Source organism: Nicotiana sylvestris, chromosome 5 (assembly GCF_000393655.2).
Source record: "Nicotiana sylvestris chromosome 5, ASM39365v2, whole genome shotgun sequence".
NCBI classification, from domain to species: Eukaryota; Viridiplantae; Streptophyta; class Magnoliopsida; order Solanales; family Solanaceae; genus Nicotiana; species Nicotiana sylvestris.
Window position 1 is genome coordinate 166,725,823 of NC_091061.1, and position 72,089 is coordinate 166,797,911.

Below are 72,089 nucleotides of genomic sequence, written 5' to 3' on the forward strand. Positions count from 1 at the left end.
ATTCATCAGACTAAGATTTTCATCTTAGGAGAAAGATTCAACAGACTAAGATTTTTGTCTTTATCTTAGGTGAAAAATTCATCAGACTAAGATTTTCATCTTAGGAGAAAGATTCAACAAACTAAGATTTTTATCCTTACCTTAGGTGAAAAAATTCATCAGACTAAGATTTTCATCTTAGGAGAAAGATTCAACAGACTAAGATTGTGACTCTAGGAGATAATTCATCAAACTAGGTCCATTTTTGCGTGATCCCGACTTTCTTAATTTTCCAAAGTCCAACTTCCTTTCTTTTCAAATTCCGCCTTCCTTTCTTGTTCCCAAATTATGCCTTCCTTTCTCTCCCTTTTTTTTTTGACTTCTGCCCTCCCCTTTTTTAAATTATGCCTCCCTTCTTTTCCAACTTCTGCCTTTATTTTTTCCAAATTATGCCTTCCTTTCGTTTTTCCAACTTTTGCATTTATTTTTTCCAAATTATGCCTTCCTTTCGTTTTTCCAACTTTTGCATTTGTCTTAGGTGAAAAATTCAACAGACTAAGATTTTTATCTTAGGTGAAAAATTCAACAGACTAAGATTTCTTTATCTTAGGTGAAAGATTTAACAGACTAAGATTTCTTTATCTTAGGTGAAAAATTCATCAGACTAAGATTTCTCTTTATCCATTTTCCTTCGAAATTTGTTTTACCTACCCGCTAACTTGAATTATCTTCCTTCAGAACTGCTTCCCTAAAAACTAGTGTTGTCCTCCTTCAAAAAAAACCACTTCCCTAAAAATTAGTGTTTCATTCCTCCAAAAATTACTTTTCTTAGAACTGGTGTTTCTTTCCTGAAAACTATTTCCCTCTCTTTTTCTCTTTTTAAAAACACTTGTATTGACCTTCATGTTCTTCAGATGGGTACCCGACTTCAAGAAAATTTTCAACACGACAGAAGATTTTCTGCCCCAGTTTGATAATCCTCCTGTAGCATATCTTTCTGCCATCAATAACATTTCCATGCCCCTGTTTCAAATCAAAGAAAATTCTGTCAGTTTAAAAGTACGGTGGTTGGTTGTGGTACTCCCGCTGGGATGGCTTTCCTTTTCTCCTTTCCATGCTTTGCGTTGTCCGACCATCTTTGAAACTTGGCTGATAACTTCCGCCCTTCTTGACGACTATCTCTCAATTATTACTTCTAGTCTTCTTATCTGACCCCATATGTTTCCTGTGACAACTAATTCTTCTTGAAGGTCTTGCATGTTTACTGATTAACCACTTTCCCCGTCATCTGTGTTACTGAAATACCCTTTTTCCCTGTTCAATCCCAATACCCTCTATCTGTTGCATTATTCCTGAACCGACATCTACCAAACTTTGTGTTTCATAAAGATCCCAAACTATGTGGATTATTACTAGCTCAGTGCTCTTGTTATATTTTCTGACTTGTGACCCCATTTTGTGCAATTGGAAAGCTGGTGGCCAATTTTGAAGTCATTCCTCACTTGTTACGACCAAAAGACTCAGAAAGGGGAAATAAACAAAACAAAAGGAACAAAGTAAAGGACAATAGAAAGAGATGATTCCTAACAAGAAAACTACACAGTAGAAACCTATTGGATGTGGATACCGACTCTAATGACCTTGACATGCACCTGCGACCTATTCTGTTAAGCAAATCTGATATTCATCTCTTGTTCCTTTTTGCCGTGAAACTGGGATTCATTGCTCCACTTATCCAATTTGATTCGCATTCCTTATTCGGCTTGTAGTGCCCCAAAGGGTTTTCACCATCAAACCTCTCTCATTTCATTTTTTCTCTCAACTTACTATCGCCTCAAGGTTCCCGTGAAGGTTTTCACCAATAAGACTCTCTCATTTTTTTATTTCTCTCAGCTTTCATCACCTTGCGATACCCATGAGGATTTTTATCAATAAGATTCTCTCATTTTCATTTTCCTTGTTTGGACCGGAGTATTGCCCCTGACATGAATTACCTTACCTGCTTGACTTGGCATTTCTCAAAGACTGATCAGAAGGTCTTTCTTTGGACCATAATGTAGGCTGTTGGATGGGTTAGAAAGAAAGGGTATAAGAGGCTCAAAACAATTTCGAAATGGGTTAAAATTACAACTTTCGGAATCCAACTTCACACAACAACCACAATTTCTGCCCCAGTTTCTTGCTTGGGGACTTTTGGATTTTTGTTTTGGTATGACTGAACCTCAGAGAGGCTGCCTACGTACCCTTTCGGGATCAAGTCAAACGTAGTTCACGTCACAGAGACTACGTTGTTGTGATTTTCTTTCTCTTCTTTTCTTTCTATTGTGTTTTTTTTTTTGCTTTTTCCTTTCCTTTCTTCACTTTTCTTTTTCTTTCTTTTCTTTCTTATTTTTTTCTTTTCTTTTCTTTCTTTTCCTTTCTTTCTTTCTTTCTCCTTTTATCTCCTTCCTTTTCCTTCTTCTTTTCCTTTCCTTCCTTTTTTTTCCATTTGCTTATCTCCGGCACTTACGTTTCTTTGATTGTGCTGTTGATTCCGAAAGAGGGGTATGAAAGAAAACCAATAAGGCTCAAAGAGGGTGACAAAAGGGTAAAGTGTTTAGATAGCAAAACAATACGCCTTCGTCATTTCAAACTTCAAAATATGCCAAATACAAACAAGTACAATCAGAATAAAGAACCCATACACATCATCTCTTGACCGCATCAGAATTGACGGCCATTTCCACACATTTTTCTTCTACATCTGTCAGATATAATGTGCCATTCGACAACACTCTTACTCTTATTACCACAACCAGCCCCCTGTCAATTTGGCCAACTTGCTTTTACGGGGATTTTTATGTTTTACTTGCCCCAGTTTCGCATGGTTCGGGCGTCAAACAATCTCAAAATGTCCCAATCTATTCTCATTTCCTCAAGTGTCCTTATCGTTTTCAAAATGGTCTCATTGCTTCGCAACTTTTGAAAATCAGACTGAGAATTATGCGTGCATGTCATGTCACTAGAACTGACAAAAGGCAAAACAAAAAGATAGAAAAGAACTAAACAAAGAAAATGATTGGGAGTAACAACAGATCGGAATTTGCATTAGACAAACGATGAAACAGTTCGAATAACAAGACAAAACAGAACAAACTGGATTGCAACCCTAGAATGAACTGAAACAAACCTAGACAACCCTAGACAAACCACTACGACTAAACAAGCTAGACAAAAATGAAAGGATAGGAGGGTTTGAACATAAGACAATATCCGGATTACAACCCTACAAATAATCCGGACAACAGAAATGACAGCCAAATGGACCACCAAAGCTCCTCCCCAGCTGACTTAGGAATGTAGCATCTTTCCAATTACAAGCACGGCAACTTAGCCACTAAGATTCGCATCCATATTGCCATGACCACTATCTGCTTCAGTATTTTCAACTTCAGTCAACAAGTTCCCAAGAGTATTCTCATACCCCATGTCACCGGGCATCATCCTCACCAAGTGTGCCTCCTCATGTAAGGGATGCAGCGTGATATTCTGGGTGCCACTGTCTTGAATCAAATTTTCCTGGATCATCCTTTCTATTTCTCTTTTCAAATCCCCACAATTTTCCACATTGTGCCCCAGAGCATTGGAGTGGTATTCACACCTTTTAGATGAGTCAAAGCTTCTCGCACGTCGGTCCACCTGATTTGGAGGAATGGGTGCAATCATGTCATGTTGTTTTAACTTCTCAAATAAGCTTGCATAGGACTCTCCTATTGGTGTAAAACTATCTTTCAACTTTTGTTCCCTTCTATACCCCTGGCTTGGATGTGGGTTACAAGGTAATTGAAAATTTTCCGGAGGCTGGTGGAGATTTTGTGATACTCGTGCTCGCTTTCTTGGGTGATTTGGTGGCTGGGCAACATACTGGGATGGATCAACAGAGTATGGGGGGTTCGGAGGTGGATAGTAATGCTTAAGGGGGTCATGAAAAACCTGATGAGGCTGCACATACCTTCGAGATGTTCTCCTAGGACCTCTTCTCAACCCTGATATCACCATGATTTCTTCATCCCTCTCATTCGTGTTACCAGATTCAATTTGGACAGCTTGAGTTTCAGCTTTGAGAGCTGTTTGACTTATAATTCTGCCTATCTTAAGACCGTTCTCCACCATTTCTCCCATTTTGATTGCTTCCGGGAAGGATTTACCCACTGCGGATGTCATGTATTGAAAATAATCTGGCTCTTGAGCCTGTAGAAAGACAGTGATTAACTCATGGTCATCCATGGGTGGCTTAGCTCTAGCTGCCTGCTCTCTCCATTTGATGGCATATTCCCTGAAAGTTTCAGTTGGTTTCTTTTTTAGGTTAGAAAGGGAAATGTGGTCTGGGGTGATGTCGATGTTGTATTGAAACTGTTTGACAAAGGCCCGTGGCATGTCATCCCAGACGTACCATCAAGATGTGTCTTGATCCAAAAACCATTCAGATGCTACTCCCGTGATGCTTTCACCAAAATAAACTATAAGCAATTCCTCATTTCTTCCCACACCTCTCAATTGGTTGCAAAACCTTTTCAGGTGGGCTATGGGGTCTCCATGTTCATTTTACTTTTCAAATTTGGGGATCTTGAAGCCAGGCGGCAAGTGGACATCGGGGAACATGCATAGATCTCTGAAGGCAACACTCTTTTGACCTGCCATTGCTTGCGTGTTTTTCAACCGTTGTTCTAATCTTTTCACTCTTTGAGTTATTTCTTCCTGTACTCTCTTTCGGGCAGGATTCTCGATGTTTACAGGAAGCTCAAATGAGTACGAGTGGTACTAGGAAGAGTGGTAATGTTCTTGTTGTATAGCAAATCGTGACTCGTGACAAGGCTGTCCTTGGCCGTTGGCCCAGGCTTGACGCATTTTGGTCATTTGTTGTTTCAGTGTTCTATTTTCCTCAACCACAGTAGACCCTTGTTGAACCCTCTGACCCTGAGTCTCTTGAGCACTCGTAACAGCTTCGATGTCAGTTATCATTTTCCTTGGATCTTGTGTTTCCAGCTTACCACAACCGACCACCTCAACTTTCTTCACAATTCAAAACAAAACATGTTAGAATGGATTGGGTCGGTCCTCATTATTCACAACATCTTTTCCCATTTTTTTCAATTCTTCTTTTCTATTTTCACTTTTCATTTTTTTTTTGGTTGCGGTCGAATCTTATGGGGTTTGCCTACGTATCATGACCCCGCATGAATCAGACCGTGCGTAGTTCTTGCAAATAAAAGGTAAATGACAATAAAAAATATTTTTTTTCTTGGAATTTTCCATTTTTATAATAACGACAAAACTGACCAACTTAACGATGAAATACAGACTCGAAAATCAAACGACCCATATACTCTAATCAAAAGAAATACAAACCCTAAAATGACATATTCCTTCCCCTATATGCCAATTTTGACCGAAAATCTGAAAGGTATTCATTTGACCACTGACTCTTTTTCTTGTTTTTTCCAAATTAAAATAAATGACCCGGTATTGCAAACACGGCCTTCCTGCGCCTCGGGGGCGAAGATTTTAAGGCTGTGAGGGTCAAAAATCAAAATACGACCAAAGGTGGCTGTTTATGCAAAGTCAGCCTTCCGGCGTCCCGTTTGGGAACATTTGGCTATTTTTGACAAAAACGACATCACCTGGTTTATTTGTGACAAAAATTAAAATTTTGATATTTTTTGGTTATTTTTGCAAAGGGGAGGTTGGACCCGATGAGGGTTGCCTACGTATCTCACGCCCTGTGAGAATCAAACCATGCGTAGTTCGGGCAAATTAACCGAACTATTTTAAAACATGACTCCTTTCCATTTTTATTTTTGGCATTTCATAAGCGAATAAAAACTATTTTTTAGAAACAGGACTCTCTTTTTTCCTTTTTCTTTTCAACAAATAAAACAGCCTATTTTTCCAAGCTAAAAATAACAGACTCTTTTTCTTTTTTCATTTTCCACAGACAATAAGACAACCTATTTTCCAAACTAAAAATAAAAGACTCTTTTTTCCTTTCCTTTTTCAACAAATAATGAAACAACTTATGTTTTTTAAACTAAAACAAAAACTTTTCTTTTTCAACAACCAACTTTCCAAAAATAAAAGACTCTTTTTTTTCTATTTTTTCTTTGCTTTTTTTTTTAGTAAAACAAAATAAAACATTTTCCTTTTTTTTTCTCAAAATTTCGGCAGAGTTTCGCCAGTAATTGGTCATTGATTTTTATTTCTAAAATAATCAATTAACTCCCTAACTGATATTTCTTTTTTTTCCTCTTTTCTCTATTTTTTCGATTTTTCAACATTCCGGAGATTCAGAAACCGGTCAACATGCAGGTTCGAAACAAATATATGTACAGAGCAAGTAGGATGCATCAGGATGGTCTTTTCATTTCAGGTTGCTAGTCCTAGACGGACCCAACCCCTGTGTTGAGTCCCCTAAGTCAAATGCAACGTGATGCAAATAAGCGTTCCTACTAGGGATCCGGCATGAAGTCACGTTATTCTATGTTCAAAACCTGGGTCAGTGTTCTAGACTGTGTACCCGAGCGGACAACTCGAGTCGAGGAGGGGGCAACTTACCGGGAACCAAAAGGTCATCCGGCTTCGTAACTTGTCCGGCCTCTTTCTTATTTCAAGGTATGACACTAACAGAATAGAGAGTCTCAACCAGTAAGCACATCCCCGGAGGTGAAGAGAGAAGGGTGTCGGCACAGTTTATATACAGTTCAGATAATATCAAAGCGGTAACATTTAGCACCTTCAGCATAAAACATGTAGGAAAATCAGATACAATTAAATACAACAATTTATCTAAGCTCGAATTCTGAATCCTGAACCAGAGATTCTGGGTTCGATCCCCACCAGAGTCGCCAGAGCTGTCACACCTCCTTTTTCACCTACACCCCGCAAGGGCGTAAAGGAGTTTTTTCAATTAAAGGACAATCGGAACGGGATTTGGTTATTAAAATTTCAGAGTCGCCACTTGAGAGATTAATGGTGTCCCAAGTCACCGGTTGTATCCCGAACCGAGGAAACATATGACTCTGTTAACAGTCCGCGAACCAGAAATCCGAGTAAGGAGTTCTGTTAACCCGGGAGAAGGTGTTAGGCATCCCGAGTTCCGTGGTTCTAGCACGGTCGCTTAACTGTTGTATTTAATTTTATCTGATTTTGATACATGCTAGCCTATGTGCTTTTTATTTATAAACCGCTTTTATCATTATTTTTAACGAGAGTTGCAACATCGTGAAAATGTGTCTCGAACCACGTCACATCAATGCACCTGTGGTTATTGACACATTCCAACTCCATTGAGATTTGGACTTGGGTCGCATCAATGCGCACCCGAGTTTAAGAAAGTAATTTTATTAAAAACGCTCCTAAAGGGTCTAACGCGTTGTTATCTTTAAGGAAAGCCGCGAAATTTGCTAAACGGCCCATCCCGAAGTCTAAAAGTCCTAATTAATTTGCACGTTTTCAGCTTCGAGTTCATGGGATTATACTAATAGCATCAGCGCCTATGAGAAGGCTGCCCAAGTTTAGAGTACACAGCTAGCTGCTCTTCAAATGTGAGATTCAGTATTATCTGATCCAAGATCATCTCAATTGACAAGTTATGTGGCACAATAAAGGACTGAGGGTAGATATATGCAACATACATAACATTTAAGCTCGGACAGGATAGTAACCAATATCAACTCAAAACAAAGGTTAGAAATGAACCCCTATGTTGATAAATCAAGCTGGAGGTTTACAACTCAATAGTCAGACCAGAGGATCAGATAACTTAGAGAAAAGAGTATGCAATCCTGCTACTACAAGAACAAAAATGGATCCTGAAATGCAGATAAACCAAAAGCCAAGACAGATTCCTTAACAAGGCTAACAATGCAGAATTTGCACTCAAACTGCACAAACTTGCTGCTCAATTAGTGCAAAACAAAGCAGATTTTCAGCAGACTCACAGTTCAAACAAATAACCAAAATACTGCGCGTCATCAGCTCAATCTACTGCTGAAATTGCCTTCTTCAGCAGCTCGAAAGAGCAAGATTATTACAGCAGTAACAAAATAGGGAGGACACTTAAAACCTTCAAATTCGCTACTGCCTCACCATAGAGATGGTCAGATTTCAGCAACAAACGTGTTGAGAAAGCTATTCCAAGCAGATCAGAGAAGCAACACAGGAAAAGCTATTTCAAACTCGAACTTGACGGAACCAAACCAGCATAGTCATGAAAAGCACAAATGAGCAGATTATCGACTTGCCATTCATTTAACGGTCATGCAACAAGTTAAATTCCAGCCGTGAATTATCAAAAACCAAACAGGTCTCACTTTCAAGAACAGATTTGGTTAACCAACTGATAGACTCACGAATGGTCTCAAATCTCATAAACGAAGACACTAATCAGACTCCTAACAAACATATTGGAGCAGAGGTGAAACACTAAGCGTGATCTTAACATAGCAGCCATTTCAACCTCCCTAGGATCATGTGATTTAAACTTTGATAACGGCAAAATACAAACACAACATGCTATGCTCGTTTAGAAGAAAAGAACAGAACGATTTAGGTATCGATGAGCAGGCATACGACCCTGAACAGATAACCGGAAACATTCGTACTAGAGAGTCAGATAACCAAGCAAGGAACCATATGAGTATACATGAGGTAGAGCAGAACAGAACAATGAGTGTAAGATTCGAACAACAAACGACATGTCAAATAGCATTTCCAAACGCGAACTGAAACTGAAAGCTAACCTCAAATTCAACCTCTAATGGAATTAGTCAAAAATTACTTCTATAAATGGATTTCCATGGCTCTTATCGTATTTTCAATCAATATCCAAACTGACATAAGAAAAGAGAAAGATATTGAACCTAATTGCGCGAAGCTTTGATTAATTTCGTTTGGATTCCAATACAAACGAATCCGGCCTTGGAATTGGGAGTGACAACAGCTGAAATTTTAACCTCCTTTTAATAACTATATACTCGACAATACACCCTTTTGATTCCAAATCCCGTCGAGGTTCAATGGCGAAGCAGCAGAGCAATCATAGAAACAGAGTTGACGAAATCGAAGCTCATGAACAGTTAGTAGACCTCAGTTCATTTTCCTCAAATTCAATCCAGAAGAAGAAGAAAGACCATTATTTTTTAACCCTCAGTTTTTGCTCAAAAAAAAATTCTCCCTCTTCAAAAATCGGATTAAGTCCTTTTATGAAACGAATCCCTGATGAATGTGGGGCTCGGATTGAACGAAATCAATCCAATGCCTCATATTCTTCCAACGAATCGTCTCTAGGACCTTCCAATCGCGTGCATCCTCTCAAAATCGAGCGAGTGAACAGAAACGAATCTTGGCATCAGAAAATCCGTTAGCAACAGCAAGAGGATAGGTAGAGGGACGCGTGGGTTAGGCCTTGATGCTCACTCGCGTGAATTTTGACGATTTATTGGGACGGATTTGAGGCCTGGCTCGCGTGTTCTTCAAAGAAGAAGAACAGTCACGGAGGGGTGGGTTTTGGGATTAGGGGTCTGTGGGTTTGACTGACTGATTGTATTTCCGTGGGTATATGGACGGGTCGGGTCATGGGCAAGGAAGGGTGATTTGGGCTGGGGTTGGAATGGGTATTGATTTTGGGTTGGGATCCGTTTAGGGCTGGGGGGGGTTTAAGAACGGAATTGGCCCAGATTTTGGGTCTTTTTAAGACCACCTATTCTACTCTTATTTTCTTTTCTCTTTTATTTCCTTTTTCTCATTTTTAAATTTTTTATAATTTTTTCTAATTTTATAAAGATGTAAAACTAACATGAAATCCTAATTATTTCAAAACAAAGACTAATTAATTCCTAAAATTGTTTAAAAACTATTTCATGATAAATTCACAATAAAAATCATTAAAATGCAAAAGCAAACTAATTTTGTGACTTTTCATGTTTTTTTCTAAACAAATTAACCCTTAATTGATACTAAAATATAAAACTAAAACCTAAACGCAAAATGCATATTTTTGTATTTTATATAAATTAACATGCGCAAATAAAATACGACAATTATCAAGGAAATGACACCAAAATGCACAAAAATTGTAAAAATAAAGAAAAATTATTTTGTTGGAATTTTTGGGAATTATTCATATATAGGGCAAAAATCACGTGCTCACACATTAGCTTTAAGAAAATTTATAAATCCTAACCTAAGGTCGGGGTTTAGTCCTGTCCCCATATGGAACTTCCTCTCCAAGAACTCTTCGAATAAGTGCACTTGCTCAAGTTCCTCTACGGTCGACTTGGCCGCATCCATCTTTTTTGGTACCTGAAATATCTTTGAACCTGATAAGATTCTGATGACTCCTCGCTTTTATCATCTTCGTTCAGAAAGAAAGAAGGCATCAGTTCTTGTGATTGATATTGGGTGGCATCCTTTCACTCGTTGCTGGAAACAGTTAGCGCATTCATTTCCATTGCAGCCGGTTGATCTCTTCTTATTTGCTTGATTCCTTTCGGGGTTGGGAATTTCAACAACTGATGATATGTGAGGGCACAACCTTCATCTCGTGTATCCACGGCCTCCCAAGGATTATAGTATAGCCCATGTCGCCATCTACCACTTCGAATAAGGTGGTATTAGTTAGCCCCTTTGGCTTTCGTGGGCAGCAGGATCTCCCCTCGGGTTGCCACACTTGTCAAGTTGAATCAAGCTAAGAGTTTTGTCACTGTAATGATGCTTTTGGTCAGCTTTGCTTGCTCCAGCACTCTCCATTAGATGATGTTGGTTAAGCTTCCTGGGTCAACTAAAACACGCTTAATTAGAAATTTAAAATATTAAGAAAGATTACCAGAGCATCATTATGTGAAAGCAGAAGTACGTCAACATCTTCCTCTGTGAAGGTGATATCATCTTCCGCGAATTCCGGAGTCACTTGTTGTGAGTCGCCAATATCTTTGTTTTCTTGGCCGAGAAGGTTATACCTTTGATTTCATTCCTTCTGAAAATCATATTGATAATCAAACGAGGGGAGCCTTCTGCCGTTGTCACACCTGCTTTTTCCACCCCCCGCGAGAGGCGAAAGAGTTTTTCCAATTAAAGGATAATCGAAACGGGATTTATTTGTTTATTTCAGAGTCGCCACTTGGGAGATTTAGGGTGTCCCAAGTCACCAATTTAATCCCGAATCGAGGAAAAGAATGACTCTGTATTACAGTCTGCGAACCAGAAATCCGGATAAGGAATTCTGTTAACCCGGGAGAAGGTGTTAGGCATTCCCGAGTTCCGTGGTTCTAGCACAGTCGCTCAACTGCCATATTCGGCTTAATTATCTGATTTTATACATGTTGAACCTATGTGCGAATTTTAACTTTTAACCGCTTTTAACATTTACTGTTATTTTTTATCAAGAATTGCAACATCGTGGAAACACATCTCGAACCACGTCACATTCAATGCACCCGTGGTTGTTGGCATATTTCAACTCTGTTGAGATTGAGATTTGGGTCACATAAATGTGCACCCTAGTTTAAGAAGATAACATTATTAAATACGCGCTAAAGCGACTGACGTGTCATTATTTTTGGGTAGGGCCGTGAAATTTGCTAAACGGCTCGTCTCGGAATCTAAGTACCCGAAACAACTATCCGTTGAGGGCCCCGCACTTTGGGTATTCTCGTTTATCGAGGCTCGTCTCGTTCGTTATTATTTATTATTATTATTATTATTGGGCGAATTTGCAACGTTGTGAAAATACATCTCGAGTCACGTTACAGTCAATGTACCCGTGATTAAATACGCATTTCGACTCCGCTGAGATTTGGATTTGGGTCACATAAATGTGCACCCGAGTTTAAGAATGTAATTTATTAAATACGCGCTTAAAGCGACTAACGTATCATTATTTTGGGTAGGGCCGTGAAACTTGCTAAACAGCCCGTCCCGGAATCTAAGCAATTTTAAAACAAATATTTACTGAGGGCCCCGCAATTTTTGCATTTCTATTTGTCGAGGCTCATCTCATTCTTATTATTAAAAGGGCAATCCTAGAAGTGGCTAAGGTTTTCTATTGGGTTTATTTTTAACAATGAAAGAAAAAGAGCGGTTCAACTTTATTTACATGCTCACAAGTTAGTTATAGCCGGGTTTCTAATATGATTTGTGAAATCCGAACATGAACGTGTGTTTGGGCAGTTGTTTAGATATTACGGGCCCAGACCTAATGTGCATAAAATTAAACTCGGCCTGGGCCACCCTTATTATAATTGGGCCTATTCAATGTGTTTGATATATGTTTGACATTTATAAACAATGGGGGGAACTGAAATGAAACGTACTATTTGCCTTAATCAAGTCATATTCCTACCAACTTAAAACAGGCCATTTGTTTAAAGCAGGAACTATTGGGTACCTAACATGCTTCTTGACAAAACAATAAGGCACTAATAGAACACGGCTGCTACAACATTAATCACTTTCAATTATAAGCAACACACAGGGTTTTCCAACTAAATGACATGCATAAAAGTTCAATTATATCACAGCTAACTACATAGTTCTATTAGGGAAAGTAAATTATCATTCTGACAAACTATTTTTCAGTACATTTCTAAGCTGATTCAGAATAACTTCAACTCTTCCAATTTTCTTTGTATTCAAGCTTCAAATTTCAGCTTACATTGATAGTGTATCAGTCGTGTACCTGGTATAGGAAAGCAAAAGAAAAAGAGGAATGATCAGCGGGGCAGTATGCAACAACGCAACAACAGCAACAACGGGGATAGCCCAATAATAGACCAAAACTCAGCAGCAACTTAAGTGAAAACCCAGCTGAAATTTTAGAAAACCCAACAGCAACAACCAGTGGACTTTCAATCCAAACAGAGAACCAAGACACTCAACTGAAACAGTTTTTAGCAAGTAAGAAACCAGGAGATCTAAACTGAAACCCAGCAGTGTGCCCAGCCAAACCAGACCAAATAGAGAAAGAAAGCAGGTGCAGAAACACAGTGATTTCTGCTTGTTATGTTCAGAACTCCAGGACTCTTTTAACTCTCAACACTTAAAATTGTTCAGCCCTTAATTTCTGATTCCCCCCCTTCAACTCTGATGTGTAACCTTTTTCTTTTTATCCTTTGATGTCTAACCCCCTTTCTTCCCTCAAATGAACCTATTTATAGGCTAAATACATGCCAGCCCTACTGCCTTATTTACCCCAGCCCTCACATTCTGCCCATAACTCCTTAAAACTAAAAAAATGCCCAATGTCCATCCTCCTGACAGCCCCTTAGCATGTGCTTTCTGCCCAAAGGCATGGGCAGCCTATAACTTTTAATTACCCGCAGGCTACCAAGTTTGGTTCCCCACTATTGTATTAGTTTAAAGTTATTTTAGTACCCTATTGTCAGCCCATCTTAAACTACTCATTTCTGCTCTTTTCACACCCCAAACTACCCCTGTTAGCTCCTAATTGTTACTGTATTACCCCACTGCAGCAGTAGGACATTTTGAACTTCTGCAAGTTCGAATTCAAGCTGCCCCAAACTGAGTTCTAGCTATTATAGTGTAGCTACAATCCATTCCCAGATAATGTTAGACAAACAGCTAACGTCAATGATTCGATCAGTCATACGAAGCTATATGAATCAGAATATTTGAACATTCAGTTTTATAAACTAATCGACGACGTTTATCTAATCGACTACACTAATTATAACATAGAACAAACAATCGACCAAACAAACAACACGAATAGGGCATCAACTGTCTTTGACAATTTTGCACGACACAGGGAAACTACAGGCATTATCGATTCGACGATATTAATCAAATTGAAATATGTATATCACTATACGTATTCAACTATAAACAAAATAACAATCGACCGAATAAAATGTCTTATGAAGATGGAGAACAAATTGGAGAAAATATTAGAAATACCAAATAAACCAAACAAACATGCTGACAAACCTAAACAACATTTAAACAAAACAGAAGAGAGAAAAGGAATTCACTCTGGAAACTCAAACACAGACGACCCAAGCCCGAACTGGATTTGCTCATTTGAGGTCGAATAGACCTTAATCAAGGTGTTCTCAACCGAGAACACTTCGATTAAAGTCTATTAGACCCCAACCGTCCGTTTAATCTGGTCAGACTCCAAAAATTCTTGTGTTCTAGGGTTCGAACAGTCAGATTTGGGGTTTGGGGATTTGTGGGTAGATTCGGACCAAACCAAGCTTGGTTTGGTCACGAGCAGGGCTAGGGTAATGGCTGGTGTGAATCTGGGGTGGGTTGGTGTAGATCGGGGTTTTGCTTGAATCTTCAAATCAAGATTCGAGATGAAGGGAGATGATTCGAGGAAAGGGGATAACAGATTTGGGTTCATGGAGTGAATGAGGTGCTATGGTGTTAGAGGGGTGACCGGCGGCGTAGATGCCGCCGGGTTTCAGGCGAAGAAAGCTTAGGGCGGCTAGGGTTTGGGAGGTCTGAGTTTGGGTTTGGGTTTTGGGACGATGAAGGGGGGGTGTTCGGATGGGGGCGTGGGGTAAGGGTTTGAGTTTATATATGGGGTGGGTGGTTTAATCCTGGCCGCTGGATCAATCAGGATCGATGGCCAGGATTAGGGGGCTCATCCATACGGTGTCGTTTGGTTAAGTGGGGGGGTTGGTTCGAATCCAGGCAACGGGTCGGGTTCAAGGCATGGGTAAGGGAGATGAGATCTTGGCCGTTGGATTGATTTAAACCAACGTCTCCGATTAAAAGGGGCAAAACGATGTCGTCCCAGTGTCCGGGCACAAAGGCATTTGGACTGGGTCTATGTATTGGCTTTGGGCCTGATTTTTTTGGGCCCAATCCGAGTTTTTTTGTTTTTCCAACTCTTTTTCTTTTCTTCTTTTAATTAATAATCAACAAAAAATTCTAAAATAATTTGTAAAACCAAAATTATCGTAACATTGTTAAACTTTAACAACAATTGTCACACAAGGTTAAACATTTAATTAATTTAGCACAAAATTACATAACGGCACACATGACTAACAAAACGCAACAAAACCGTATATTTTGTAACTTTCTTTCTTTCCATAAAACGTGACTCAATTAATTCCAAGACGTACACTGAAATCTTGAACGTGCGTGTAACATGTATTTTCGTATTTTTTAATTAATCACAGCAAGGGTAAATATTTGCGGACAAAATAATTACCAAACGTCATGCAAATTCTCACAATTGTACACAGATGAAATTTGTTTTATTTTTTATTTCTTTTTGGAGTAATTTTTGAGAAGCAAAAATCACGTACTCACAGCCGTCTTCAAAGGCTTTTTATTGTCCCCGCTTCGGTCGTAGTTGTTCTTGGATCAATCACTTAAAAACTCCCTAAGATGGCCATTCTTCAACAATGTAGCCACCTCTCCACGTAGATGCCGGCAGTCCCCAATTCTATGGCCTTGAGTACCATAATATTTACACCACAAGTTGGGATCCCTCTGGCTAGGATCAGATCTGATTGGCTTCGAGAATCATAATTCTTTGATATCACGCATCACTGATACCAACTCCACTAAGCTGATGTTGAAGTTGTAATCTGGTAATTTGGGATATGTGGAGTCTCGGGCCCTTGGTACCTCTTTTTCTTGTAATGACCTGTTGTTTCGGCCACAAACAGTTCTTCTATCCAGAGAGAATCTATTCGAGGACCGAAACGCTTTGCTTCAATGTCCTTTGGTTCTCTCAAATGGCATGAAAATACCTTTAGAATATCTCCTGTCCCAATATGGAACTTCCTCTCCAAGAAATCTTCGAATAAGTGCACTTGCTCAAGTTCCTCTATGGTCGACTTGGTCGCATCCATCTCTTTTGGTACCTGGAATATCTTTGAACCTAATAAGATTCTGATGACTCCTCACTTTTATCATCTTCGTTCAGAAAGAAAGAAGGCATCGGTTCCTATGATTGCTATTGGGTGGCATCCTTTCACTCGTTGCTGGAAATAGTTAGCGCGTTCATTTCCATTGCAGCCGGTTGATCTCTTCTTATTTACTTGATTCCTTCCGGGGTTGGGAATTTCAACAACTGATGATATGTGAGGGCACAACCTTTATCTCGTGTATCCACGGCCTCCCAAGGATTACAGTATAGCCCATGTCGCCACCTACCACTTCGAATAAGGTGGTCTTAGTTAGCCCCTTTGGCTTTCGTGGCAGCAAGATCTCTCCTCGGGTTGCCACACTTGTCAAGTTGAATCAAGCTAAGAGTTTTTGTCACTGGAATGATGCTTCTGGTCAGCTTTGCTTGCTCCAGCACTCTCCATTAGATGATGTTGGTTAAGCTTCCTGGGTCAACTAAAACACGCTTAATTAGAAATTTAAAATATTAAGAGAAGATTACCAGAGCATCATTATGTGGAAACAGAAGTACGTCAACATCTTCCTCTGTGAAGGTGATATCATCTTCCGTGAATTCCGGAGTCACTTGTTGTGAGTCGCCAATATCTTTGTTTTCTTGGCCGAGAATTTTAGACCTTTGATTTCATTCCTTCCGAAAATCATGTTGATAATCAACCGAGGGGAGCCTCCTGCCGTCTTCAAAGGCTCTGTATTGTCCCCACTTCGGTCGTAGTTGTTCTTGTCTCAATCACTTAAAAACTCCCTGAGATGGCCATTCTTCAACAATGTAGCCACCTCTCTACGTAAATGTCGGCAGTCCCCAATTCTATGGCCTTGAGTACCATGATATTCACACTACAAGCTGGGATCCCTCTGGCTGGGATCAGATCTGATTGGCTTTGGGAATCGTGATTCTTTGATATCACACACCACCGATACCAACTCCACTAAGCTGATGTTGAAGTTGTAATCTGATAATCTGGGATATGTGGAGTCTCGGGCCCTTGGTACCTCTTTTTCTTGTAATGACCTACTGTTTCGGCCACAGACGGTCCTTCTATCTAGAGCAAACCTATTCGAGGACCGAAACCCTTTGCTTCTACGTCCCTTGGTTCTCTCAAATGGCAGGAAACTACCTTTAAAATATCTCTTATTCGCATCGAAGTCCCTTTTAAACTTTTCTTGGTTCTTGTCTCGATCCCGTACCTTGCTTGATGTCGGGAACCCGAGCTAATCATCTTCTATTCTTATTCTAACTCGTAACGGTTATGGAAATCTGCCCATGTGGTTGCTTGGAATTCAAATAGGCTTTCTTTCAACTTTCGGGAGGTGTCGGAGCTCCGTGGATTCAAACCCTTTATGAACTCCTCTGCTGCCCACTCATCTGGTACATCCGGTAGCAACATCCTCTCTTTCTGGAACCGGAGAACGAATTGTCGTAGCAATTCAGACTCACCGTGCACAACACTGAATATGTCCGCCTTCCTAACTTTGACCTTCTTTGCCCCGGCATGGGCCTTAATGAATGAATCTGCAAGCATATCAAAGAGTCAATTGAATGCTCAGGTAAGAGTGAATACCATGTCAGGACCCCCTTTGTGAGGGTTTCGCCAAATTTCTTCAGTAAGACCGATTCGATCTCATGTTGAGCCAAATCATTCCTTGTCACAGTCGTGGTGTAGCTTGTGATGTGCTACTGCGAATCTGAAGTACCATCGTATTTTGGTATGTCCAGTATCTTGAACCTCTTCGGAATCAACTCTGGTGCTGCGTGCGGTTTAAACAGCAATTGTGTGTTACCTTTTGAATCTGGGCCTTTTAGTATTGGTGGTGCGCCCGGAATCTGATCCATCCGAGCATGGAACTCATTTGAATTTTGATCCATTCATTCATTCATTTCTGTCATAAATCCCAATCTCGGTATTGAAGGGGTCATTTCCAAATCCGGTACCAGTCCCTCTGGCACCGTCGAAGCCTACCTCACCCCTTGGGGTGTTATTATCAACTTTTTGAGGCGTTTGATATGTTGGAACGCTGGGAGGAAACAGGCCCCTTCCGTTTGCATTATTGGAAGCGCCTAACAATGTTTGTTTCAACTCCATCATTACTCGATCCTACCTTGAGAGGTGATTGCTTTCTGCTATTCTCTCAAGATTTTCAATGTTTCCACGACATGTTCCTCCTCCGTGTCATCGGGAGTTGGCTCCCGCACATGCCAAGTTATGCCCTTCACAAACTGGGGTTGTTTCGTCCCCTTCGTTATAAGTGTCACTGATTGAGTCTTCATGTTGAGGCACATCTTCGCGTCCCTCAACGTTGTGTATAATGTTGACATCATTAGCTGCCATTTCTGATTTCTTGCTAAGAAAAAAATCAAATACGATAGTAATAAACATAAGGATCAAAGCAATTACGCAACTGTCTAAGCACCGCGGTGGCGCCAAACTGTTTACCCGTAAAACAATACAGTTAAATTTGTTACGTGGTTTTTTAACAAGCGAACTGATTTGATCCAAAAATGATAAACAAAATAAGATAAAAAATGAGACTTAGCAGTTGAAATTGAAGAAGATGACAACCATGGCTCCGAGCGCAAAGAACATGTAACGGCAGGTCATGAATGCAAATATTCTCTGTAACAGTTGCTCATTTAATGTTAGAGAATAATCTCATTGAATGCTATATGATGGGAAATACTCGATATGTTCCCGTTAACTACGCTCCCTTCGGGATTTACCCAATGTCGTTTGCAATTGTTATATCCGGTACTACTTGCTACTTGGCTTGCCTTTTGTCTAGTTTCAGTTCCATGTGTCATGCTACCATTCGACCATTTATTATAAATTAATTTTACCCCATTAATTATGCGAAATCGATTTTAATCTGACCCTAATAGAAATACTGAACCAGGTGATAAACTAAAAAAGAAAAAGAAAAGAAAAAGTGAGTTATGAAATCATTTTCTACTTTATAATTGTAATAACTCCAATATATAGAACCAAAAAATAGGGCGGTGGAGAATCACACAAATGCTGACTCATCTTTGATGTTGTCCTCTTACATTCTTGTTTCAATCTATGACGATGATGTCTTTTTGACCAAATAAAAAAGTTCTTTTTTATGGTTGCAATATTTCCCTTACCTATAAAATATATTTAATATTTCTTAACCTATTTTTGAAGCAAGCATCATTAGACTACGCCACGAAGAGTACTTCCTTTGCATTCTATTTTCTTCTCAATATTGTTTTTAGATACTTCTTCTCGTCCATTTTAAGTAATTTTTTGGTGTTTTTTCACACATATTAAGGAATTCAAGTTTTAATATTAATTAACAATAAAATTGATCATATAACTTTAATTTGCTCGTTGGAAATATAACAAACTATTTCTAGATTCTTTATTCCAAAAGTAACTTTAGAAAAAAGAAATTAATTCCTTCTTGATATATGAAAAAATTAAATATTTTAGATCATAAAAAAAGTCTAAAAAATTACTTAAAGTGGACCGGAGAAAGTATCTTTGTACGTGTTAGCCTAAGTTTCAAAATGCAATAAATTGCAATTATATATACCACTAGCCTAAAGTCCATTCACAATTAATGGATTCATTTTCCTATTACCTCGCTCCCGAAATCTAGCAATTATATAGTAGTATTTCATTCGCATTATTTGAACTTCATTTACAATCTTTTTATCTGTTTCCCCTAATTGTTCTTCTCCCTTTTTCTTTTTATTGTTTTTGATAAAAAATAAACTGGCTTCATTAATTATTATTATATGTTTCTTTCATGATGTAATGTTCATTATGCTCAATATTCATTGTCATAATGCTATATATAGAAATATGGTTTCTCACACACACGCGCGCACAAAAAATTTATATCTTTTTTCGCTGGTAGCATCTTTTCAAATTAATTATACAACTTAACTTATTTTCCATAGAATACTTTCCTTTTTTTGGTGTGCTTTCCTCATCTAGCAACCAACTATTAACCTAGCATTATTTAGGGTTTATGCAACTTGATGCTTTTTGAATTTTGCTTGATGTCCAGAATCTAAATATAATGTGATCGAGAACAATTTGGAAGGGCTAAATAAATGAAATGCAATTCTTTATGATAATTAACATAATAACCACTTCTATTATATTTTAGCTCAATAATGAGATTGGTGGGATGAATTATATATTATATTCCCTCACGTATTATTGACTGATTTTTGCAATTTGAAATTGTATCTACCTCATTCATTTCAACTACTAATCTTGAGAAAAATTGACATAGGAAATCCTATCCAAATAGCATTTTGTTTATACATGAAAGAAAAACAGAAAAAACTTTATATACTTGAGCTAAATAATTCATGGGCATTTTGCTATCTATTTTTCTGTGAAATAATGGATAAAAAGAGATGGAAGGACGGGGAGAGATTTTGGGGATACATATTTTCGGGGTATTATCACTTTTAGCCCGCATCAGAAATTATTTATATTCGATAGCAAAAAAAAGTGTATAATTTTTGTATGTAACATACAAAATGTATATATATACAAAAAAATATACAAAAATTATATGTCTTTCGGCTATTATTTTAAGAGCGGTTATACAGTGTCATTTTCTCATATATTTTCAGGAATAAACTTTTTTAATTAAGTATTTTATAATTCTAATTCAATCACATCATATAGTTGTAATTTAATCAATCATAAGACTTTAGCATGCAAAGATCTTTAATTCCATGATGTTTGCTTGGTTTTGGAACTTGACATGCTTTGCCTAGTCGACAATGCAAACATTTATAATTGTGGTGGTGGTTGGCAAATTAATGCAAAATTTTGAATCATTATTTATGTTTTCCGTGGTTCATTTTAACAATTTTTCTATAAAAGGTAAAAGCGTCATAGCTTTAGGATCTTTTTTTCAACTCTGTCGGCCTAAGTTATTTTCTAAAAAACATGTTACTAGCTAGCTACCAAGGCAGGTTGTTTTCACTTGATGGGATGGGAACTTGAATTCTAATTTTTCAAATTTCAGCCTCTGAAATATATTTAGTTATTTTTATTTACAACCATTTATTTGTTTTGCTTCGGTCTATTTATTTAAATTCTATATAGTCTTAAAACAATCAATACGTTATTCATGAAGATTTATGTGAAAGTGATATTTTTTCATTCCACTATCATCACCACTCGCCATCAAAATTAGCTAATACTGCATAACCACCATAGCTAGCAACGTCAACCACCACTATAACGTGGTTAATCATCAAGTACGGATAAGTATTTTGAATTTTTTTTTATATTATAAACATGCTCCATATATATTATCTAGTTAGAGATCAGGTGAACGAGGAAGAAGAGGGCTATGTCTGGTATACCTAGGGTCAGGTGGGGTGCATTGACTAAGGACAAGGCGCAGGAATTGGGGGAGAAGTTGTTGGCTATGGGGGCCTGGAGGAGTAGCGGAGACGCGAGTTATATGTGGTCTATGACAACAAATTATATTAGAGAAGCGGCGAGAGAGGTGTTAGGGGTCACAAAGGAGTTTTCTGGTGGCCATAAAGGGGACTGGTGGTGGAATGAAGAGGTTCAAGGGAAAGTGGAAGCCAAGAAAGCGACATATTTGAAGCTAGTAGAAAGTATAGATGAGGGGCAGAAGAGTGCGAACATGGAGGGGTATAAGAAGGCTAGGAAGGAGGTGAAGTTGGCAGTTACTGCGGCTAAGACCATGGCGTTTAGTCGTTTATAAAAAGAAATTGGGGATAAAGGGGGGACAAAAAGTTGTACAGGCTAGCCAAGGTGAGGGAATGGAAGGCCCGGTATCTGGACTAAATGAAATGCATAAAAGATGAGGAGGGAAGAATTTTAACAGAGGGGGTACAGATTAGGCAGAGATGACAGTCTTACTTCCATAAACTCTTGAATGAAGAGGGAGATAAGGACATTGTGCTAGGGGAGTTGGATTACTCGGAGCGGCAGCGAGATTTTGGGTATTGTAGACACATACGAGCGGGGGAGGTTGCAGGGGCTATGTGCAGGATGAGTAGGGGTAGAGCGACTGGGCCGGACGAGATCCTGGTGGAATTCTCGAAGAGCGTGGGAGTAGGGTTTGGAATGGCTTGCTAGGTTGTTTAATGTCATTTTTAGGACGAAGAAGATGTCCGAAGAGTGGAGGCGGAGTATGATGATCCCGTTGTACAAGAACAAGGGAGATGCCCAAAATTGCAACAATTATAGGGATATCAAGTTGTTAAGCCATATAATGAAAGTGTGAGAGAGGGTGATTGAATGGAGGTTGGGGAGGTGTGTGTCCATTTCCGAGAATCAGTTTGGTTTCATGTCAGGACGGTCGACTACTGAGGCCCTTCACATTGTGAGGAGATTGGTGGAGCAGTATAGGGCGGTGAAGAAGGATTTGCATATGGTGTTCATTGACGTGGAGAAAGTCTATGACAAAGTCCCGATAGAGGTTCTATGGAGATGTTTGGAGTCTAGAGGAGTGCATGTAACATATATTAGAGTGATGCAGGACATGTATGATCGAGCTAAGACACGGGTTAGGACAGCAGGAGGAGACTCTGACTACTTTTTGGTTGAGATGGGGTTGCATCAGGGATCAACACTTAGCCCGTTTTTGTTTTCCCTATCGATGGATTCTTTGACACGTCACATTCAAGGGGAGGTTCATTGGTGCTTGTTATTTGTGGATGACATAGTCCTAATTGATGAGACGCGAGGTGGTATTAATAAGAGGTTGGAGGGATGGAGACATACTCTAGAGTCCAAGGGTTTCAAGTTGAGCAGGACCAAGACAGAATACAGGGAGCGCAAGTTCAGCGGTGTTACCCAGGAAGCGGACGGGGATGTGAGACTCGATATGCAAGTCATTCCCAAGAGAGAGAGTTTCAAGTATTTGTGATCTATAATTCAGAAGGATGGGGAGATAGATGAGGATGTCACACACTGTATCGGAGAAGGGTGGATGAAGTGGAGGCTCGCTTTCAGTGTCTTGTGTGATAAGAATGTGCCGTTGAGACTTAAGGGTAAGTTCTACAAGGTAGTGGTTAGACCGACTATGTTATATGGGGCAGAGTGTTGGCTAGTCAAAAACTCCCATGCCAGCAGATGAAAGTAGCAGAAATAAATATGTTGAGATGGATGTGTGCAGGTGCGGATTTATGCTTGCCAAAGCGGTGTCACATGACACCGCTTCGTCGAAAATTTTACTAAAGATATGTATTAATATTGTACGAAAACGGATAAGTAGGAAACAATGACACCACATGACATAAATTGTATCTTGGTGTGTTGATAATGTGCTTGATTTTCTCTCTAAGAGGTCAAAGGTTCAAACCTTAACTAGGACATTTTTCTTTTGCAAATATTTGAGAGAGCCTTTGTAGTTAAAAATTGTGATGAAGTAAAATTGAACTCAGGACCTTTTGTAACTTAAAACTCAACAAAATCAATAGACTAAGGCTATTTCTTGTCTAAAAGTATGATAATCAAAGTTATATTCCAGTTCTTTTATAAATTTCGACACTGCTTACAAAAACTTCTGCGTACGCCCATGAATATATGGGCATACTAGGTTGGATAGAATTAGGAATGAAGTTATTCGGGACAAGATGGGAGTGGCCCCTGTGGAGACAAGGTTGAGATGGTTCAGGCATGTTAAGAGGAGAAGCACAGATGCCCCAGTCAGGAGATGTGAGAGGTTGACCTTGGGAGGTGAAAGAAGGGATAGAGGTAGGCCAAAGAAGTCTTGGGGAGAGGTGATCAGGCGGGACATGGCGCAGCTTGAGCTGACGAGGACATGACCCTAGATAGAAGGGTGTGGAGGTTGAAGATTAGGGTAGAAGGTTAGTAGGTAATCGTGTGTTTTCCTTTGTCTTCTCTAATTGGATAGTATTAGTGCTAGCACGATACCTTTTTTTCTCCTTAGTTTGCCATATTCGCATGTCTTGTTCCATTATTACTTGACATCGTTAATTCCATAGTTTGCTAGCAGTACTTCGTTCATATTCTCGTTTGCTGCCTTGGATTTAGTTTTCTAAATATATTATCTTGCTATTACTTGTTATCGGTACCCCTTTCATATTTTCTGTTTGCTATCTTCGATTTAGTTTTCTAATTATTTGTCTTGCTATTACTTGCTATCAGGGCTTCTTTCACCTTCTTTAGCCGATGGTCTATCAAAAACAGTCTCTGCCTTTTCGGGATAGAGGTAAGACTGCATACATCCTACCCTCCTCAGATCTCACTCGTGGGATTATACTTGGTGTGGTTGTTGTTGTAGAGTATGCCATAAGGTCGTGTGTAGTAGCCTGATAAAAGGTCTTTATTCAAGTCCGAGTAGAGGGAATCCTTTTAGTCAATTAGTCCTATGATAGTTGATGTTTTATTATAGTCTCAATTGATATGAAATCTTAGGTTCCAGTCTAAATTGAGGAATTATTTATATTTCGTCAATTAAAAAATAATTGCAGGCAGTGGCAGAGCAATAAAAACATATAAAATATTACACATTTTGAGCTTTTGACCTAAAGCGATTTCTTAAACTTCTTTACTGTTTTACTGGAACTTTCCCTTATGTTAAAGAATTCAACAATTTATATATAACTAAAAAAAATTAATATTTGCTTCCAAAATAAAATTTGTTAAAAAAAGGGGATTCATTTGAAGCGCCATCTTTCAAGTTAGATCCGACCCTGATTATAGGTAGTTCTATATAATAATAACAACTTGAAATTTACAATTTGATGTATATAATTAACAAAACGGATTCCAACTTTCCCAAACTTTATGGAGTACTATCGCTTTTAGTCATCGCCATAAACTATTTATATTCGATAGCCGAAAAAGTATATTAAATTTATATAATTTTTATATATAACATATAGAATGTATATATATATAAAATATATATTAATTTTATTTTCGGCTATTTATTTTTACCGCGGCTATATAGTGTCTTTTTTCTGTCACTATTACTTCAAGAAACACTAGCCTATTTCTAAGTCTAAAACGAAAGAAAAGAATAAAACAAAATTAATAATCACCTTTTTATTATTTATTAATTTGGTGTAATGATAAACGAAATGAAAATGGCTAGAGATCTACCATCTTATTATTGCAATTATGGCCTTCAAAAGGCTATATAGTTAATTTAGTTTAGTACAAATCTTAACCTTCACAAATGACAACCTTTTTAACGATTAAGTGAAAAGTGTAGCAGAAAAGGTTCTACCCCTTCTCCAGATCCAGAAATTAAAAGATTATGCAGAGTATCATACCACAGCCAACATCTTTTTTTCCCCTCTTTTTAACCTATCCATTTTATATTCAAAACTCAATAGCATTGCTAATTCAGAATAGCATAGCATATGACTCACTAAGGGTTCGTTTGGTATGATGGATAAATAAAAATCATCACGAGATAAAATTTTAGTATCACATTATTTCTTGTTTTGTTACTAATTCCGGGATAAGTTATCTCAAGATTAAAAATTATATCAGGATAACTAATACTGTCAGAAGGTGAAATGGTAATTTCAGGATAAAATGGTAAAATTGACAATCCGAGAATTAATATTACATATAAACAAGAGTCTTGGCGTAGCTGGTAAAGTTGCTGCCACGTGATCAGGAGGTCACGGGTTCGAGCTGTGGAAACAGCCTCTTGCAGAAATGCAAGCTAAGGCTGCATACAATAGACCTTTGTGGTCCGGCCTTTCCCCAGACTCTGCGCATAGCGGGAACTTAGTGCATCGGATTGCCCTAAACAGTCTATAAAAAATAATAGCAGAATAACTAATATCAGCATAACTTGTCTCAAACCAAACGATCCGTAAAAAAGTAGCACTTCTTATTTGATTTTTTTCTTCTTAAAACCTGAACTATAAACTTCTAACTAAAAGTGAAAATATTTCATTCATCTCATCACACTCCTTAATCTTGATCTTTCTCCTTTTCAGAAAAGAATCTCCAGCCCCTAAAGTAGCCAAATCCCACCTCCCCTATTCCTTTTCCCACAATCCCAAAGTCCAAACCCCACAAGAAGCTGCTGATACATTTTGGATAAGCCACTTTCTTCTTGAAAAAAAAAAATCTCAAATTTTTTTCTCAATTTAATATATATATTCAGACTTGGATCTTATATTAGAATAATTACAAAACAAGCCAATTGTGTGAGTGGCTCAAGGAGGCTGCAAAAGGAGAGAAAAAAACAACAAGAGCCTCTTTCCTTTCCTCTCAAACTCATAATTCTCTTATGTGGGAATTGAGTTTTGGCTTATTTCAACATCATAGCCACTATTACCCAAAAAATCTCTTCCTTCTTCTTCAAACAAAAACATACTATAAACCTAAGTCCAAAACCCTAATATTAAAGCCAATCCAATATTCTTTTTTATTTTCTTGATTAATCAATTCAATAGTATATCAATTCTTGTTACTATTTCTACTTATTATATATATAAGGAACATTACATTTTTTCCAAAATTTTCAAGAACAAGAAATCTCTTCCCTCCTTTGAGAGAGTTCCTTTTACAGAAGAAACAGACCAATTACTACAACTACAAGGAATATTAATTCATTCAACCATTTTTATTACACTTTTAAAGATGCTTTCTGCTATTTGCATTCTCTTATTCTGTTTCTTAATCTCATTCTTCCCACTAATTACAAATTCCCTTAATCTCACCCTCCCCTATCAACACCCTTACCCTGAAGCTGTGGTTCAAGAACTACAAAGGTATTACTCACATTTCAATACTAACTTTATTCATAGCATTAATACTCAAATTCCTCGTCTGGGGTTTTCCCATTCTTACATCTTGCGGATCTTTACGCAAATAGCAGGTCATATTCATTGTTTTTTTTTGTCTACATACATTATACATTGATGATACACAATTATACAAATATAATACACAAATAATGCATAGAGTATATTATACTTCTACCGGCTATTTTTGGTTTAAGCGGTTGGGTGTACGGTATTTGGGTTAATTCTTTTTAAAACAAAACCCCATCTGGTTTAGCTCATTAATTCATTTATTCATCTGGGTTTCTCTGTTTTACTTAGAAAATCAACAAAACCCATCTGGGTTTTGCTCATATTAAACTTTTGAACCTTTCTTGAGTTAAGTACTTTTTGTGTACACATTCTGCTTTTGCCAAAATCAATCAAGAAAATATTAATTTTTCCAATAAAGCTCCGATTTTTTCTAATTTTACAGCTCAAAATACTTAAAACTTTAACTTACTTTTGTTTCCACCCCCTGCATTATTCATACATTTTTTTTCTTTTTTCTTGTTATGATGGAGTATGATTTAGTCATGCTAGCACATTTACTTTACATCGTATACTTTTATAAGAACTTCAAGTACTTTTTACTTGGATTTATAGGCCAATCACAACTTGTTTGAGATGAAGTTTAATTGTTTTTATTGTTGCTTTGTTACAGTAGGGTGAATGAGTCCATATCAAGAAGACAACTGTTAGACACTACCATAAATGCACAATGTCAAACAGGGAACCCAATAGACGATTGCTGGCGCTGCGATCCAAACTGGGCCAGCAATCGTCAACGTTTAGCAGATTGCGCCATAGGCTTCGGCCAGGGCGCAATCGGAGGAAGAAACGGTAAGATTTACGTCGTCACTGATTCTTCAGATAGAGACACCGTAAATCCAACGCCGGGGACTCTCCGGCATGCCGTAATCCAAGACGAACCGCTCTGGATAATTTTCTCAGCCGACATGTTTATTAAATTAAAACATGAACTCATCGTAAATAGTTATAAAACAATCGACGGTCGTGGTGCAAAAGTACACATTACAGGAAATGGATGTATAACGTTACAATATATTAGTAATGTTATTATACACAATGTGCATATTTACAATTGTCGTCCTTCGGGAAATACTAATATACGTTCGACCCCGACTCACGTTGGACATAGAGGAAGATCGGACGGTGATGGAATTTCTATATTTGGATCGCGAAATATATGGATTGATCATTGTGCATTGTCGCATTGTACCGACGGCTTAATTGATGCTATCATGGGGTCCACTGCGATTACTATATCTAACAACTATTTCACTCACCATGATGAAGTTATGCTCTTGGGACATGATGATAGATATTTGCCTGACTCCGGAATGCAGGTTAGATGTATTTCTTTTATTGAAAAAGGTTTGAAATTTACCTATTATAGTATGAAATATCTTAATTTTATTCCTCGTTATACTTTGAGATTATTCATATCTTTTTCGTTAGTAAATTATCTCATATTTGTCCTTAAAAGGGCAGTTTGGTGCATTAAGTTCCCGCGATTCACGGGGTCTGGGGAAGGATCGGACTACAAAAGTCTATTGGCCGCATGAGCCATAGCAGTAACATGTCTCATATTTGTCTCGAACCCATCTCATATTTGTCCTTGACCTACCAAATTTCAGCATATGCTATACTACAGTTAGGATGCCTGGTGAAGTTCCATTAGGGTTAAGACGATTTGCTAACGACAGATATGGATGAGACGAAAGTATAACGGATGATAAAACTAAGATATTTTGTATAGTAGATTTTTTTTTTTGACTAATTTTCCTCATTTTTAAGAGCTTTTTGTTGATGATATTGAAATTTTTTGAGGTTTAATGTGTAATTTTATGGAAAAATAGGTGACAATAGCATTCAATCATTTTGGAGTGGGATTAGTACAGAGAATGCCAAGGTGTAGAAGAGGATATATACATGTAGTGAACAATGATTTTACAGAGTGGCAAATGTATGCAATTGGAGGAAGTGCTAATCCTACTATTAATAGTCAGGGCAATCGTTATATGGCGCCAGTGGATCCAAATGCAAAGGAGGTAATTTTAATTTAGTTTTTATAAATCTATTCTATTTTCTTTCTGATTTTGGATACTTTTTTGTTATTTTTCTCTAGTGAAAAAGAAGAAAATCATTGGCTTAATGATGTTTGGGAAAATCCTTGTGAACTTTTTAGACCATGTCCCACATTTTTTTTAGTTCAGATAAAATGCGGTGGTTGCGCGTGGTGAAACGCGCCACCACTAAATTAAAGTATTTTTGGTATTCTTTTTCTGTACTTGAAAAGGCCTTTTGAGAACACTGATTTTCGGTTTAGTGCTTGGTCTTTTCTGGAAATTTTACAATGTAAATTTGATTAAAACCCCAAAATTTTCAGAAATTTTTGTTGAAATTTTTTGTTTTCCCGCTCACAAAACTGTAATATTTTTTTAAGTGAAATACATGCCCAAACGTAATTTCAAATATCATTATTCAACTTAATTTGAAATACTATTTTTTTTTAAAAAATACAATTTTTATGTACAAACGCCTACTTATACTTACTGGAACAATAATAACTATAAAAGAACAATTCGATGTAGACAACCTACTATAACGCAAGCATTAATGGATGTTTCCAAGACTCAAACATGTGACATATAGGACAATTGTATAAATGTTTGTTGATCATATTCTTTTCATATTTCTAACATTATCAATTACAATTCCGAGTAATAAAGAAAGATTATGATAAGCTAATATCCAACACAATAAAGAAAGAAAAAAAAAGCTCTAAGGAAAATCGCTTTCGTTATTGATTTTGGCTGTGATTGGGCTTTTTAAAGTTATTTTAAATAAATGCTTGAAAATGCAAACTTAGTCATAATGATGTTTGCTTGAAATGACATATTGATATCTTCAAAATAGTCAAAACGAGAAGCTGTTTGTGTGGGAACAGGTGACAAAGCGCGTGGACACAGACGAGGGAGAGTGGAGTGACTGGAACTGGAGAACTGATGGGGACGTAATGGTAAATGGAGCATTTTTCGTGCCATCAGGTGAAGGGCTGAGCAACCAATACGCGAAGGCCTCGAGCGTGGAGCCCAAATCCGCCGTTCTTATTGATCAACTCACCCTCAACGCCGGTGTTTTTGGTGGCCCGAGGTACTCCCCATTTCATAATTTAAATATAAATATTATTTTATATCGTCAACTAGCATTAAGTATTATATAATTAAGTATAATATATTAATTATTTCAAATTATCAACCAATGAAATCTTAGTTACAACAATCAGGATAATATATTCAGTGTAATCTCACAAGTGGAGTATAAAGAAGGTAGTATGTATGCAGACGTTGCCTTACCTTACTTGAAATAGAAAAGTTATTTCTGATAAACCATCGGCTCAAAGAAAAAACAAAGCAAGTTTGAAAGGAAAAAAAAACAGTAGTGAAGCTATTTTTAGAAAAATTCTCGTTTTTAAACATTTTCTGCTTTTTAATTTCTCTATTGCATCCACTTGCTTCTCTTTGTTCTTTTCACTGCCCAAAGAATAGAAAGAAGAGTAGATTTATTAAAGAGTATAAAAAAAGTATATAATTTTTAGAAAAGGGCAGAATAAGTACAAAGCTATGACTATATTAAAAAATAAAAAGGCCATTGAGAATCTAATTTATACATACATAGAGCCTTGTACTCTTGAGTTGTCTTATTCCCACTTCTCATAGATTTAAATAATACTTTGGCCTTTGTGTATAGAGTTCTATAGTTCGATAGTAAGGGTTGCAGTAGAATGGTAAATATTTTTTTATTTTTAATTTTCAGGTTTGAGTACCGAATATGAGTCGGCTATTTTAAAAAATGCTTAATCACATAATGTGAAATTTCTCGTGCGAATTTGAATTCAATCGGCACCCCAATATAGGTATTAAATATCGAATAGAAAACCAAAAAAAGATATATAGCTCAACTCCTTTGGTGACCATTGTCTATTTGCATTTTAGAGGGAAATTAGGCGATTTTCCAACTTAATTTTGATGATGTTGATTTCAAAGTATTTGTATTAAAAAATCTATTAAATATGTAAAATATTTTATTGCGGACCAAATAACTAGAACAGTAATAAAATCAAAATTCATAACTTTGAACAAGTATTTGTCATGAATCCTCGACGGTGAACAACTTTGTAACTAAGTTTGACGCGGCTAGAATCTTTTTATTTTATTTATATTATAGTCTAATTTATGTAATTAATAAAAAATGTAGGGCAGGGAAAAAGAGGGAAGATCAGTATCAGGTCATGTGAGGTGTTTTATAGGAGCGTATGAGCTGAGAAGTTAGATTCTATGATTCATGCTTTCCAGCCCATGAAAAACGTGGGGCCCAAAAGACTTTTCTTAAAGATTTTGGGCCCCATTTGTGATATTAACTGGGCTTGGACCACTTTCCGTTAAGATAAAGGTAGGGCCCATATGGCCTAGTTGCTCAAAAGCTCAAGCTCGATGTTGTTAGTCAAGATGTACAATTGATATTGGGGTTTTTACATCTATACTCGGTTTTGGAGTCACAATTAAAACTATACCTATTTTACAAAAAAAAAATAATAAGTCTACCACTTTATAATCAACTACAGACTTATCAGGTTTGAAGTTGAAAAAAAATAGTCTAAAGTAAAATAATTGCACTTCAGATACACTTAATGTCAAATATGTCTGAAGTGCAACCAATGATTTCATGCACTTAAAGCCATTAAGTCTTAAGTGAAAAAATTATACTTCAGATGTATTTAAGGTCAAAAGATCTGAAAACAAACGTTTTCCTACATTTAATGATAAGTCTGAAATGAAAAATTGCATTTCAGATACACTTAAAGGTCTTAAAAATATATTGTCATTTGAAACTTATGGTTTCAGACCTTAATATTTAAAAAAAAATTAATAATTTTTGCATGTGTATATTTATGCTCCCCGTAAAAACTATTGAGTTTTATTATTTATAGTTGTAAGCACCTCTGAATATTTTGCATTATTGTAAATAAACAGGGATAATAGTATTAGCATATCATATGGAGGTGGGACCACCACCGGAGCTAGCGGGAGCGGCGGTGCCGGGTCCACTGGCGGCGGCGATAGTGACTTCTATGGAATGATATTTGGGAGCGGCGCAAAATTATCACCATCTACAACCACTACTATTTTATTGTCTCATTTAATTATTTTAGTTTTGTACATTACCACCAACCATTGTGGGCAATTATCATTACAATTATTACACTTACTATAGCATTTTTAGTAAAGAATATTCCTATATTATTCAAGAAAGAATCAAAAGTCAAAAAGAAATTTTGCAATTTGGTAAAGATCAATCACAAGGGTTCCAATTTTTCTTTGTATGTAATTTTATTTAATTCACCATCCGTTGTTTGATAGCTGCATTAAGTACAACTAAACTAGAATTTGTATCGAGAAGTTCCATGTTAGAGGTAAATCGGTATTAACAAAGACGGCTTCCTATTGAAAATTCGAACTTGAAATCTTTAGTTAAGGATTAAAGAGTACTTATCCTCCACCACCACACTGGTTGGCTGTTTGTACATAATCAATTGATAGGAATGTCTAGGGGGAATTTATGAGTTGTTAACTCATGTGTCAGCATTGTATTTTCAGTTTTTTTCTTTTTTCCTTGTTGTGGGGTTTTTGAATATGACTTGGAATTGGCGGCCACAGGATTTTCTTGACTTTTTGGGTTAGATGATGATGAATTAAAGTGAGGAAATTGTATTAAATTTTAGAAAGATTGGGTATGGTTGGCCATGGTTCCTTTTTCGGATCATACATCAATTTCAGAGCCTACGTGACTTTTTAGTCTTTTTCAATTCAACAAACACTTTGATAAGATATGTTCTTTGTTCTCGGGAGTCTTGAATTAATAGTAAAGTTGTCTTTTCGAGCCGTGGAAGTAGCCACTAATGCTTGCATTGGGTTAGATTGTCTACATCATATACCCCTTGGCATGAGATTCTTCTGCAAATCTTGCGTGAATACGAAATACTTTGTACACCGAGCTACCCTGCCTTTTTCTCGGTCCCATAATTGCATCACTAAAATGTGGATGTCCCCACTACTAAGACAGAATTGACATAATCTAAGTGTAAGAGTGATTTGAGGAAATTCTAGATATCCTTTTCGCTTAATAATTCAAGATTTCAAAGTAATAGGGGAAAATAACATTTTATTTGTCGCTCCCTTCATGAATTATCAGGAGGTTGGTTTAGCTGTCGAAGAGAAGTAGAGAACCAATCCTCTGATTGTGTAACGATATTGTATTTTGTATAAATAGGAGAAAGCAACAAGGAAGAGAGAATTATAACTAATCTTACTATAGGGGAAAAGATTGACTTGAAGCTTTGTAACTCCTTTCAACGGCATCAACAGCTTGTTACATTTCAATAATTAAGGACCTTGTCATTGGTAACATGCACCTAATTAATCTCCGGTTAATTAAAATGGCTGAAAAATATAAAATCTCCTCAATAAAAGGAAGATAAAAAAGTAATGCAATATCTAATATTATTGGGGATGAAAAAAAAATTAAAAACTCATTATTAGTAACTAATTCCCCTCAATTTTGTTGTCTTCATTGTTATTGCTCGTCATTGATATTTATCTCCATTCAATTGTTTCTCCATAATTAAGAGCCAATATACAAGAGGTGCCACTTCCCTTTGCAACAACTAGCTCCCTCCAACACAACGTCCAAATCCTCCATTTTTTTTTTACTATGCAACCATCACACTCAGAAATACACTATATGTGGTAAAAATGTTCTACTTCCATGTCTTCTCCTCCTTCCAATAGCAAGCTATTTATATTCAAGTGTGTACTTCTTCACGAATAGCTTCCTACGTACAGTTAGTTGTACCCTAAAGCTTGAGAATACAAGGTCAAGTGTTCAAATTTTGAGATCTCTGATTGTGCATATACTTGACTTAATAGAACGTAATAAAGCAAAATACCCATATAAAAAAATAACAGCAACACGGAATTAAAAATTAACTAGGCTAATACGCTTACATTATGTCCAATATTTTTAACGAATCTTTTTATGTCCGTAAAAATGTAAACCGCTATCGCCAAAGAACCAATGTAATTGAAAGTTGCTTCTTTCAGGTCCACTTCACATCAACATGTTTATAGACGCAGTGAACACGCCCATTAAGCAATGTGAAAGGGCAATGTAAGCTGAAAGATTGTAAATTTAGAGCTCTACAGACTAGGCACTAAGCATTTATGCACTTACTAAGATCACTTTCCTCATAGCGTTCCCCAAAATAAGTAATCAAACAAAAGTAAATAAAACAACTAGAAGAGACAAGTACTAGACCAAACACCACCTGTTGAAACACCATGCACAAACCCAGGTTATACTACTTAAATTAATTCACTTATGTTTACTCCTTGGTTTGCACTAAAGGGAAAATTAAGTTAGAGATTACCAAACATCCAACATTCAGAAGTTGATATTCTGCGATTCAAGTCTATTGCTTATAATACATCTACTAGCATCTAAAGTCCCATTCATGCTTTCCCCAAAGACCAAGTCCATCCTTTGTTCTTTTTACAAGCCAAAAACCAGATCATTTACATGAATAACCCGGTCAACCCTCCATAGCAAAATAACCTGCATAAAGAAAAAACAAAATAAGTAGCATGTACAATAATAAGGCTGATGGAAAAGGGCGCAGCAAACTGGCAATGCAACTGAGTTTTTAGAACCACAAGTAGACTAAATATGCTACTTATAATAGAACAGAAAAAGTAAGACAAAACAAGATAAATAAAGGAAAGACAAACAAAAGGCTGCATATAGCCCCTTAAACATGGTCATTTTTTTCATTTAGACACATAAACTAAGCCCATAACCTACTGAATACTTGAACCATGCTCAAATTATGTCAATTGAACTCTTACGAAACAACCTGACAAAAGACCAAGTGCGTACAGCTCAATCGCTGATGAAGTGGTACTCAATAAACAAAATAAAGACAGGCAAAGCAAAATTCTTCGTTTTCTTCAACAAACCCAGTATTTCCACTTTGATTTCTTCAACATCCTCTCTTTTCCACCATTCAAACCAGACCTGCAGACACAAAGCATTCGTCTTTCGTTTTTTCTACCTTCTTTTGATTTTTATCTTCCTGACCTTCCTTAATCATGGATGCACCATACCCCCCCCCCCCCAAAAAAAAAAAAAAGTAAACCCATAAATCCATATTTATTGAATACAAAACCTCCACCTTCAGAATCACTCCACTGCACCACTCCTTCAACCCCATCGAAAACTAAAAGGCAAGCAATTCAAAAAATAACTCAAATTGATGCAACCTAGAAGGAGAAAGAATACGAAAAATAAAAATTAAGAAATTATGTATCTTCACTCTCTCTTAAGTGGCATGGTACATGCAAGTGGCCACACCCGCAACTTGTGTCTAATTGACACATTTTCAACTAGCATCGAGTGTTCAATAGGTACAAGCTTTAGTATAGGTGTCTAAGTGAAAGATTCAGACAAAGTTTAAGCGGACGCGTATGTATTCGGCCGAAACAAAATATATTAACATAATAATATCGACAGGGCATGTATATTAAGCATTGTATAGTGACACATTCTCAGTGTTATCAAAGGCGAAAAGCGCAAAAAAACTCTAAAGTCCGTTAGGGCTTTAAGCGCAAAGCAATAAAGCGTGAGCTTTAATGAAAAAAGGCGCAATGGGAAAAAAAGTAAAAATATGCATAGTAGTCCAAGACTAATCATTATAAGCATGAATAACAAATATATGGATAAAGAAATTGAAAAAAAAAATCATGATAAAATGAAATATCAATTGTTTAAGGTCGCCTTTTCAGGATGGCAAGGAAAAGTATGTGTTAGAGCTTTGATGCGACACTAAAGCGCTTACAAAGCGAGGCGAAGCACTCAACGTGTTTTGAGCCTCGCTTCAGGGCTTAAGCGCGCCTTTGACAACACTGCACATTCTGATGTTTCAAATAGTTTATCTTTAAAGTAAAAAGTTGAGACTATCATCTCAAATATTTGCAAGTAGAATCGGTGCATCATGCAGGACAGTTTTGAGTATAAAAACCTAAATGAGCAGGATATAAAATCAGTAAGTTTAAGTACAAATAATTACTGTTCAAAGATGTCACCAGCTTCCCTGGCTGCCAGAACTCTTTCCTTTGCCCCAAGAACTGGTTACTTTACCCCACGCATCACTCGGTCCATCACTTGTTTCTTTTGATTTGTTCACATCCTCAGTATTGGATTTGTTTGCAGTCCAAGCTGTGGTAGCATTTCCTGAAGCAGCTCCCTGGTTCCAGCTTGTTCCCATGCCATTCTGATCCTCCTTTCCACTAACAGTTGTCTGCTGACCCCCTCCCTGGCTGCCAGAACTGTTTCCTTTGCCCCAAGAGCTGGTTGCTTTACCCCGCGCATCACCTGGTCCATCATTGGTTGCTTTACCCCACACATCACTCGGTCCGTCACTTGTTTCTTTTGATTTGTTTGCAGTCCAAGCTGTGCTCGCATTTCCTGAAGCAGTTCCCTGATTCCAACTTGTTCCCATGCCATTCTGATCCTCCTTTTCACTAGAAGTTGTCTGCTGACCCCACCCTGAAGATGTACCTCCCGTAGTAGCAGTAGAAGTTTTCCAACTATTTCCTGGAGTATTCCAACTGGTGGCACTAGTACCAGTTCCACTCCCATTCTTTTCGGAGTCGAATCCTTTCTTCCATCCACCATCATTAGCATTGCCTCTACTATCAGCAGTCTTCCAGCTCCCTCTGTCATTGTTACCTTGACTCCAACTGCCCTTGTTAGACTTCCATCCCTCAGCATCACTGCCTGACTCTTTGCTCCAACCATAGGGTTTATCTTCCTGCGAATTAGTTCTATTCTGCCATTCACCACTTTCATCCATCCTTCCACGCCCTCTACCACGAAATCCTCCCCCATCCGATCCTCTACCTCTAAAACCTCCCCTGTCCCCTCTACCTCGAAAACCTCCCCTTCCTCCAAAGCCACCGCGATCTGAACCACCCCTACCTCCGTATCCACCTCTATCTGATCCACCACGGCCTCCCCTCCAACTACCACCTCTTCCCCGGTCACCATAAGAATCAGATTGCTGGTCGTTACCACCAAAACCACTTCCAGAATTCCAGTTACTTTTGCTGCTCCAGGAATCTTGATTTCCAACGGCATCCTCCTTTCCGCCCTTCCACAAATTACTTTGACCCCATCCTGTAGATGAACCTCCATCTGAAGTTCTTTTACCACTCCATTGATTTTTCTCATTGGCATCTTGTTCGACTGCAGATTTGCTATTCCATGCAGAGGAGTTTCCTGCTGACTCTTTCTGAGTGATCTTGTTGTCCCAACCAGCTGACTCCTTGCTCCCAGATTCACCAGATTTTTTGTCCCAATCAGACTGGTTTCCACTAGAACCTCCTACCTCCTTTGAGACTGAATTCTTATTCCAACCAGAAGACCATCCTTCATTTGATGGTTTGGAGGCATTCCAACCACCACCACTCTGGAAATCAGATGATTGATTACCAGCAATACTGGTGTCTTCATTATCGACTGCAGCTTTGCTATTCCAGGCAGAGGAGTTTCCTGCTGACTCTTTCTGAGTGATCTTATTGTCCCAACCAGCTGACTGCTTGCTCCCAGATTCACCAGATTTTTTGTCCCAATCAGACTGGTTTCCACTAGTCTGGCTCCCAGAAGACCATCCTGCAATTGATGGTTTGGAGGCATTCCAACCACCACCACTCTGAAAATCAGATGATTGATTACCAGCAATACTGGTGTCATCATTAACTTTTCCCCAACCATGTTCCTGCGAACTATTCCAACTAGACTGGTTCCCCTTAAATTCTACATTACTAGAATTATTATTGCCTTCACCTTCAGTAGTCCAGCTACTAGACTGTCCTTGATTAAAAGATCTTCCTCTACCACTTTGATCTCGACCCCCTCGCCAACCACCTCGTCCTCTCCTGCCACCTGATCCACGACCTCCATCAAATTGTCTTGGCTTTCCCCAGCTCCCTTCTTGGTCTGTACCACCACCCCAGCTACTAGATCCACCATCTTGCTTTTTCCAGTCATTCTCTGCCTTTGCATCAGATTGCTTACTCCAAGATCCACCTTCACCTTCACTCTTCTTCGAATTAAACCCAGCATCTTGCTGGCTCCACGAAGCATTGCTATCTGGCTTTTTCCAGCCAGATCCATCATTTTTCTTTTTCCAGTCAGTCTCTGCAGAGGCATCAGATTGTTTAGTCCAAGAGGATTCACCTTCACCATCACTTTTCTTCCAAGAAGAACCAGCACCCTGCTGGCTCCACGAGGTTTTGCTATCCGTCTTATTTGATACACCATCTTGCTTTTTCCAGCCAGTCTCTGCATTTGCATCAGCTTGCTTACCCCAAGAAGATACTCCCACTTGCGCACCCCAAGAGGATCCACCATCACTTCCAGCATCCTGCTGGCTCCAAGAGGTTTTTCTATCTGTCTTGTTCGCTCCACCATCTCGCTTTTTCCAGTCAGTCTCTGGATCTGCATCAGATTGCTTACCCCAAGAAGATCCAGCATCCTGCTTGCTCCATGAGGTTTTGCCCGAGTCATCATTTTTCTCTTGTTTTTGCACAGATCCCCAGGGATCATCCATAACCTTCTCGGTGCTCTCTTGATGTGATTCAACCTTTTTGCCCCAGCCGTCAGACACAGCACTAGTAGCGCCAGCAGTAGAAGTACCTTTTGCCCAACCATCAGGTTTTGTCCAGCCATCATCTTGCCCCGAGCCAGCAACAGCAGGCCAAGAACTCCTGCACATAAATTTTACCCATATCAGGTCATATTGAGTATCAACGATTTTCAAAAACAATGGTAGGGAAAAAAACACCCATCTTTTCAGCGCCAAACAAAATCAAAAGAAGTAAAATCTGTAGCTCCTTATAAGCAACAATAAATCACAAAATTCATACCGCGGAAATGTCGAGTGGAAGTCTGAAGAGTAGTTGCATAATATGTAAAACAGCATGAATTAGAGCTTTTCTTAAGAAGCCAAATGGAGATAATGGAGCAGAAGACATACAGTCTTAAGCACAAATCTCATACGATGTTGAAGGAGGCAGAATCAAGTTTGATACTACTATTGTGAGTTTGGATATCCAAGTAATTGTCAGTTTCATCCTTTTGAAATTAGCGCCTTCACTCATGCTAGTGCCTCATATGCCTATTCTTTTTGTTACTCTTCTGTCTTCCCCCATTCCTTCTTAACCTCAACTCTCCCCCCCCCCCCAACAACAACCCAAAAAAAAAAAACCTGCAACCTATCAAGCTTTTCATAACCTGTCCTGTGAATATATTTCAAAAGTACGTGAGCTGATAAATATGAGTTTTTAAAACTTTTAAGATGAGAGAGAAAACACCATCTCCTTGTTTCATAGATGCTAAGTATGGGTAACATAATCACTGGCGTACAAAGAAAATAAATACTCCTTATGGCGTTGGCCTATGGAAGAATATCAGCAAGCACTGGGATGAGTTCTTTCAAAACATAACCTTTTAGGTTGGGAAAGGAGATCATGTTAAATTCTGGAAAGACAAGTGGCATGTACTCCCTCAAACTATTTCCTTAGTTAATCTATTTAGCTGGATTTATCTTTCCCCTGCAACTAGTGAAGATCACCTTGTGGATTTCATTAGCTCCCTTTCTTAGCATAGATTTCTGTACCGGAGCTAGTTATCTACCTTTTGCATCTTCTTGATGCCTATTAATGAATCACCCTTACTTCATCAAAAAAAAAAAAAAAAAGAGAAATTCATAGGACAGAACTAGTGAAGATTTGAATTTTTTTTTTTTTTTTGATAAGGGAAGATTTACTAGTGAAGATTTGAATTAAACTCTTCATAACAATACTTTTAGCATAACAAGAAAAATAAGCGGCAACTAATCCCTTCCCAAATAACACACATGATTTTAGCTTCTTTCTTTTATACAAGTATGGAACGCAGATGCACACATTTCAATCTTAGAGATGAAATAACAGATGCATGAATCAACATCTACAGAAGCAAGAAATGGATATACCATTCTACATAGATACTACTTAGAGACGTATGAACAGGAAAACAAAAGGTAAATACTAGTAGCAACTTCGAACCTTCCAGGAAAACAAAGCAGTAAATATTAGCAACGATTTTTAAGTTTTGAACTAGATCTTTTCTTGATAACTCTTTTACTATACCAAGAAAATAAGTAGACAATTTAACACTTTAGATAGGCATTATTTTGGCTCCTTTTTTTTGTTTTAACTTTTTAAGTATGGAAAGCAGATGCAAGCATCCCCATATTTAGACACTTTGCCGTACAGTAATTAACAGGTGCATGAATCAACTTTTAAAAAAGCAAGAAATAGAAATACCTTTCTACATAGATACTACTTCAAGATGTAAGAACAGGAAAACGAACAATAATATTAGCAATGATTTTTAACCTTTCAGCAGAGGATGATGCTCCTGCATTCTCGGTGTTACCCTCAGTTTCTGTGGCCCCCTGAACCATCCAATCTAACAAAAAGATAAAAGAAGTAGAACGATAAGTCACAACCTTAAACCTTGATAAATTTGTTAGTTAGGCTGAATCTCATCAACTGCACTACTCGACATTAATCAATTAATTGTGCTGTGGATAGTACTGCCTTTTAAAGAAGAGTAGTTCCAACGAAGTGAAGAACGAAAAAGGATAAAAGTACAGACTCTATACTTATGAAAGGAGAAGTACGGATCTACAGAAAAATTGACATTAAATAACAAGAGAGACAACCAATATAAAACGAAAACTAAAACGCAAAAATACATATTAAAAAAACAAAAGAAGGCTCTGCAATCAGATACATCCATGTAGAAGGGTAAGTTCCACAGCAGTAAGTAATAAATTTCACATAGGGAAACATGTAGAAGGGTAAGGCTCATGGAGTGGGCTTGTGGAAGCGCATTTGAAACATCTGAGATGATTATTAAAAACAGACACTTCACAATGGGTAATGGCATGAGGATAAAAATTTGGCAGAAGATATCCCCCAATATAATTTGGCAGTAAATACTAAAGCAACAGCGGCACAACATCACAAGGAGGATGGGAATTATCTTTTAGGAGAAACTGTGAAGATTGGGAATAGGGAAATTCACCAATCTGCTGGGAAAATAGAAGGGGCCAGAATATCTCTAGAGGAAGAAGATGCAGTGAAATGAGTAATGAGAATATCAAAGGGATCGAAATACACCGTCAAGTCTGGATATAGAAATTTGTGCAACAGGCAGAATACTGTTATGCAGTGGCCTTGGTAAATAATCTGGAAGAGCAAAGCATCAGTTAAGGTGGCAATTTTTGTTGGATAACTGTACATGAGCATGTTTGACAGAATCAAAATTACAAAGGACCGGAATGGTGTTGTGCAGCAGAAGCTCCACGTGTGAGAAAATGAGGAAGAAGTGAATCACCTCTTTATACACTGCCATGCGGCCAGAAAGTTGTGGTGCATGTTTCTCAGCTTATACAATCAAAAGAGGGCAATGCCAAAGACAGTCGAGGAACTACTATGTTGCAGAAATGGAAGAAGATTGCAAGAGAAGTGGAAGACATAAATGACCATCCGTGCATGCATTTTAGACCAGTTGGGTGGAAGGGAACAGAAGATGCTTTGAAGGCTTAGTTAACTGTATACATAAACTTAGAAACTCATGATTATATCTTTTCGCTTTTGGTGAAAGATGGCATATGTATGATGTCAACTCTTTACTTGAATTCCACAGTCACTAGAGCTTTTGTTTTGTATGTAGCTGCACCTATTTTGTGTTGTTACTCTGGAATAAAATTACCTTTACTCATCCAAGAGAAGGAGCAAAATACTTCCTACCTTGAGAACCATCCTGTGTTCCAAGCAGGTCAAAAGGTTTTGCAGAATCAGCATCGACCCTATTGTTGAAAGTAAAGAGAAAATTAAAAGAAATCAAAGTGAAAAAAAAGTAATTGAACGATTCTCCTTCAATTTATTCAGGCAAAGAAATTGTACCCAAGAGACGCGACAGAACTCTTTCCATGAACTTCCGCCAGGTGTTCAGATTTAACTACAATGACAGATTGTTTAGTGACAATTTCCCATATAACATTAAAAGACGATGCAAGGAAATGTACAAACCTGTAAGAATTTTTTGCCGGGAATCAAGCTTTACTGTAACATCAGAACGTCGAATGGCTACTACACGACAAAGATATCCCTTCAAAGGCCCCACTCGGATTCTTAGAGACTGACCAACAGAAAACATTCCATCTTTATCATCGCGCTTGACTGTTTGAGGAAAAAGAACCAGAAGCTAAAGGAATAAATATTTGAATTGGGAGCAGTGCCTTGATTCGAGACGTCAAATAGAAAGAGGGGAATTAAGAGCAGATTAATAAAAAACATACAGCTGCAGTTATCATCCTTCGCTCTCCAAGATTTCTCAGGCGAAAGAGGGGATTTAGGGGATGATGAGAAATCTGCAAAACCTGAGGGACCAGGCTCACTACCCTGATTAAATAGAATAAGCACAAAAATATTAGCGGAACAAATATGGGTATCATAAGAATACGATTAGTTCTAATATGCCCCAAAATGTACAAACCTTCTCATTCGATATACCATCACTGCGTGTAATTTTTTCACACATCTGACCTTTGACACAGAGATAACCACTATTATCCTGCTCACTTTGGTCATATAGAAAGACGACTCCTTTATAGATCTGCTTAACAATTCCTTGTCTATCCTGCATTTATTAACCCTACATTACATCATTTCAGAAGACTAATTAACAGATAAAAAGATGTTACTGCTTCCATGAATAACAGTCAAACGTTCCAAGGGGTGACCTAGCGGTCAAACAGCTGGAGTAAAAACCTTGGGAACCAAGGTTTCAAATGCCAGCAGAAACACTAGTGAATTATTCATATCTACCTAACCTTTGGTGGGCAGTGGAAGGAAATAGCAAGTCATCGGTGGATTAGTCAAGGTACGTACAAGCTGACGCGGATACTATCATGATCAAACAAAGAAAAAATAAAAGATGAATAACAGTCAAACCTTTAAGGGACCATCCAAAACTCTAACCATATCACCAACTGAGATGGTATTGGTTAGCTGATCTTTCACGGTGAATAGCTTCCTATCAAAAGATGCACGCTTCAACTCACGCAGTTGAATGCTCACTACCACAGGTCTCTCTGAACCATCTTTCATGATCTGAAAAATAATCGCTTTAAATAAGACATCATTCACCCAAAGAAAAATAAAGCTAATAGACTTGCATATACCTTAAAGCTATCATCTTTCTCCTTGCCAATAATAATGCCAAAATCATTCCTACTGTAATAGCATAGAAAAACGATTAAACAAAAATGACAGAGTACAGGGTGCAGATTCCAAATTGGTAAACAGTAAGAGACAAACCTACCCAAAAAATACAAGATCATCTACTTCAAAATTGTTTTCCATGCTAGAGCTTGAAGAACCCTCTCCTTTCTCACCTCCTTTCTGACCAACCTTGAAATCATTTATGATTCTCTTTTTCTTCCGGTCACCGTATAACTGGGTAAGCCACTCTACATCCTGGGGTCCATCACTTTTGGAAGGTTCAAACTTCAGGAGTTCAGCTTCAGTAGGCATTACACCCCAATAGCTCAATGAATCAGTGCCCACTTTTTTGTATAAATAACCATCCTTCAGCATCTTTCCGTCGAGAATTTCAAACATTAGGTTTGTATCCCGATCCTTCCGGTATTGTATGAGGGGCCGAAAGTCTCTGCAGTTTAATTAAGGAAAAATTGTCACGTACTTGCAACCTATTATATTAATCGTAACAAATGGAGAATGCATATTACTCAAGCTCTGTAGAGCTAATTAGTCTTGGTGCTGCGATAACTCCCTTCTTTGCAGCAACTCCTCCACCCTATAAAACATTTTAAAAACTCAGCTATCTGAGCAAGTTGAAAGTAAAAAATGACTAGGTATGGAAACATCAACATGCGAATGGTCATGTAATGAATGTACGTATCACTAGAAGTCTATAAATACTTAATTATAGAGTTGTTTTAGGATCAACTTAAACCGTGACTAAACATTAGGAATTGAAGCCCCCACCCCCCCCACCCCAAAAAAAAAATCGTGAAGATGGAATTATAACAATTCCCTGAACGACGGTGATACCAACCCTATAATATCCCTGCATTTTTGCATTCTCTCGTTAACCATTCTAAGATAAGAGGTTGAACTCTTGCAAAGAGGAAATTTATAGCCTCTGAAAAAATGTATTTTAAGAAGACTAGTCATAATTATAATTGTATTGAGGATGATAAGCAGCAATTTTTTTAATTGGCGAAGATGATAACCAGCATTACTGCAGCTGACTGCAGAAGATATATAAGCCTAAATTAAAAATGAAAATATATTAATGAGATGTTAAACCTGGATTGCTAAGTGCATAATTAGCTAAATACTTCAAGTGCTTAGTCAATATCAAGCAGAAGTCCCAATAGAGCATAGGAGCAAACATTCAAAACAAAGAGAAGAGGAAGTACAGTGCTTCAGTCTAAAATTGTAATACCATACAAAAAAACTAAAAGGACCTACGACGTGCAGTGCAGGAAATACTCAAATCACAACCTCCAATAAGTACGAATGCACAGGACGTTTGGATTGGCTTTTAAGCTGATCAAATCAGCTTTTAAGCACTTTTTAGCTTTTAATCAAATCAGCAAAGCTATAAAGTGCTTAAAATAAGTTAAAAACTGCTTAAAAATAGCCAAAAGCAATAAGCTGCACACCCCAACTTTTTGCTTTTTGGCTTAAAAGCTATTTAATATGCTGAAAAGCCACTTTTTTTAAGCCAACCCAAATGGGCTCTAACAACTCCAAACAAATGTGCATTACTCTAAGGAATTTGAGGTTAAAATAGCATTGTCCCTCCCTCCCTCCCTAACACAGCTTTCTGTTCTTTCTTTTTTTTCTTTTTCATGATGGGGAGGTGAAGAAGCCGGGAGTACGGTGTTATGCTTCATATCTGAGTAATTCACATTAACTAAAACATAAAACATTTATGAAATCGAGTATAAATTGTTACAAATTTGTCGGCAATGGCTTGTAAGTCTATTCTTGGAATCAGCTTCACCGTCACTTTCTTCCGTGAATCATTCACTGCCACAACCTACATGACCATGATGAAACAGTTAGCAAGCTCTAAAAAGAAGGTGCTTTGTTATTGTTGTTTAATTTCTCAGACAAATAAAGAGAGGTTAGTAAGCAGCATTAACCAGCAGAAAATTCATATTGCATTTACATGTATGATAAGAGAGATTTAAATAGCAGCTAGCTGATGGAATAAAAAGTACCTGCGCCAGATCGCCCTTGTATATTCCACTTTTGACACGTGCCCACATACCCTCAGAAATCCCAGAAGACTTGCTCCGCACAGCAATCAAATGAGAAACTTCATTCTTTGGAACAGGTGCCACTCTACTTGAATATATACTACAAAGGCCTTTACACGCCTATACCAAGGAGCTCGGCTTAGAGAGTGTAAAATGTCATTAAAGAATGCTTTCATCAAGAAAAGAACGTCACTAATGAATGCTCAGACTTCCACAGAAGCACCAAGGCCAATTCAAGACACAAGAATGCCATGATAAAATAAAATAAAAAAAGGAAGTAGTACCTCGTAGACATCAGATTGTTTGTCAGCCTCAATATAAATATATCCCTTTACATGATCAAGTGAAAAAGCGGAAATTATCTGCAGCTTTGTTCCTAGAGCAAGCAAGTCTATGTACTTCTGCATAAGACAGAAAGTTGAGTGCCTTTCTCTTCCAACCTATAGCACAAAGCAAATACAAAAAGAAAACATAAGCCATATAACTAGAAAGACAGTGAAAAAGAATTAAATGACAACAATCTGATATATATGCATCAGTGACTTTTCAATTTGCCGTCGATTAGAGTACCGTGCATTTAACTTTCCATATAGTTGGATCCTTGAGAGAAGGCACAAGTGTGTCCTGCTCAAATAGTCTCTTCTTCTCATCACTATCTTCTGCATAGGTAACAAAGCTAGAACCTGGCCTGTAACGCTCCCTTAACATCTTCTCCAGCTCTTCTCCATCCAATTCCTCCTCTTTGATCACCGGGGGTTGGGGTGTTCTCACAGGCTCATTCTTGATTTCAACATTACTTCTAAATTCCTCAAGAAAATCTGTATAGCAGGAGCACAACAATGATTAGATAAACCAAATTCAAAATAACTCTGGCATAGTGTACCTACCAAAAAAATAACCAACGCACCTGAGCTAAATATATTTTTATTTTCTATTTATAAGGATTAAACTGCTTGTAGTTGGTTTTCTTTTGATAAGATAAACTTCTTGTAGTTTGTTTAAGTAGATGGTTGGCTTATAATTCCTTCATTTGCAACTTTAGGCAATGCTGTTATTGTGATACCAAAATTCAAGTAAATGTTTCTGCAGGGCAAGTCTAAAGATCAAATTAGCAAGAAGAAAGGAATATTTGGACTTTTGTCCTTAGAAAAGTTGTATTCTTCGCTTCAGTTGTTTACCAGTTATGAGGTTCTGCAGCTGAAAGTTGGGACAGTGATCCAGACAGTGATCCAACTTCCAGTTTTTTCTTTTGAAGTTTTTTGTACAAATAGTCACTTGGTAATAAATAAAAATTATTTACCAAAAAGATTCAAGTAGATGTTATTTATTTCTTTTTGATCAAGTAGAGTTGAAGTGGACATGCTTTTGCGGAGCTAATGATAAAAAGTAAAAAGTATTGGCAGCATAGACCTTCGTATAATTCTAAATGGACAATGAGTTTAGAGAGGCGACAAACAAGAAGCACGTACACAGAGAAAATTGCAAAAAAATAAAGCTAGCAGCAAGCTATTCTCACGAGAAAATGCAGATAAAGAAGTTCAGAATTTCTCTTAGAATGGAAGGGTGAAAACAATATGAACGTAGAAGTGTACTGAGGAGCTGTTGTTTAAAACACAATCCTATTCCCCTGCTATACATGTAATATTTACAGAAGAGTTCAATCAAAGGAAATCAGCTAATCCACCATGCCTTAGACCAAGCATTTTGAAGGAATGTAAGAAATACGTAGATTCGTCCAGGCGTAGTTTTACCCGGTATGTCGCATACCATCTATATACCAGAAACTGAGAAACATAAAATGACTTACAATCAAAAACGCAAATTAAAATGGAAAACAAAACCAGAATCATAGTAGACTATGGTCTTGCTTAACTTCAGTTTTTAAAACCCAAATTTACAATAGACAAGTGAATCCCGTCAAAACAAATAACTTCCTAAGTTTGGATAATGAAACCCTACATATGTTTTTTTTTCTTTCTTTGTTCACTTGCTTCTTTTTCTTTTTCTTGTTTTTCTTCTTCTTCTTCTTCTTCTTCTTCTTCTTCTTCTTCTTCTTCTTCTTTTAATTGGTAAAGGTATTCTATTGAGGTGCAGCAAAGTTTGTTCACTTGCCATTAGGTAAACAAAACCAAAAAGTTTTAAACAAAAAACCTCCTACACTAAGCCAATTGGAAAACCAAAGAAAAATAACCAAGGACTACTATGCCTCAGACCCAAACAAGTTGGAGTCGACTATATGAATCCTCATTATAGCTGTCAGCCTACCAAAGCCCTCCTCCTTTATTCCGGGCTCGGGACCACCAATGCGAGCAAGCTCACACAGACGGAACAGAAAATATTACACCAATATAGCTGCAATTTTAGAACGATTTTTTAGCTTCAAAAACCTCAGTTCTTTAAAAAAGTGTATATAAACCTCAACCATGCAGAGCAAAGAAATAAAAGAACAAATCTCCAAAAAATGTATACCGGCATAGGCTATTACACAAACAAATTGACCAAAAATCCCTAATTCCAACTCATTTTTCTAAACAAAAGGAATTAAGTAAATGCTGTCTATTTATTAAAAAAAAACTCAAAAATGCAAATAAGTAATCATAAAATCTACGACAATGCAGGCCAATATAGCCTATTAAACAAACCAAATTTACCAAAAAATCCCTAATTTCTCAGTCAATTTCCTAAATTTAAAGTTTAAACATACAAAGGTAGCCAAAAAATCTACGATAATGCAGAACATTATAGCTAATTAACCAAACCGAGTATACCAAAAATCCCTAATTTTCTCAGTAGCTTTCAGCTAAAACAAAATAAAAAAGAAATTAATTCAGTGACAGCTGTAACGCATTATACCTTCGTCGAAGAAATCGGAGTCGTCGGTGAAATCGAAGTCGTCGTCGTCGTCGTCGTCGACCTCGTAAGCAGCGTCGTCAACGAACTGAAGTACACCCTTCCTTTTCCGGTCACCGGTTTTATCCTCATCGTAACCGTCGCGCTTTCTTTTTCCGGCCGACGAGACGTTGCCGTCGATGACTTTATCTTTACCCTTCGGTAAGGACGATTTTCTACCCATCTCTTTTTGATTCTACAGCAGCAATCAACAGAGTGTGTGAGAAGTGTGAGTGGTGAAATGGCTTTTTATTTTCAGTACTTCCTAGTACGCTATTAGATGTAAGCCACGTGTGTACAATAATAATTGAACGGTGTCGATTCGATTTATTTTAGTATTCATTTAATTGTGTTTTCGTTTTTCATTATTTTACACAAAAAATAATACGAAGTTGCAGAATCTTTATTAGCTCAAATGCGATTTATAAGTCGCATCTAGCAAGACCGACTTAAAAATCACATTTAGCAATTGATAAGGGAATTTTTACATTCCTATACACTATATGAGACTATATTATCTTCCCTACTCAAGTTTTACTATAATTATATTTTATATGCCCAATTACAAAAAATGTACATTTTAAGAGATTTAATGGTATTAATTACTGTCCTAAAATAACTGTACCGTATATTCTCACTCCCCCACGTTTATCTCTCCACATCCCCACTCCCCCACCCATATATCTTCACCCACGATTTTCGTTTCAAAATTCTCAAAATACTCCATTAACCCATTTTTCATCTCTTCTTCACAAAACCAAATAAAATTCTTACTCTTATTCAAAATCCCTACCTCCGTTAACATATCTCATTACCTTGATTTTCAATGAAGAAGAAGATATCTTTAAAGAACAGCCCTACAAAAGACAAATGAGAAGATATTTCTTCATTTGATTTGGGTGTTTTCTCAGCAAATTCACCCCAAAAGGCTTCAAAATCAGCTCACCTTTCCTCTCGTGAAGCTAGGACAGAAGCTCGAACAAAGCAAAAGCACGATATTGATGCTGGTGAATCTTCCATACCTGTCAAATCTGCGAAAAGGAAAGGCAAAGAGATTGATTTCGATGATGATTTCGTCGAAGAAAAAGTTGGCATTAAAGTTGCAAAAAAAGTTAGAGTGTCTCCTAATGTAAAAGCTTCAAAAAAGAAGAAAGTTCAAAAATCTACTAGAACTTTTCCCCAACAGTTAGTGATGAAGGTACGAATTTATTAGTTTCAAAAATAAATTTTGGTAAAAGCTAAAAAAAATTGTTCTCATTCTTATGAAACTATATAATGTTTGATTTTGTAGTTTGTAGAAATTTTGTCTACATTACGTAGATTTGTTGTAGATTTATAATTCATGATTGTAGATATATTTTTATATAAATGTTTACCTTTTTTTTATATTGTTTAAAGATTGTAGAAATTTTGTAATAATAGTGTAGTTATGTTGTTATCTGTTTTTGACTTAGTTATGCAATTATATAGGAATATTGTATTAAAAATGTAGATATTTGTTTTTTAGGTTTGAGCCTTGTTTTAATAAGGAATTTTTCCTTTTGCTACAAAATAGACCTTTTTTTGCACCTCATAATGTTGATTATGGGGTCGTTAGGTTTCAGACATTATCCGACCCCAGTATTCCTGGCCAAATCAAGGATTTATTGTCTGCAAATGGTTTGAAGCTTTTCAAGAAGACATGTTTTGGTTATTTGCTTTCATTGCCCAGAATATGCATGCAAAATCAAACAATTCATCTTCTGATGAAGTATGAATTGAATGCATCTGGTTCTGACTATTTTTCAGCTAAAATAAAGGGTCAGAGGTTGAATTTTGGCTTGCGAGAGTTTGCATTGATAACTGGACTAAAATGTTTTACGGAAGTGACAGACTTTGGTTACACACCTACATATGACAGTAAAATAATGAGAAGCTATTTTCCAAACATGGGAAAAGTTGAGAAGTCATACTTAAAACAAATTGTAACCACCAAAAGTTGGTTGAACGACGATGATGCAGTCAAGTTGTGTATTCTATATCTCATAGAATTCTTCCTCTGTCCTTCAGACAGAGACAATGTAGGGTTGGTAGACCACTTTAGGTGTTATTTGGTGAACTCGGGACAGTATACGAACTACTCATGGGATATTGATTCTTACAAACAGTTGCTTCAGTCTTTTAGGCACAAGCTCAATCCTTCTGTTCATTCTTATCTCATTTGAGGATGTGTACTAGCTATGCAAATATGGTTGTATGAATATTGCTCTACCGTCAACACTGATATAGCTACAAGGGTTGCCAATTCTATCCCTCGCATACTTATCCGGTCAGCTAATAAGGATAAGATATGGTTATCTGCAATTAAAGATGGAATGATCAATCCAGCATGGATCAAGGTAAATGATTTTTACTTATGAGCAGACCATTTTATACAATTTATCTACATCTTTTCTACATATTATGTCTAAGTCAAACTAATTTCCTTTTTTCACTTAGTTCACCAATATAGTTGAAGCACCCGAAGAGTTTTCTAGAATGTTTTTGGCTGATAAAGTTGAATAATACTTGACGAAGTTGAAACCAAGTTCGGGGCTCCGAAAGATGATGCATCTCCATCGTGACACACAAACTCAATTGGAATAGAGGACAAGATAGATATTCTAACAGAAATTAAAAAATTAAGAAAAGATGTTGACAAGGTAATATATATATAGAATCTTGGATGTTTCTTTACTGTATGTTAAGTCAATATTTTCGTTAACTCTTTATATTTTAATATGTAGGTTGCTTTAGATCTTGGATCTTTCAAGACAGATGTTTTTGAAGAACTAGGTAGCTTTCGACTGCTACTCAATGACTCAATCAAGGCTGTTTTGCAGGCGATAAACAGTCAAAAGGATAACATTGATGCCACGGTAATATTTGAAATTTATTCATTTAACAGAACAATTTATATCACCTCTAAGTTTATATTATCGTCCATAATATATATATCCTAACAAATTTAAAGCCTGCAGTTTGCTGGGAGTTCTACAAAAATTACTGAGCAAACAAAAAAAAAGATTAATCAATATTTTCCGTGCAGTAGTGATATACCAGCACATGCCAGCAGCAGTAAAAAAAAGTATGTACAACATATCTACATTATATACAATATATCTACAATATGTGTAGACATATCTACGTTATGCCTACAGTATATCTACACAGATTTACATATCTATGTAGATGTCTACAATGTACCTATGTATTACCTAAAAATATATCAACTAATGTGCATTATAATTCAAATGGGTTTCTTAGATACGGGACATGTGAATGACATGAAAATTAATGAGAGTGCTCCTGTACGTGTTGCTTTAGATTCTCATTTTGAAGCGGCAATTGATGAAAAGAATGTAGGTTTGAGTTAGTACATGTTATCATCGCATCAACATTATAAACTTAGTTGTTATCATATGCATAATATCATTTCAACAAAATTACTACATTTAATGTAGATATTGGATTCTGAAATGTTAATGTTTAGTAAAAATTTCCTACAAAATGATTAAGTTAAACATACTTACTATAACAGTGAAGGAAGCTACGCCTGCAGACTCTACAATACATGAAGACACAATAATCATTCAAGGAGAACAGAAGAATGAGGAGAAGGGTAAAAAAATTCAATCTCCCATTGAAGAAGAGAATGTTAAAAAGGAAGGAGATGATTGTCGTGAAGAAGAAACATAGAAGAATGAGGAGAAGGGAAAAAATTCAATCTCCCGTTGAAGATGAGAATGTTATAAAAGAAAGAGATAATTGTTGTGAAGAAGGAGGTGAACCAGCCGAGTACGTTAATGTAGGTGATTCGGACGAATCTAGATGTGATAAAAGGGAAGTAACACTTGATGATTTTGAGTTGCCAGAGAACTTCTCCCAGATTGTTAAGTTCGGCGAGCTTAACCAAGATGAAACAACCCTTGTGCATCAAGGAAGAACAAGGCAGCCGGGAAAGCATGCCCGATCACTCTTTCTCCCTATTTTCAATTCTGGTGGCAACACTTTTGTTGGGCCTCCAATTTTTCAAATCAAGCATCCGTTTACTGGGATTATAGGTCAAAATGTTGATCCTGAGTTGTTGGATGAATTCAACAACTGGTTATACCTTGGTACCGATAAATCTTCAAGGAGGTTAGTTTATACAATTTGTTCATGTTTCTGAGTGCATTCCTTTTTTTGATATCCACTTCAATCTACATATTAATTGTAATTGCTATGTGTTTAAATATGAGGAAAGAGACTAATTCTATAAAATATAACCAGCTAAAGTCGTGGTATAATCTTGGAGTGAAGAAAGTTGATAAAAATGAGTAGTTTTACATTTTAGCACATCTCGGACAAGTCCACATAACACTGTAAGCACATACCCTGGCAGAATGAGATGATTGGATGATATTGTGGTTTTCTATTTAAAAATTATAGTTCATTTGTTTTAAGCATTAACAAATAATGAACTCTGTCTTTTTTTCCTCTGCAACACATTGATGTTATTTTATACTATTCGTGGAAGAGAGGAAAGTATGGTCCTGTGAACAAAACACATTTTACAACTATTGACTGTATTTTCAAGATTAGAATTGAACAAATTTATGAAAAATGCATTAATGCTCCTGACGATAAGAAGCTAGCTGTTGTCAAATCCTAGGACGTCATAGCAGAATACATATTGGGGTACATGCTACTTGCAAATATTGCATGAGATCAAGTTGATTTTGTGATTATGCCCATAAATATTATGGAAAAATTTCATTGGTTGTTGGTTGTTTTTGGCATTCCCGAAAGGGCTCTATATGTTTATGATTCTATGGTCTCTTTACACAGTCACATCATTGTTGAATCTGTTGTCACCAAATTTGCAATAATGACTCCCCTATACTTGTCATCCACTGGATTCTATGGCAAGCACCCAGACATAAACTACAAGAACACAAAGGCATACATTGAAAAAGGTGTTACTGACCCTCTTGACATTCAGTGATTGGTCGGTGAGATACCCCAACAAAAAGAGGGTTCACTGTATGAAAAAGTTGTTTTTTTCTTCAATTTATTTAACAGATTTTATTCAATCGATGAATGCTAAATCTCTTTCCCCTAATTCTATTTTGCAGTGACTGTGGTGTATACGTTGCTGCATTTGCTGAATATGTCAACATTGGAGAGCTATCGATTTCAAAGGAAGACCTTTCTAGTATTGATCAACATCGTGGACGCTATGGAGCTCTACTTTGGGATTATGCTAGGAAAAAGCGAGATATTGGTGCAATTAGTGAGAGTGAGGTGACTGGCATATTAGCAAGAAGAAAAGGTCCACCAGCTGCAAATGAGAGAACAAAACTTCGGAAGAAGAAGAAGAATTAGTTTCCCTATTCTGTAGTAAATTTGTAGTTAAAATATGTAGGTGTAGTGGGTTTGTAGTAAAGTTGTAGACAATATGTTACCTTAGAACAAGTTAGTTAAAATATATTTGTAGCAGATTTGTGCTACAATTGTTTTACCTTTAGTTTTGTTATTTTTGTCCGTGAAATTACTACTTGAAATCAAAAACACTATGGAGATCCTTTTTTGGTTCAAAATTGTTAGTATTTTATTCTACTACTTTTATTTTTTGTTGTTACCCTTTGTTTTTATTATTTATTTTTACCAGTTGTGAACGAGATAACACAAGTAGGGAAGAAGATGAATTTGTTGCCATTTTCTGCAAGGAAAATGTAGTTAATTTGTTTAGTTGCAGTTGATTTTGTAGAAAGGTTGTAAACAAATTGTTACTTATGAGCAAGTTTCATAACTCATCAATGTTAGCATAAAACTCCTTTAGAACTTAATTATTATGTATTTAATCTGGCAAACGCCAGAATATGTAGTTATTTTGTAGATAACTTGTAAGAATTATTTGTTCACTAATGATTTGTGATATAGATAATTAAATAATTTTGTGGTATTGATATAAATCATTCATAATCCAATCAAGTTATGAAAGTATGAACTAAATGCACTCAGTAATTAAACAAAATAAATTCAAACCAACTACATTAAGAGTTGAAATCATTTCATTATAGGAAACAGTCTTTACTCAATATATCAACACAATTACACCTCAACTATAATTCTCCTGAATACTTCAACTATTTTTATCAAAAAATTTGTTGACTATATCAAATTTTATTTCTTCTTGGGAGCATTTTTGCAATATCTTTTGTTATGCCCTTCTATTCCATAGTTGCCACATGAAACCTTGTACTTCTTTGTCTTTACTTCATCATGTGTTTTGTATATTTGTTTTTGAGATCTTCATGGATGTCTTTTCCCAGTAGGTGGATTTACAACTTCTTCAGCTATATGTTGTGGCACATTCCATTTGCTTTCATCAGACAGCGGGTCTACTGGTATTTCATAAGTACGCAAGAGGCTCTCCCTCGTGTAATAAGGGGAACAATATTGTTCATAAGACCCATCCATGTGCCTTAAAGCAGCCAAAACATGTGGACAAGGAAGTTCACGTCACGACCCTAAATTCGGACCCAGTCGTGATGGCGCCTATCGTGAAGACAAGACCAGCTGACACTTTCCCATTTCAGTTTTAAGCAATTAAATAATAAGAATTAAGTCTAAAACGTAGTAAATAATCCAAGAGTAAGCAATGAACATTACAGTTTGCAGAAATAAAATCCAACACAGCCTGATACCGGGGTATTACTAGTCATGAGCGTCTATCGATACACTACAAGTCTGAAATGTCTACCAAACTATTACAGAATAACTGAGAAAGAAAAAGAAATGAGATAAAGGGGAGAAGCACGGGACTACGGACGCCAAGCAGCTACCTCGTGAACGCCAAAATCTGCTGGGAGCTCTCAACCCTCGCTGGCAGGATCAGCAACGCCCGAATCTTCACACAGGGTGCAGGGAGTAAAGTGAGTACTCCAACTCAGTAAGTAATAATCATAAATAAAGATTGAAAGCAAGAAATCACGTAACGCACAGTATAGGCTATACGAAAATAATAAAAAGCTAGTAAAAACAGTGAAGCAATGATAATGTGTAAAGTCATTTTAATTCAGTTCAAACTTCATAAAACTGGGACACCATGCAAACGAATAATCTCTCGGATATAGATCTCTGCCAACCGCTCTGAAGAATAGGTAGTACATACAGGAATGAAGTGCGCATGCTTGGTCAATCGATCCACAATCACCCAAATAGCATCGAACTTCCTCAAAGTCCGTGGGAGCCCAACTACAAAGTCCATGGTGATCCGCTCCCACTTCCACTCTGGAATATTCATTTGCTGAAGCAAGCCACCCGGTCTTTGATGCTCATATTTCACTTGCTGACAATTGAGACACCGAGCTACAAATCCCACAATGTCCTTCTTCATTCTTCTCCACCAATAATGTTGCATCAAATCCTGATACATCTTTGCAGCACCTGGATGAATGGAATACCGCGAGCTATGGGCTTTCTCCAGAATCAAATCCCGAAGCCCATCTACATTGGGTACATATACCCGGTCATGCATCCTCAACACCCCATCATCACCAATAGTCACATATCTGGCATCATCTTGCTGAACTCTGTCCTTAAGGATAAGCAAATGCGGATTATCATATTAGCGTTCTCTGATGCGATCATATAAGGAAGACTGAGAAACCACACAAGCCAATACTCGATTGGGCTCCGAAATATCTAACCTCACGAACCGATTGGCTAAGGACTGAACATCAACTGCAAAAGATCTCTCCCCAACTGGAATACATGCCAGACTCCCCACACTCACCGTCTTTTGGCTCAAAGCATCGGCCACCATATTGGCCTTTCCCGGATGGTACAATATAGTGATATCATAATCCTTTAGCAACTCCAACCACCTTCGCTGCCTCAAATTAAGATCCTTCTGCTTGAACAAGTTTTTGAGACTATGATGATCAGTAAACACCTCACAAGACACACCATACAAGTAGTGCCTCCAAATCTTCAAAGCGTGAACTATAGCAGCCAACTCCAAATCATGAACGGGGTAGTTCTTCTCATGGGGCTTCAACTGATGAGAAGCATAAGCTATAACTCTACCCTCATGCATCAATACACACCCGATACCAACTCTCGAAGTATCACAATACACGGTATATGAACCTGAAGCTGATGGCAAAATCAACACTGGAGTCGTGGTCAAAGTCGTCTTGAGCTTCTGAAAGCTCTCCTCACACTCATCCGATCATACAAATGAAACATCCTACTGATTCAACTTGATCAAGGGCGATGCGATAGACGAGAATACCTGAACAAACCGATGATAATAACCCCGCCAAACCAAGAAAGCTGCGAATCTCTGTGGTTGAGGACGGTCTGGGCCAACTTTGAACCGCCTCTATCTTCTTCTGATCAACTTGAATACCCTCATTGGACACCACGTGCCCCAAGAAAGCCACTGAACTGAGCCAAAACTCACACTTGGAGAATTTTGCATAAAGTTTCTCCTCCCTCAATCTCTACAACAAAACTCTCAAATGCTCCGCGTGCTCCTCTTGACTACTCGAATACACCAGAATATCATTAATGAAGACTATGACAAACGAGTCGAGATAAGGCCGGAACACGTTGTTCATCAAATGCATGAACGTTGCTGAGGTATTGGTCAGCCTAAAAGACATCATCAAGAACTCATAATGACCATATCGGGTCCTGAAAGCTGTCTTTAGGATACCCGAGTCCCCGATCTTCAACTGGTGGTAACCTGAACGGAGATCAATCTTGGAGAACACTCTCGCTCCCTGAAGCTAGTCTAATAAAGCATCAATGCGAGGCAAAGGATACTTGTTCTTAACTGTTACTTTGTTCAATTACCTATAATAAATGCACATCCTTATAGTGCATCTTTATTCTTCACAAATAGAACTGGCGCACCCCAAGGTGACACACTAGGCCGAATGAACCCCTTATTAAGGAGTTCCTAAAGCTGCTCCTTTAACTCCTTCAACTCCGCTGGTGCCATACGATACGGCGGAATAGAAATAGGTTGAGTGCCTAACACCAAGTCAATATCAAAGTCAATATCCTTGTCCGGTGGCATGCCTAACAGGTCTGCAGGAAACACATCGAGAAAATCCCTCACAACTGGAACAGAATTAATATTGGGAGTCTCTGCACTGACATCCCTCACAAAGGCTAGATATGAAAGACAACCCTTCCCAATCATATGTTGGGCCTTCAAGAACGAGATTACCCTACTGGGAATATAATCAGTCAAACCTCCACTCAATCCGTGGCACACCCGGTATAGCAATTATAATTGTCTTAGCATGACAGTCTAGAATAGCATGACACAGAGATAACCAATCCATGCCCAAATTGACATTGAAATCCACTATACACAATAATAAAAGATCCAGTCGGGTTTCCAGAGCCCCAGTAGTCACCACACATGACTGGTACACACGGTCTACAATAACAACATCACCTATCGGGGTAGATACATGAACAGATGAAATAAGAGACTCACAGGGCGTACCCAAATAGCGAGCAAAGTATGATGACACATAAGAAAAGGTGGAACCAGGATCAAATAATATAGAGGCATCTCTGTGGCAGACTGAAACAATACCTGTAATAACAACATCGGAAGCAATAACATCGAGTCTAGTTGGAAGTGCATGGAAATGGGTCTGACCGCCACCTGATCGGCCTCTCCCTCTAGGGCGATCCCTAGCTGACTGACCTCTACCCCTAGCTGGCTGGGCGGGTGGTGGTGAAGTAACTGGCGCTGAAGCTGATGGTTGACTCCTCTACTGAGATGAACTCGCAAGACGATAAGGACATTGCCTCCACATGTGACCCATCTCTCCATACTCATAACAACTCCCAAGTGCTAGAGAAGGGGACTGAATGGGAACCCCTCGTACCGGAATGACTAGCAGATGCACCTGGCATAGAAGAGCCCTGAACTGATGGAGCACAGGACGAACTCTGAGCTAGAAGGGTACTAAGTGATGACTGGCCCTGAGGAGAACTATGAGAACCATGACTCGATGATGCCCCACGATAACCTGGGCGAGCTGACTGAGTATGCCTGAAGGGACGGCCTTTGACATGCTGAAACTGACCTCTCGAAGGAGCACCACTATAACTACCAGAACCTCGAGGCCTTTTGGCCTCCCTCTCCTCTCGCTCCTGGCAACGAGCAGACTCAATCTCCCGAGCAATGTCTACAACCTCATCAAAGGTAGCACCAATAACCCTCTACATGGTCATGAGAATACGAAGCTGATAAGTGAGGCCATCAACAAACCTCATAATCCTCTCTCTATCTGTCAGAACCAACCAAATAACATGATGAGCTACCTCGGAGAACCTCATCTCATACTGCGTCACAGTCATCTCTCCCTGACGCAACCACTCAAACTTCCTGCGCAGCTTCTTTCTGCGAGACTGTGGCACATACTTCTCCAGAAAGAGAACAGAGAACTGCTGCCAGGTAAGGGGTGCTGCACCAACAGGCCTACGCCTCTCAAAAGTCTCCCACCAAGTGAAGGCAACTCCAGAAAACTGATAAGTAGTGAAAGCAACCCCGCTGGTCTCCAAAATATCTGCTGTATAAAGCATCATCTGACACTTATCCATGAAACCCTAGGCATCCTCGCCCTTTGCACCACTGAAGGTTGGAGGCTAAAGTCTACCAATTCTCTCCAACCTACGTTGCTTATCCTCTGGCATGGCAGGAACTACATAATCTTGAGTGGCTGCAACCGGTTGGGCTGGATGTGCCCTCGATGTCTGAAGTCCCTGCACGACCTGCTCAGGTGTGCGAGCAGCGGGAGTCTGATTGCCTCCCCCAGCCTGAGAAGTAGTTGCAGCTGTAGTGACTGAAACCGCTTGAGCTAGGCCAGTGCAAATTGATAGAATCTGAGCCAAGGCCTCCTAAAGACCTGGAATCACAATGGGCACAGCTGGTGCTGCTGGAACGTCCACAACTGGGACCTGATCCTGAACGGGGGCGGCTGGTGGATCTGCAGGTGATGCCTTAGTTGCTGTGTGGGCCACACCTCTGCCCCTACCGCGACCACGATCGCGTCATTGGCCTCTAGTGGCCATAGTTGGTGGTACTAGTGATCGTCCATCCTGACCGGTAGCGCGTGTCTTTACCATCTGTGAGAGAATAGAATAACCGAAGTTTAGTACTCGGATCATCCAATTCGCACGACAAGAATTTCAAGAATATGAAGTTTTTCCTAACGGTTCTGCAACCCCTCGAGGATAAATATAGACATCTCCGTACCAATCCACGAGACTCTACTAAACCTGCTCATAACTCGTGAGACCTATGTAACCTAGGCTTTGATACCAACTTATCACGACCCTAAACCCGGACCCGGTCGTGATGTGCCTCTCATGAAGACAAGGCTAGTTGACATTTTCCCATTTTAGTTTGAAATAGTTAAACAATAAGAATTAAGTCTAAAATATAGTAAATAACCCAAGAGTAAGCAGTAAACATTACAGTTTGCGGAAATAAAACCCAACACAGCCCGATACCGGGGTGTCACTAGTCATGAGCATCTATCGATACACTACAAGTCTGAAATGTCTACCAAGCTATTACATAATAACTGAGAAAAAGAAGAAATGAGATAAAAGGGGAGAAGCACGGGACTGTGGATGCCAAACAGCTACCTCGTGAACTCCGAAATCTGCCGGGAGCTCTCAACCCTCGCTAGCAGGATCAACAACGCCTCAATTTGCACATGGGGTGCAGGGAGTAAAGTGAGTACTCGAACTCAGTGAGTAATAATCATAAATAAAGACTGAAAGCAAGAAATCACGTAAGGCACGGTATAGGCTATACGGAAATAGTAAAGAGCCAGTAAAAACAGTGAAGTAGTGATAATGTATAAAGTCTTTTTAATTCAGTTCAAAATTCATGAAACACCTTTTTAACAATTAAGCAGGTAAATGGAAGACAAATAAGACAGATAAGCACATAAAGGATTGCCCCTCGGGCACAATGTCAACATTACCAGCCCCTCGGGCTTTATCTCACATCACAATAGGTACCCACGCTCACTGGGGGTATGCAGACTCCTGGAAGGGCCCTTTTCGGCCAAGCGCAATATCAAGTCATCTCATGGCATCATCACTAGGCCCTCGACTACATATCAACAAGCCACCTCGTGGCGTACAAATCTCAGGCCCTCGGCCTCATAATCATAATCAGTGTTTCCTCACAATATAGGCCCTCTCCCTTACTCAGTCAGAATCTCACAAGCCACTCGGGCAATAGTAAAACATGATGCTCAGTCCAGAATATTATTTAAAATATCATATAAGTGTTAAAACATAGTAAACATGGTTGAGTTATGAAAATAGTAGAATATAGCATAACTGAGTTCAAGTATAAAGTCAAACAGTGAGGAAATATCAATAAAAATCCCCTAAGGGTTCAAATAGTTTGCACGAAGCCCAAATATGGCATTCAGCAGTCAAATACGCGATAAAACAGTCATTCGGGATGGACTAAGTCACAATCCCTAATAGTGCACGACCTCACGCTCGTCATCTAGCGTGTGTGTCACCTCAATATAGCACAATGATGTGCAATCTGGGGTTTCATACCCTCAATACATCATTTAAAATCATTACTAACCTCAATCTGGTCAAATCTCTAGCCCGCAACGCCTTTGTCCCTCGAATTGGCCTCCACTTGCGTCGAATTTATCCAAAATTAGAATCACGGTGTCAAAATATGCTAAGGGAACGAAGCCCAAGCAAAAATAATTAATTTACAACTTAAAATCCGAAATTAGCAAAACTTGACCCCCGGGCCCACGTCTCGGAAATTGATAAAATTCACATCAATAGGTTCCTTATCTCCCCACGAGTTCATACATATCAAAAGTACCAAAATCCGACCACAAATGGTCCCTCAAATTCTCAAGTCTAGGTCTCCAATACCAAGCTCTAGTTTCCCCAATTTTAACCCTTAAATTCAATTAATTACAAGCCTAATCCATGAAATAATACCATATAAACGAGTTTTAGGTCCAAAATCATTATCTCAATGAAGTTCTCTTGAAATCCTTCTTCAAAATCGTCCAAAAAGCTCTCAAGCCGACTTAGAAATGGTGGAATAACTCAAAAATCGCGAAGAAAAAATTTATATGTTCTGGCCCGGGGATTTTCCATCTGCGGCTCAATTCCCGCTTATGCGATACTGTATTTGCGGTCAACGAACCGCTTCTGCGGTTTTCACTTAAGTTACCAATATCGCATCTGCGATGCACCCGTCGCACCTGCACCATCGCAGGTGCGGTTCACCAACTGCTTCTGCGGTCACGGCCTTTCCAGTCTATCTCCGCTTGTGCGACCAATCGTCCACATATGCAGCGTCACACCTGCGGTCCCCAATCCGCAGGTGCGGAACAACAGAAGCAGCAAATTTGCAGCTTCACCAAAATTCCAAACTTCTCTGTCAACCATCCGTAGTCGCCCCGTGGCCCCCGGGACCTCAACCAAAAACACAAACATACCCCATAACCTTATTCAAACTTATACCAACCTTAAACACCTCAAACAACATCGAATCAACCAAAACACATCGGATTCAAGCCTAAGTTTCCAAAAATCTTCTGAATTCCGCTTTTGATCAAAACCCTACCAAACTATGTCCGAATGACCTGAAATTTTGCACACATATCCCAAATGACACAACGAAACTGCCACAACTCTCGAAATTCCATTCTGACCCCTATATCAAAATCTCACCTATCAACCGGAAAACGCCAAAAATCTAATTTTGCCAATTCAAGCCTAAATCTACACCGGACCTCCAAAACACATTTCGATCACGCTCCTAAGTCCCAAAACACCTCCCGAAGCTATCCAAACCACCGAAACTCACATCCGAGCCCTTTAACGCACGAGTCAACTTCCAGTTGACTTTTCCAACTTAAGCTTCCTCAAAAGAGACTAAGTGTCTGAAACCTTACCAAATCCTTTCTGAACCCGAGCCAACAAACCCGATCACATATAGAACCGATAGACAAAGCAATAAGAAGCAAAAATAGAGAAAACAGAGAGGTAACTCGTGAGACGACGGGTCGGGTCGTCACAGTTCATCAAGCTGGAATTGTCCACAACTACATCTCTTGTTTTCAAGACAAACAATATAGTGCATCACACCATCTAGTTCTGTATAGATGTAATCTGTTGAAGCCCTCACCTACAATTACATTACAAACACACAACAAATTATCAGCAACATATACAAAATATCTACAATTATACAACAATTTATCTACAATATCTGTTCATATTTTAATTTGATGCAATAATTGATCAGATGTTATTGGATATAGCTTACTTTAAGCTTTTGAGACAATGTTCTGTTGTCATCCAACTCTTTGTTGAATTTAAACCCAAGGTATATGAATGTACCCTTTGCTTTCAATAACTTTTCATTAGTCCATCGTTCAAGAATAGTCCTCATGTACTTTAATAGTTCTACAATCGGCAGCTTTCTTGCATCTTTTGTTATCACATTCAATGACTCTGCAATGTTTGATGTCATAGTCCAAGTTCTGTTAACCGTAGCATGTACTTGAAACCATTTGTGATAGCCAATATCGTATAAGTATGATTTAACATGCATGTCGATCTCTTCAATCTTTGACATTCTTTCAGTAAATTCATCAAGCGTGTATGATCGTGCCGTGGCAAAGTACAATTCGCTTAACTTTAGATGACTTTTCTTGAACTTTGACCTTATATTTGTCCAAATATTCCACATGCAAAAATAATGTGGCATGCCGGTATAAATAATAGAAGTTGCCTTCAAGATACTCTCATTCCGATCATAAACAACACACATATTTGGTCTTTCACCATATGCATGTTTGACTTACTCAAAAAACCACTTCCATGATGCCACATTTTCTGAATCAACAACAACATATGCTAGTGGTAATATGCTACCTATTATATGTGGCAAAAAGGAATTCAATTTCCATAATAAAACTGTAGATAAAGGAAAATACATACAAACAACAAATTTTCTATAATATATCTACAATACCTGTTGCATCCATTGTGCTAGCTGTTAACATTATTCCTCTGTATGCTGACTTCAAGAAGGTCCCATCAATTACTACAACCGGCCTACAATATTTCCAACCACTGATTGATGTACTCATCACGACAAATGCATACAAGAAACAGTTATTGTCGATCTTCTTCGATTTAACTACAGGCCCTAGATAAGTCTTCTCCATAATATATAAATAACTAGGCAATCAACTGTAGGAGTCAGCAGGATAACCTCTCAAAAATTCCAAAGCCTTTTCCTTTGATCTTCAAGCTTGCGTGTATGTTAAGTTCACGCCGTGTACAGACAACATATCAGTTTGAATGTCTTTTGGTGTGTAAAATGTCTTAGGATCATCATATTTTGGTATAACCATGCTACCCACTACCATAGAAGTAGGTTTGTGTTGTATGTATGTATTGTCCATCAAAGAGCATGTGTGCAAGCGGTTGAATTTTCGAACCTTGAATATTACTGAATCATTTATGCTGGTGGACTTGAAGTGCCATGTACAATCTTCCCCAACACATACCAGGCACTAGCTACAGAACAAAAACAATTTAAACAATGAAAATACTATATTTAATAATTTGTATACAAAAAAACTACAAAGTATCTACAAAAATAAAATAAACAAAGACATGATCTTTGACCATTGAATTGTTCATACCTTCTAGCACTAGACCTTTTCACCCTAAATTAGAACTTGTTCATGATAGAACAGTGCTTCATTGCACTAGCAATTATTTTCTTGTCTTTGTATACCTGGCTTACTTCAATAACAATTGGTGTATTTTCTGTTATGATTATACTTTCATATTCCACTATCTCATAAGATGTTGGCATATCAATCAACTTCCGTGTTCCAGATGAACGTGCAATCAAGTAAAGCTAAATACCGTTATGAAATATATTATAGATATTTTGTAGAAAAATTATAGACTAATAAAATCCAGGACTTACATATTCATAACAATTGATATACACATATTATGTAGTTTTTATTTAGAAATATTGTAAAAAATTTGTAGAACAAATGAAATTCAATACATATTTTGATTTACACTTGTTATGTAGTTTTTTTTGTAGAAATATTGTAGAAACATTGTAGCACGCATGAGAAAAAAACAAATTTCACCATTGGAATAACAGATCAAACCTGCAATTTCGTTCGAAATAGACATACTGCATTCCAAATCAAAATCCCGCACTGTTATACATAGCGGATACATTCCTATGCTCCTGTTTTCCTTTTTCATCTTCATGTAGACTAGAACTCCCATATCGTTCCTAATTTCCATTGGCGGATAATTTTCGTTGACAATGTACTTGATTTCGACTATTTTTTTCTGATGTATCAATCATTTTATGCTCTGCGATTGTAGAAATCAATTGGCTATAAGTTGCATCTTCCTTGATTACAATCCCGTCAACATAAAAATCCCTGTATCTCCCAAAGCTATCACTGTCACACCTCCTTTTTCGCCCGCGCCGCCTTAAAGGGACGCGGAAGGGAGTTTTTCCAATTAAAGGACAATCGAAACAGGATTTTATTTAAAGATTCAGAGTCGCCACTTGGGAGATTTGTGGTGTCCCAAGTCACCGGTTGAATCCCAAATCGAGGAAAAGAATGACTCTGTTAAACAGTCTGCGCACCAGAAATCCGGATAAGGAATTCTGTTAATCCCGGAGAAGGTGTTAGGCATTCCCGAGTTCCGTGGTTCTAGCATGGTTGCTCAACTGTCATATTCGGCTTGATTATCTGATTTAATACATGTTGAACCTATGTGCAAATTTTAACTTTTAACCGCTTTTATCATTATTATTATTTTTATCGAGAATTGCAACATCGTGAAAATACATCTCGAACCACGTCACATCAATGCACTCGTGATTGTTGGCACATTTCAACTCTGTTGAGATTTGGATTTGGGTCACATAAATGTGCACCCGAGTTTAAAAGAGTAAATTATTTAAAGCGCGCCGGAAGTGATTTGCGCGTTGTTATCTTTTGGGGAAGGCCGTGAAATTGGCTAAACGGCCTGTCCCTAAGTCTAAGTATTTTAAAACAAATATTTATTGAGGGCCCCGCAATTTTGTATTTTTTATTCGGCGAGGCTCGTCTCATTCGTTATTTTTTAAAAGGAATTTGCAACGTCATGGACATGCATCTCGAACCACGTCACAATCAATGTACCCGTGATCAGCGACACATTTCGACTCCGTTGAGATTTGGATTTGGGTCACATAAATGTGCACCCGAGTTTAAGAAAGTAAATTATTAAAAGTACGCGCCTAAAGAGACTAACACGCGGTTGTTTTGGGAAAAGGCCGCGAAGTTCGCTAAGCGGCCGATCCCGAGTTCTAAGTAATTAATACGTACATTTGTGAGGGCCCCGCAATCTGTGTGTCTTGCTAGGTGAGGCTCCTCTCATTTATTTTTAAAAGGACAATCCTAAAGTGACTACATTTTTATTAAGTTTGTCTCTAAAAGAAAATCTACAAATTAATTACATGCTTAAAAAAGGGACGTGACTTATTAGTTATTAGTCTAAGACAAATGCAAATGGGAAATAATCGAGCTTGTACAAAGGGAGATTATTTCGTATCTTATTCTATAAGTGAATATTACCAAAAAAATTGAAATTATAAATAGAAATACTGAATTGACGAACAATAATATCAAAAAATGAAATTAATTACTCTTTACCAATTTTAGACCCACCTTACTAATTTCAGCTCAATTTATTTAATACAAGTGAAATTCAGGAATTCCAAAACACTTTCCTGTTTCAGCTTGCAGCTGGCCTCTAATCTCACAAATTATGCTACGAAACGAAACTAAAATAATACGACTATTACATAATCATATTCCAAGATCCAAACAGTCCCGATCCAAAATAATTTAACAGTCCAACAAGCTCATTTTTAACTACAGGAATCAGTTACCAGATGCTAACATGTTTTAAAAAAAATCTCTCATACAACTCCATTTCAGTCCACTTACTACATACTAACAGGGATCTACCTATCATCAACGACTGAAGAATTTAAATACACAAGTCATATTGAAACCAAAGCAGAATTTCAACTCTTCACGTATATTCAAACTTCATGTTTTCATCTTACAAATGTCAAAGTTACAGTTGTGTACCTGGTATTGCCAATACAAGAAGAGGAAGGTCAGCAAAGTATTATGTAACACAGTAACAACAACAATAACCAGCAACAAACAACGAATGGAACACCCAGTGACAGATTTGAAAACCAACACGATTCCAACACACTCAACGAAACAGTATCAACACAAACCAATGCAGACCAGGGATAACAAACTCAAAAATAAATCCACTTAAAACCTCAGTGAAATCTCAGAAATAACCAGCCTCTCTTTTTACTCTCAGATTACTGAATTTTTAAATGTTAAAAATCCGGTCTAGACTCTCTCCGGAAAAAAATCCGCCCCAAACTCTCTCCAAAAATCCCTCTGTATATCCAGTGTATCCAGAGTGTATATCGGGTGTATACTACTCTCTCTTTAGATTTACAGAATGTTTTTTTGTTCCGAAAAATCCCCAATTCTCTCTTAATGTTCAGAAAATTCCCCCTTTAAATTGTGTCAACCTCTTCTTCTTTATATCCAAACTTGAAGCACTTAAATTAATCCCACAATCTTCTCCTCATCCCCCTTTTGAATCCCACTACTTAATGTTTTGTCCCCCACTATATTAAACAAATATATTAGTTCCCACCACCACATGTCTTGTCCCCCATTATATTAAACAATGCATTATTGCCCACTACCATATGTTTTGTCCCCCACTACATATTATTTTAATATTATTAATGCCTAGTAGACGGAGCACTCAAATTAATCATTTTTTAAGACTCATTTCCCATATTACCCCTGAAACCACTGAAATTACCATTCTACCCCCATCCCTTTCAATCTGTACCAAAACCATATCAGTTATAACCAATTCACCTAATCAATTAATCAAACTACAACAGCTATAACCAAATCAAGCCTAACAATTAACAAATTAAACACATGAAACTAACTCCCAATTCAGTTTATCATGGTCAGATTCATATCAACAAACTTAATAGGATAAACAAGTAGATTCAAATCACTAAACTCAATCATCAGTTGAACTCAAACTAAGTCAAACAACATCATAACAAAGATGAATGGTTCAAACTAAATCAAAAACTAAGGACCAGCACATAAACATACGACATTAAATCACTTGATGAAAAACTAACGAACTTCAAACAAAAATGAACATGAATTATCTCTAAACAAACAAAGATCTGGGTTTGAATTCAAACCAACCCACCAGAACACAAACACAATCATAGAAAGAAGAAAAGGAGCGGAAAATGAATTCGCTGAACGAAAACTAAAAGAAAAGAGAACGGAAACCTACTAGTTTGAAGTTCGGGTTCGAACGGAAACCTCGACACGCCTGAACAAACATCACTGTTTTCAACCCATTTTCGTTTTTGATGCAGTGACGATCGAGTTCACTGGTTTGTGGTCGTTCGCGGATGAAGCTGGACGTTGGGTGGTCGAAGAACTGATGGAGTCGATGGTGGTCGTTCATGGCTGGACGTAGCAGAAGCGATGGTGGTCGCTCATGTGGAGTGGTCGTTGCTGGTTTTTCCGGCGACTGGAGGAAATAACGAAGGAGATGAAGTTGGTTGTTTGGACGAGTTGCTGGTCAACGAGCTGCTGGTCGAAGACGAGGGCAGTTGAAGACGAAGCAACGGCCATGGTTGCTGGAGATGGAGCTCGTTTTGGACTGGAGGTCGACGTGGTCGTTCATAGTGGTTCGTCTATGGCTGAAGTTGAAGACGAAGCAGAAGAAGCAGCAGCCATGGCGACTGGCTGGAGCTCGACGGACTGTGGTCGACGAAGGGGGTCGTCGGACTGCCTCACGTCGTTGGACTGTTAGTTTCGACAACGACGAAGCTTGGAAATGGCAGCGAGGTTGTTTGAGGCGACGTGGTGAGGGGGAAGGAGGGCAGCCATGGGAGCTTGAGGGGCTGCTTGGAGAAGGAAAAAGAGAGGGGGGGGGGCGAGTGTTTTTTTAGGTTTTTTAGGTTAGGTTTTTTCCAAAAAATAAAAAATGAAAATGGAAGAAGGGGGGGGGGTAACTCGTTTGGTTATGGGGCGGACCGGGTCGGGTTGACCCGGTAGGGGTTTGGTTAAGGGGTTATCTGGTTTTTGGGCTTGTGATTTAAAATTGAAGAAAAGGCCCAATCCGACTTTCTTTTTATTTCCATTGCTTCTTCTTCTTCTTTTATTTTTCTTAAAATAAAACTAAAATTCTAAAAATTCTAAATCAACCTATAGAACTAAATTGATTTATAAAAGTGTTAATTAACTCTTAATAACAATTAATACACAATTAAATAACAATTACTATAAAATCACACAATTTGGACATAAAATGCTAAAAATGCAACGTACAATATTTTTTTATAATTTTTTCATTTTGTAAAACAAACTTAATTACTCCTAATTGTAGAATTAAATCCTAAATGCAAATGCGACATGTTTTTGTATTTTTTATTAATTTAACAAATAAACGTGCACGGACAAATACAAATAATTATCCAAAAATGCCACGAAAATTCTCAAAATTGCACACAAAGGAAAATTGTTTTATTTTGAATTTTTGGGAGTAATTCTCACATAAGACAAAAATCACGTGCTTACAACTGCCCCTCTTTGTCCGAAAACACGAAGAGTTTTCGTGCAAAGATAAAGTGAGCAGATACGAACGATTTTTGCCCATCCGAGTACTCTGTGTGAAGCAATTTTTGAAAAGATTTAACCGAACCTTTGCTTCAAAGGTTTCCTACATATCCCTGGCTAGAAGGGAATCAGGTTAATGTAGTTCGGAAAGTTTTGGTAGCTGGGCCTACCATGGGACTGCAATGTTACTGCTGTTGCATGCTGTTATTACTGCTTGCCGACCTCCTTATTACACCATGCTGAAAGAAAACAAGAAGCTAGACTAAACTATAGTCTATGAATTACAAAATCTTATCTAGATCTTCAGTCGTGCTCTTGTATCTCTTGTTGCTTTGATGTCTCGGTGACTGCTTATTTCCTTCTCGTGAGCTTCGCATTATTTTTCCATCGAATCTTGAACTTCCTTCCTCTGCTGGGGATTTTGTTGTTTTCCCGTTGGGGATTTTGGTTGTATTCCTCTGCTTTACTGACTTCAAACTTCCATGTATTCCTCTGTTATATGGGCGGGCTCCCAACTTCAAAACTTGAAATTTAATAACTGAAATGTATTCCTCTGTTATATGGGCGGGCTCCCAACTTCCAGGCTTGAAATGTGAAGACTGAAATGTATTCCTCTGTTATATGGGCGGGCTCCCAACTTCTTCAACTTAACATGTAAAAACTGAAATGTATTCCTCTGTTATATGGGCGGGCTCCCAACTTCTTCAACTTAACATGTAAAAACTGAAATGTATTCCTTTGTTATATGGGCGGGCTCCCAACTTCTTCAACTTAAAATGTAAAGACTGAAATGTATTCCTCTGTTATATGGGCGGGCTCCCAACTTCTTCAACTTAAAATGTAAAGACTGAAATGTATTCCTCTGTTATATGGGCGGGCTCCCAACTTCCAGACTTGAAATTTAAAGACTGAAATGTATTCCTCTATTATATGGGCGGGCTCCCAACCTCAACCAACAACTTCGAAAAATAAATCGCCATTCTGTTCTTTAGAGGGGGCTCCTGACCTCAACAACAACTTCAAAAAATAAATCGTCATTCCTTTCTTCAGGCGGGCGAGATTTCAATAACAACTTCGAAAAATAAATCGTCATTCCATTCTTCAGGGGGGTGGGGCTCCTGACCTCAATAACAACTTCGAAAAATAAATCGCCATTCCGTTCTTCAGGCGGGGCTCCTGACCTCAACAACAACTTCGAAAAATAAATCGCCATTCCGTTCTTCAGGCGGGGCTCCTGACCTCAACAACAACTTCGAAAAATAAATCGTCATTCCGTTCTTCAGGCGGGGCTCCTGACCTTAACAACAACTTCGAAAAATAAATCGTCATTCTATTCTTCAGGGGGGCTCCTGACCTTAACAACAACTTCGAAAAATAAATCGTCATTCCGTTCTTCAGGCGGGCGAGATTTCAACAACAACTTCGAAAAATAAATCGTCATTCCGTTCTTCAGGAGGGCGAGATTTCAACAACAACTTCGAAAAATAAATCGTCATTCTATTCTTCAGGGGGGTCTCCTGACCTCAATAACAACTTCGAAAAATAAATCGCCATTCTGTTCTTCAGGGGGGGCTCCTCACCTCAACAACAACTCCGAAAAATAAATCGCCATTTTGTTCTTCAGGGGGGCTCCTGACATCAACAACAACTTCGAAAAATAAATCGTCATTCCGTTCTTCAGGGGGGCTCCTAACCTCAACAACAACTTTGAAAAATAAATCGCCAAATAAATCGCCATTCTGTTCTTCAGGGGGGGCTCCTGACCTCAACAACAACTTCGAAAAATAAATCGCCATTCCGTTCTTCAGGGGGGGCTCCTGACCTCAACAATAACTTCGAAAAATAAATCGTCATTCCGTTCTTCAGGGGGGACTCCTGACCTCAACAACAACTTTGAAAAATAAATTGCCATTCCGTTCTTCAGGGGGGCTCCTGACCTCAACAACAACTTCGAAAAATAAATCGCCATTCCGTTCTTCAGGGGGCTCCTGACCTCAACAACAACTTCGAAAAATAAATCGCCATTCCGTTCTTCAGGCGGGCCCCCTGATTTTAGGAAAACTGAACATTGATAATCTTAAGAAAACTAAAAAAAATGGCTCCCTTTTTTTTCAAAATCAAACTTCCTTTTTTTTTCTTCAAATTATTCTAGGAGAAAATTTGTCAGACTAGGTTTTCTATCTTAGGAGAAAGATTCATCAGACTAAGATTTCTATCCTAGGAGAAAATTCATCAGACTAAGACGTTTATCCTAGGAGAAAAATTCATCAGACTAAGATTTCTATCCTAGGAGAAAGTTCATCAGACTAAGACGTTTATCTTAGGAGAAAATTCATCAGACTAAGATTTTGATCCTAGGAGAAGATTCATCCGACTAAGACGTTTATCCTAGGAGAAAATTCATCAGACTAGGTTTTCTATCTTAGGAGAAAGATTCATCAAACTAAGATTTCTATCCTAGGAGAAAGTTCATCAGACTAAGACATTTATCCTAGGAGAAAATTCATCAGACTAAGATTTCTATCCTAGGAGAAAGTTCATCAGACTAAGACATTTATCCTAGGAGAAAATTCATCAGACTAAGATTGTGATCCTAGGAGAAAGTTCATCAGACTAAGATTTTGATCCTAGGAGAAAGTTTATCAGACCAGGACGTTTCTAGCTTAGGAGAAAGATTTATCAGACTAAGTCTTCTATCTTAGGAGAAGGATTCATCAGGCTAAGACTTTTATCCTAGGAGGAAAAATGTGAAGATCAATGGCATGATTTTATGCACAATATAAAGACAAAATTTTTGAGAAACTTCCCTTTGTCGGCTCTTTTCTTCTTTTCTTTCTTTTTTTTTGAACCATTTTCCTTGCCCTGCTTTGCTCCTGTTTCAACAAAGAAAAATTTGTCAGTTTTCAAAATGGTGGTCGGTTTGTGGCCTAGAGTCTTGAGCAGCTTGATTTTGCTCGATCATCTTGAGTCAGTCTCAAGAAACTTTTGTTCTGCACCAACTCTGACTGTTTCACACCCGGTACCATTTGTATTTCTGGCTCAATCAACATTATCCCAACTGAAGATCTTTTCTTAGATGTTCTTTTCTGATATTTGAGCA

The 72,089-nt window shown here is 37.9% G+C and overlaps 3 protein-coding genes across 4 annotated transcripts; 2 read left to right on the forward strand and 1 right to left on the reverse strand.

The window, feature by feature from the left end:
- The first annotated feature begins 21,243 nt into the window (after positions 1–21,243).
- On the forward strand, positions 21,244–21,627 carry LOC138869621 (uncharacterized). The gene has a single exon (XM_070147254.1). It carries the CDS (start codon positions 21,244–21,246, stop codon positions 21,625–21,627), a length of 384 nt encoding a protein of 127 aa, XP_070003355.1.
- Positions 21,628–25,961: 4,334 nt separating this feature from the next.
- On the forward strand, positions 25,962–32,069 carry LOC104213544 (probable pectate lyase 13). 2 transcript variants are annotated; one of them, XM_009763064.2, is made up of 5 exons: positions 25,962–26,635; positions 27,354–28,056; positions 28,570–28,761; positions 29,661–29,866; positions 31,747–32,069. In XM_009763064.2, the coding sequence occupies exons 1-5, from the start codon at positions 26,505–26,507 to the stop codon at positions 31,985–31,987; spliced, it is 1,473 nt and encodes a 490-aa protein (XP_009761366.1). In that variant the 5' UTR covers positions 25,962–26,504; the 3' UTR covers positions 31,988–32,069. The 2 variants fall into 2 exon arrangements, with proteins under 2 accessions (XP_009761366.1, XP_009761365.1); XM_009763063.2 differs by having other exon boundaries at positions 25,967–26,635; positions 27,351–28,056.
- Positions 32,070–34,100: 2,031 nt separating this feature from the next.
- On the reverse strand, positions 34,101–48,347 carry LOC104213543 (protein RNA-directed DNA methylation 3). Its single transcript, XM_009763058.2, has 17 exons — positions 48,093–48,347; positions 45,810–46,057; positions 45,524–45,679; positions 45,201–45,359; positions 44,933–45,016; positions 43,695–43,762; positions 43,268–43,615; positions 43,128–43,179; positions 42,898–43,056; positions 42,440–42,583; positions 42,243–42,345; positions 41,974–42,123; positions 41,848–41,902; positions 41,692–41,750; positions 40,270–40,342; positions 35,895–38,595; positions 34,101–34,384 (listed from the first exon to the last, which is right to left on the reverse strand). The coding sequence occupies exons 1-16, from the start codon at positions 48,310–48,312 to the stop codon at positions 35,907–35,909; spliced, it is 4,767 nt and encodes a 1,588-aa protein (XP_009761360.1). The 5' UTR covers positions 48,313–48,347; the 3' UTR covers positions 34,101–34,384; positions 35,895–35,906.
- Positions 48,348–72,089: the final 23,742 nt, after the last annotated feature.

Coding starts and splice junctions, on each gene's coding strand:
- LOC138869621 (XM_070147254.1), top strand. CDS start 21,244: ATGTCTGGTATACCTAGGGTCAGGTGGGGTGCATTGACTAAGGACAAG.
- LOC104213544 (XM_009763063.2), top strand. CDS start 26,505: ATGCTTTCTGCTATTTGCATTCTCTTATTCTGTTTCTTAATCTCATTC. Junction 26,636..27,350: donor GTGGTTCAAGAACTACAAAG/GTATTACTCACA, acceptor GCTTTGTTACAG/TAGGGTGAATGAGTCCATAT. Junction 28,057..28,569: donor TGCCTGACTCCGGAATGCAG/GTTAGATGTATT, acceptor ATGGAAAAATAG/GTGACAATAGCATTCAATCA.
- LOC104213543 (XM_009763058.2), bottom strand. CDS start 48,312: ATGGGTAGAAAATCGTCCTTACCGAAGGGTAAAGATAAAGTCATCGAC. Junction 45,360..45,523: donor AACAATCTGATGTCTACGAG/GTACTACTTCCT, acceptor TCCTTGGTATAG/GCGTGTAAAGGCCTTTGTAG. Junction 42,584..42,897: donor TTTTGGATGGTCCCTTAAAG/GTTTGACTGTTA, acceptor TAATAAATGCAG/GATAGACAAGGAATTGTTAA.